Below are 72089 nucleotides of genomic sequence, written 5' to 3'. Positions count from 1 at the left end.
TTTAAAACAATGGTTCCTGCGCACCAATTCCTTAACCAATTCCTAGTTAGCAGAGTTACAATGGAATTAATGAAGTGGCAAGGGAGGAGGAGATGGGGAAATTCAAATAGGTCAACCCTTTCAAGCCAAATGCAATTCAGCAGGTCTGGAGTGGAGGTGAAGACTGAGTAAGGATACAATTTGTTTATTAGTTAAAGCTCATGTGGATATTTTTTTTTTTCTTGGCAAAGTTTGAGTCTCACAAGTCTACATGCATGTGCATCACACTTATGATGGGTTTATTATAAAGACTGTTTAGAATGGAGAATTAAGTCAGGTATAGTCGCTTGTATCTTTATTCCCAGCTTCCTGGGAGGTAGAGATAAGAGGAATGGCAGTTCAAGGCCAGCCCAGGCAGAAATGTTAGTGAGACCATATTTAAACCTGTCACCAGGCATGATGACACATGACAGCTGTGCCAGACAAACACTGTAAGGAGAATCACAATTTAGGCTGGCTCATGGCAAAAACATAAAATCTCAACTAACAAATAAATCTAAAAGGCCTAGAAGTGTTTCTCAACTGAAAGAGTGTTTAACTAGCAAGTGCATGCCCCTGAGTTCCAACTTGCACAAAAGAATGGATTATTAAATTCAGTTTTTGTGGAAATCAGTGTGGAAGGGTTATTTACAATTTGTCCTAGAAATACTGTGCATTTGTGAACAGATAATATTTAAAATTAAAACGAACAAGAGTTATTTCCATGAATTCATAGGATCATCGAATATATGCTTTCTTTGTGCAGACTTTTATGGCCCTAAATATTTAGCACCTGATACAATTACTGGTGTATAAGAGGTCCTCCAGAGATATTAGGTGAGTTGAAAGCATGATATAAACATGTGGATATAGTTTTCTGAGATTAGGAGATGAAGCGATACTGCTGGCATGTTGTAATCTATCCATCTATCAATCAAGTGATGCTTTCCCAATGTCTCATGTGTGTAAAGCACTCTGCTGGCATCTTGTTGGGAAATGAGTCTTGAAAGCATGCATTTAGCCTTCTAATGAACTGGAAGACATACATCTAGTTAATTAAGGAACATAAGATAAAGAAAAACAAAATGTTGTACAACTTCAAAGGAAGTGTCATGACAAGGGTTGAATAAAGAGCTGTAGAATCCATAGAAAGAAGATTGCTTCTGGCCTTTAGAATGGGCAAAGGTGACATTTGAGGAGCACAATGAATAATAAAGGATCTGAATGGAGAAGAAAGTTTAAAAGGCATTCCAGACTGAGGGGGCAAACATTAGCCCTGAGGTACAGGTATCAATGAAGTAAGAAGCAGAGTTGACAGCAGACACAGTGGAGATGTGATGAGCAGAATAAATACCACTATTAGGTTTTACAAGGTATACTCAAATCTGGGGTTGGAGAGTAAATTAATATACTAGCAGGAACTAGATGACCTCTCAATATGGAGAATCTGGGGAGAATTTACTAAAGTTAATTTTACAAATATATATCTAGATATATGTGTATATATCTAGATATATATTTTATATATATATATATATTTTATATATATTTTAAATCAGGGCTCATAACATTTGGAAGACAGCTTATGAGCCCTGGACATTAAAGGACTTTCAAGGAAAGGAGGTTTCTCCAAACCAAGAGAGTAAAAGTGATAAAGGAAACCATCAAAGATAATCAGAGGTGGGTGAATGCAATCACAACAATCAATCAATGTAAAAATGGTACCAGGGGATTTATGGGGAGGAGGCCTTTGAGAAAGATGGGGGAGAATGTTGAAAGTGTTGACATTGATCTAGATGCATTGTATCTTTAAATTTATTATATTTAAGTAGGTGTACAAAAGTATTACCATTTAATACCTCTTATTACATTTTATTTACAAATCAAATGAATCTTGATCAATTCATCCCTTTCATCATTCTCACCAATCCCTTCCTTCCTTCACTTTTCTTAATTTTGTCAGCTATATGTTGAATTCTTGAATGCATTCTCATCCCTTCTCCACTTCATGACATTTTTAATTGAAACTGCTCTGTACAATAATATAATGATAATAAAGAAATACACAACAGAATCAGAAGAGCTAAGGTATTCCTGCACCACTATAGGTGGGACAGTACACATTCATCCTGCACGCCCTTTCCTTCTTCATCTCCTTTCTCTACCTTCTTTCAGCTGAGCCTAAAGTGTATAGGGAGTCCAGGCCTAGGGGAGAAAATAACAAATTCCATACTGCTGGAGTGCTAACACTTGAACCACATCTTCACTTCTGGATTTTTGCTGGTTAATTCTGCCCAGGATGGCTTTGAACCTGATCCTCAGCCTCAGCTTCCTGGGGAGCTATAATTATAGGTGTGAACCACCAGCCAGACTGTGTGTCTTATTATTATCTTGGCACTCTAGGGCTATATCTATTCTTCTGGAATATCTTCCTCATTTCTCCTCACTATATGTTATGCATCATCTAAATTATTTTTTACTGTAATTACTGTTATTGAAATGACCGTGCTTAACCTGAACTTGATTCTTATTAGATATGAGATGTGTATTTGTGGCCTACCCTTCAGTTGTTCAGTTGTGTGAAATCTCATAACACCTGCCTATGCAAACGAAGAAGAAATGATTTCGACCCAACATTCAGCAGCATGAGCATGGAGCATCTAAGATTATACCATCATTACATCACATTCATCATATGTATCACCTCTGTGTCGGTGAGAGAAACTCACAGCATCTTTGGGGACTCAGTACAAAGATAGAATCTCCCAAGGTTCCATTCTCATGTCAAATCAATAAGGAAGCTAATGATTTCTGATGGAGGACAAAGCAGTCTCTGCTTCTGGTGTTTAATCACCTGTTTCCTTAAGACAAAGTCATGCACGTTGAATGAGACTTTCATCAGCTATGGTTTTATGGAGTATCAGTTCTCTTTTCTCTGCTTGCTTTGAATGAGGAGCATTTGGTAACCTGGTCACAGAGTTAGGTGTCTGACTCAGGCTGCACCGATGACACGGAAATTTTATTCCATGGTCTCAAGGACCCTTGTGCTGTGTATTTCCTATGGGAGAATACTTCCTTTTGTCTGTAAAGCTGTAAGGAAAGGAGTGTAGAGATCCAGAGTTGATTGCCTTCCTGAATTTCATCTTTGGACCTGCTAAGACTCTGTCCTGCAAATATCTTACTTAATCTATTCCAAGTTAACTTTCTGTTACTCCTTTTTGACACTGAGTGGACAAAGCCAAACTTTTGCTATGGCTGCTTGAGCCTGGCAATTCCTGCTTAGAATGTTTTTTCCTTCTCTCCAATGGCTCTCTTTCCTCTTCCTTCGAGTCTGGGATCCCCTTCTCAGTGAAGTCTCTGAAGCCATTTTCTAAATCTGATATACCCTATATCTTATTAGTGGTAATACTAATCATTTTATTCAATAGAATGGAGATAGGTAAATTTGTTAATATAATTAACTCTGTTAATGATATATGATCATATATATGTATATGTACATATATACGTACATACATACATACGTATGCCTTTTCCATCTTTTTCACACCAATCCCTTTTCCATACTGACCCCTGTCACCTAGTGTAGTACCTGGAACCTGGGGCATATAGCATCATAGATAAGGATATACCCTCTATCTTTTTATTTTATTTTATTTTATTTGAGAACATAATGTACAGAGGGGTTACAATTACATGGGCAGGATAATGCGTACATTTCTTACCAAGCATTGCAGCCTCCTCCTTTGTTTACCCTTCACATCCCTTCCCAGCCTCCTATACCCTCTATCTTAAACATAGACATGCTCCCCTTTTAGCCATAGGTCTTTATTAACTCATGAATTTGACAGTCATTATAGCTGCCCACATTCCCTTCAGAGACTGAACAGCTTTGAGAAAACAGGTCACCTATTCTTAGCCATTGCATTGGACTGACATTCCTCTCTGCCTGTTTGGTTCTTTTACTTTTCTCTCCTTATACTTAAATTATATTATTGTGTCCTTGTAAGCCACCTTGAATCCTTTCTGGAACAAGGCGGAGAATAAGTTAATTAATTCATAGATTCATTTACTTCTCATATCGACTCAGTGAGGTAGCTATTTGGTCTCTCTGGGAGAGGAAACTGAGCCTCAGCCGTAATAAGCAATTCATTGAAGGTCACACAACTCACATGTGTCAGTCAGGAGAAGGAGTCAAGATAATCTACCACCATGGCAGGCTCTCTTCTACCCTGCTGTATGGTTTCATGGATGTTTTGAACTAAGGATTCATGGAAATGTTATTAGGCAGGGCAACTGAAATCTTGGTTGTCAACTCCAAGCTTTTCTGATTTGGGGGAGAATTTTGCATGGAGGTGTTCCAAATTCTTTAGGATTTCAGTTTCCCCGCTATTCAGTGGAAATGGTAATACATCTCCAGTCTAGATTTAAAGCTCAGTGGTCAGAGGTCCATAAGGAGAACCTGTTTCAGGTCTAGCAAACCATGAGGAAAAAAAAAAAAACAACACTCTCAGTGGATGAGAACATGAGAATCATCTGATATAATTCTGATTTCTTTCTTTTGTGTGTGTGTGCTAGTCCTGGGTTTTGAACTCAGAGCCTGGGCCCTGTCCCTGAGCTTTTGTGCTCAAGACCCTACCACTTGATCCACAGCTCTACTTCTGGCTTTTTTGTTGTTAATTGGAAATACGAGTCTTACAAACTTTCCTGCCTGCTGTCTTTGAACTCCAATCCTCAAATATCAGCCTTCTGAGTAGCTAGGATTACAGGCTTGAACCACCAGTGCCTGGTCTGATTACTTTTTATACAAGGTCACAAAAACCATATAGAGGTAAAAGTTTCAGATATACCTCACAGAGAATGAGTTTCAAACTTTTATACCATTTGGCTTTGATACCTGCCTGCTCTGTACTATGATGCAGAGCTACTTAACCTTTCTGAATATTTCATCTATAAATCAAGAAACACAGGAAAATTACTCACAATACTATCACCATATGTATTTTTGAAAGTGACTCCTTTAAGAATAATCTGGTATACATAGGAACCAGTCTTTGGTGACAAATAATTTTAATTCACAAAAGTATCATCCTATTATAACTCCCTATAATGGCAGTTGACCATTATCTTGCAGAATCAAAGATTCTGCAGGTTGTTTAGCTTAAGACCAGTGTTCCAGATATTCTCCCTCAAAACCTGGTAAGAGACTGCTGTAATAATTAAGGGGCATGTAGAGAGAACTGGTGGGAAAAAGGTAATCCCAACCATCCTCTGCCATTCTGGGCCTCAGCAAAGGACCTGGTATTGCCATTAAAATTCCAGAGTACATCTGGTGTCTGCAGGTATGGTATTGTAATTTAAAGCATGCACTTGGCTGTGGAGTTTCTGACTTTCCAGAGGCTCTGCTGTGGGCTTTTCCATTTCCTTGCTATGGTCTCTGAACTAAGACTTGGTGTTCATCTGGGCCTGGTGTTTCGTCTTTTCAAAGGTTCTACTTATCTTGTTATTTTTTTTTGCAATGATAAAGCCTTCTAATATTTCATCTTTCTCTCCAGGAAATATCTCTCTATAGGATCATTAACTCTATTAACAGAAATAAGAAATCCAGAAATTGTCCCATTTGATGGAGGCTCCACTAAATCTACCTATGACTTGGTGCCAGGCTGGTAACTAGATGCTAAATTTCTAGGGATATTCAGGTGGAATTTGAGATCTAGGTGGATTCATTCAGTCTAATGACTTCTGCCTGTCTTATCTACATCCTCAGGGCCCACCGCTGTGATTTCTACTCACTGTATCTGCTGAGAGCAGTGGTCTCCTTCTTACCAAATCACTCCTTTCTCATTAATTCTTTACCTAAATTTTATTGTAAAGATGATGTACAGAGGGGTTACAGTCATGTAAGTGAGGTAATGAGTACATTACTTTTTGAACAGTGTTACCCCTCCCTCATTTTCTTCCACTTCCTTCCCCTGACTCAAGTTGTGAAGTTCATTTCCCACATAGTGTATACTGTATTGCTATTAAATTCATTTACCATTTGTTCCACCGTTTCTGTGATTCCCCTTCCCTTCCTGAAAATGAGATAAACTTATACACCACACAAAGGGTACAGAAATAATTTTTTAAGTGACAATAGGGAATAAACTAAGGCGGGGGGGGGGAAGAAAAAAATAATTGCAAAAAGTTCAATTTAAAAACTTTTGTTTCCATTTCTTGGAGTTTATTTCAATTAGCATAATTTTTTGGGGGGGTCCGGTCATGGGGCCTGAACTCTTGGCGTGGGTACTGTCCCTCAGCTCATCAGCTCAAGGCTAGCACTCTACCACTTCAGCCACAGTGCCACTTCCGGCTTTTTTTCTTTTTGCTTATGTGGTGCTGAGGAATTGAACCCAGGGCCTCATGCATGTAAGGCAAGCGCTCTACAACTGAGCCACCTTCCCAGCCCCCTGATTAGCATAATTTTAAATGGTCACATACTCAAAGCTATGGAAACGTTGTGGAACTCTTAAGAATATCCTCCTCTGTTCTCAATGTGGGAATGCTTACTTAATTGTTTACATGTTTACTTAATTGTTTCCAAGTATAATTATTTGTCTTCCACTATCCATTGGATTAACTTGTAGATTTATAGACCTACTGTAATTATTACAAATGAGGGAAAACCTGCAGCATTGTTTCTTTGGGTCTAGCTTACTTCCTTCATATAATTTTTCCAAGTCTTTCCATTTCTTATGAATGTCATTCTTTCTGATAAAATCAGAAAATTCCATTGTGTATATATACCACATTGTGTATATATATCATTCACACACTGAGGAGCATCTGGTGATTCCATATCTCGGCTAGGTTAATAATGCTGCAATGAACGTGGTTGTACTGGTGGCATTAGTTCGGGCTGGTTTATGATCATTTGGGTAATTGCCCAGGAGTGCATTGCTGGATCAAAGGGGAGCTCTATGTCTTTTGATGAACCTCCATACTCCTTTCAAGAGTGGTAGAAGAAGTTTACACTCCCACCAACAGTGTAATAGCATTCCCTATTACCCCCACCCCCACCAGCATCTGTCATTATTAGTTTTCTTGATAATGGCAATTCTAATTGGGGTGAAGTGATATCTCAATGTTGTTTTGATTTGAATTTCTTTTATGTCCAGAGATGTTGAACATTTCCTCATATGCCTATTGGCCATTCTTATTTCTTCTTCAAAGAAGTCTCTCTTATCATTAGCCCACTTATTAATGGGGTTATTGTTTTGTTGAAGATTTTCTTTGGTGGGGTTTAATTTTTTGAGCTCTAAGTATATTTTAGCTATGTGGCACTTGTCTTATGCATAGCTATAAAAGATCTCCCATTTTGTGGGCTTTCTATTTATCTTGCTATGTCTCCTTTGCCATGCAGAAACTCTGCAGTTTAATGCAACTGCATTTTTCCAGCCTTTCTTTGATGTTTTAATGTTTCTGGATCCTTATTTAGGAAGTTTCAACATGTGCCATGGAGTCCTAGTGTTTCCTCTATTCCTTCCTATAGTATTTTCAGGGTACCTGGTCTTACATTAAGATTGATTCTGGTGCATGGTGATGTATAAGGATGTAACTTCATAGTTCCGAATGTGTATTGCCAATTATATTTGTTGAAGAGGCTGTCTTTCTTCCATACTGTGTTTTTGGTTCTCTTATCCTAGATTAGGTGGCCATAGGTCTGTGGGTTCATCTCTGGGTCTTCACATCTATTCCCTTGGTCTGTAGGCCTCTTCATGGGCCAGTATCAAGCTGTGTTTATAACTATGGCTTTGTAGTAGAGTTTGAAGCTTAGTATTGGTATACCTCCAGCTCTGTTCTTCCTGCTAAGGATTGTTTTTGCTATTCAAAATCTTTTATTATTCCACATGAATTTTTGGAATATTGTTTGGATATCAATGGGTATTTCATTGAATTTGTAGAAAGCTTTTGACAGTATTGTCATTTTCATGATGTTAATCCTCTCAATCCAGGATCATGGGAGGTTTTTTTCACTTCCATAAATCTTTTTCAGGTCTTAAAGGTTTCATCTTAAAGGTCCTTTATGTCTTAATTCCTAAGTATTTTTTCTTGAGGCTATTACACAAGGAGTTGATTTTCTGATTTCAGTCTTGTTCATACAGTAAAGCTATTGATTTTGTCGGTTAATGCCCAGTGGGTTAATTAATGCTCTGCTACTTTACCAAAATTTGGATCAGCTCAAGTAACTTGAGAGGGGAATCTATGGAGTTCTTTAAATACAGGATCATGTCATCTGCAAAGAGGGAGAATTTTACTTTATCTTTCCCTATTTGGATGCCTTTTATGTTTGTCTCTTGGCTTATTGTTCTAGCTAGGGATTTCAATCCTACATTTAAGAGTAGTGGACAGAGCATCCATCCTGGTATCATTCCTGATTTTAGAGCAAATGTTTTTAGCATTTCACTATTAAGTATAATGTTGGGTGTAAGTTTGTCATATACAGCCTTTATTATATTAAGGAAGGTTCCATGGATTCTTAGCTTCTCCAGAGCTTTTATCACAAAGGAGTGTTGAATATTGTCAAATGCTTTTTCTGCATCCATTGAGATGATAATGTGCTTCCTGTCCTTGCTCCTGTTGATGTCTTGAATTATATTATATTGTTTGTTTTTATAAAAGTTTGTAATTGATTATTTTTGATTACTTCAGTCTCTTCAATGAAGTTTTGTTTTAGATATTATATGGGCTTCTTTTTTTGGGGGGCAGGGGTCCTGTTGTGGGGCCTGAACTCTGGGCCTGGGCACTATCCCTCAGCTCTTCAGCTCAAGGCTAGCGCACTACCACTTGAGCCACAGCGCCACTTCTGGCTTTTTTCTTTTTGCTTATTTGGTGCTGGGGAATCGAACCCAGGGCCTCAGGCATGCAAGGCAAGCACTCTACCACTAAGTCATCTTCCCAGCCCCTATATGGGCTTGTTTACTTCCTTGATTTGATTTTCAGTGTCTTCTCTCATATCCTTTTCCTATGTGATTATTTTTCCCTCAAATTCCCTTTCCTTATCTTGAAATTTATTTAGATTTATGTTTGTGGATTCCATGAATTGCTCTAATAATCTTTGGTTAGTCTCAACACATGCATAGCTGTGTGCAGGCTTTCTATTTTTTTCATTGATAATATTTATCAACAGTGTTTTAAAGCAATTTTAGAACTATTTTCTTGGTCGGCCATTGAGACTCTATTGCCAGGTTATTTTAAGGGGGAGTTGAGGTTCCTTGATTTGTCATTTTCCTTTGTTTCTATGGTTTGTTCTGGTTATTTGGAAACAAAAGCAAATCCAATACTAAAACAGAACACAATTTTAAGTCAAAAACAACCCAGAGACCTGTGATTGCACAGACAGAACTTAGAAGTACAAAATCATAGGTAAGTGTTCCCCTATGTAACTCTCTTTTTCTTTTTATTGGGTAGGGGTATTGTGGTCTGGAAAGGGGATTATATATAGTTGTAAGCAATGAGCAAATCTTTTGGAAGCAATGAAACAATCTGAACTGAAAGGATAACAAGATGTGCCAATTAGACACAGTCAAAAGGAAAACAACAAAATGCTAAAACTAGGATAAAGGCTGACCCATTGTAACAATGAGATGTACAAGACACTATGTTAAAAACTGTTAAAAATGAACTCTACATGGTGGGGGAGGGAGATGTAGGGATGTGGAGAGGGAAAGGATGGCTGGAGAAAAACAAAGGAGGACTTAACAATGCTCAATAAGAAATGTATTCGTTACCTTACTCATGTAACTGTAACCCCTCTGTACGGTATCTTTACAATAAAAACATATTAAAAATGGAAGAAATAAGAAGGAATAGAAATAAAGAAAAACAGGTTAAAGTGAAATTAAAAGATCTATTAAGAGATATAATGCACAGTATAGAAGGAGGAGCAAATAAGAACAGAGAAATAAAGAAACAGAAAGGAACAGAAGGAATAGAACTAAGACCTAAAATTAAAAAAAATAATTTATGTGTAATAAAATTTTAAAAATTCTAATAATGATAGAGAAATAGAAAACTGAGCAAACAAAAATATAGCCTGAATTAAGTATGTACGTAATTTAGAAAGATGCTTATTCATCATCACAGATTGGATATCTAAGGCTAAACAAAACAGCAATAAAAAAATTTAAAAAGGGAAAAAATGTTTTTCAATTTGTTTGGGGGATTTTTGTGTCTCCTGGATGTCTCTTGGTGGAGTCTTTGATTTCCTTGTGGTGGTCAGCTTTCCTGGTGCCTTATTTGGATTCAGAAACCTTCTTCTGAATATGGGTGTGTGTGGCTGTTACCTGGATTCCCACACTCAGGCCTTTCTTAACCTAACTTATAACTCAAAGTGAACAGATGAATTCTCAAATCGGTTTACTTGAGATGCCAGAATAAAGTTCTGCCTTATGTTCTTGGAGTCTTTGTAGGCCTCTTCCCAGCATAAGTGAATGGGAGGGGGGATTTGTGTGGTAGAGCAGGAAAGAGGTGGTTGTTTTTTTGCTGCTTAGAATCCCTGCAATGACCAAGATGGTTTAATTTTAACAAGATACACACAGGTATATTTCTATACTCTGAAGAATGTTTTAATAAAAATTAAAAAGCAGTTTATGAACTAAAAAAAAAAAAAGAATCTCTGCAATGAACTTGGGTGAGGGCAGTACTGTGGAAATATAGCTTTCCCAGGACGGTCGAGCTCCAGAGACCCTCCTTTTAGCTCAATCTGATATTGCCCTTAGCTATTATGTCCTGTCTAGCTTTTTTTTTTTTTTTTTCAGTGACTTTTTAGAGAAGTTTGGTTCTGTAATTTCAAGGTGCCCGATTAGCTGTGGGCTGAAGGACCATCTATCTGGAATGCTCAGCTGGTCTTTGTTCTTTGCTGAGGGGTGGGGCTACTTCCTCCTGGATGGGGCTGCCTCCCCCTAGAAAGTTTTTTGCTTTTTGGTTTTTTTTTTCCACCAGAGAGGAGAGAAGTACATTATATTATTTTGTACTATTTTTTTTAAAAAAATGTCCCTGTTTTTTCAGCAAGCGTCCTCTGGCAGGTGCTATGTCACTTTAAAAGCTGGCGTAGTCCTTGGGAATGGGGAAGGGTTCCTTACAGATGCTGTTCTCTGGGAGAGAGGAGGATGTCTTTGGAGGGGTATTCAACTTTCCCTTGGTGTTTCATGCTGTCTGCCATGTGACCAGTTGTCTCTGTCTGTAGGTAGCTGAAACGGGGATTTCTGTTCCTGGTCTTCAAATTTGCTCTGCAGGTGAGTGAAAAGTGGGCATGGTGTCTCTGTAACTGGTGCTGCCGCCTTTGTTGAGACTTTCCAGGCACTATAACTACCACTGCCTGCAGGCGCTTAAATCTGTCCTTATTCAGGCTGCTTATAATTTCCTTCCTTTGTATAAATCTCTGTATAATTACAGCTTACCTGGTGTGATTCTCTAGACGCAGCTACGTTGGTGGGACCCTAAAAATTCTTCTTTTTGGGGAGAGCTCTGTTTGTTCCCTGTCAACTTTCCACCATCTTCCTTCAATCTCTCCTCATTCATTCTTCTTAGGCATAGCAGGAGAGACATGGCAGGGGAGTATAAGAGTCTCTTTAAGCCTAACTTGCCTAGTGCAATTGGGATGGAATAATTGAAAGAAACCACAATGGACAGCCCAGTGATACTTCTGTAGACTAATGAGTAATTTGGTCACCCAAGATAAGACAGAACATCATTTGCAGAAGAGGGGCACCATCAACCTTATTCTGCTGAGTCTGAAATTCATAAGCTATTGGATCACTCCATGTTCCCTTCTTCTACTGAAGAGCATTATACAACAAAAGTTCAGATGCCTCTCTTATTCCAATATCAAATTTATTTTCTACTATGAATAGCTTAAAACCTCCTCCTCCTCCTCTTCCTTCTCCTTCTCTTCTATCTCCTCCTCCCTCTCCACTTTCTCCTCCTCCTTCTCCTTCCTCTTCTTCCTCTTCCTCTTCCCTCTCTTTCTCCTTCTTTCCTTCTTCATGTGTCTTTGTGTCTTGTGTCTGTTCTGTGACTATGTGTTGGTACTGTTGAACACAGGGCCACGGTGCTGTCCCTTAGCATTTTTGCTCAAGGCTGCAACTCTACCACTTGAGCCATACCTCCCAGCTTTCAGGTGGTTAATTGGAGATAAGAATCTCCAATGAACTTTTCTGTGTGTGCTGACTTAGAAGCATAATCCTCAGATCACAACCTCCTGAATAGCGATGATTGTAGTTATCTGTCTTAAGCTCTTATTTTCTAATTGGTTGTTGTATCTACTTAGAAAAATTAAATGGCTTATATGGAAGCTAAGAGGACAGTAAGGGTTCAACTTTAAGCATCAATGTCTTATTAAAATCACTGTATTATTCACAAAAGCAAAGAGAGGAATTAGCAGTATGGCAGCTTCCATGTGTTTAAATCTCTCTGTTTTCATCTTTCTGAACTTAGGCTCTTCATTTATTTTTTTAAAGCAGTAGATAACAACTTCCCTGCTTACTTTAAAAATTAAATGAGAAAACATCTTGTATTTTTTTTAAAAAAATAACCTTTCTTATTTGTAAACATTCACCCACTTATTATCATTTTTGTTGTTGTTACTAGAAAAGAAAAACAGAATCTAATATTTTAAACTACACATTGAGCCTCAAAATACTGACAACTGGCACTTTGAGAATAAATTAGGGCCCAGAATCAAAGATAAATAGAAAGCATTTGCAAGCTACATCATCTGGAAAATGGGAAGAGAGTCAGTTTTGAAAAACAGAAGAGAAGAAACAATTAATTGCATAATTAGAGAACAGAAACGGCAACTTCTCCATCTTCTTATATCACAGAGAACAGGGCTGCTGCTGGATTCAGGAAGATTATCTCTCTCAGCACAGCCTCAGTGGACAGATGTGAAGGGGAAGGGTCTGACTGTTAAGAAAAGCAGGAAAGCTACTGAATAGGAAATACACAAACAATAGCAAAATTACAATATTTTGCATTGCAAATTCAGAGTCACAGGATTCCAGATGCAGGATCAAACTGAGGGTGGCAGAAAGGACTTGCTAAGAAGAAAAAAGACAAATGCTTCAGGCACCATTGCCAAAGCAAATCCAACAGGAAATCAGAGTACCTCTCTCTGTTCATATTGCCCATTATAGCACTCCATTTTCATTAACACTCCTCCTGGCCTCTTTGCTCTTTGTCTTGAGTTACCTTTCCAAATTCAACTGGTCTGTGGTCACAAGATCTGGATTTAATTGCAGTTTAGTAACTGGAAAGGGCTGAATTCTCAAGCAAAACCTATCCAGTTGTGACTCTGATTTCTGAACCTACAACTTAATGAAAATAAGTGCCACTGAATTATATGTCCTATTTTGAATTTGATCTTTTCCCAAGCTAATGACATGAGATAGTACACTTTCCTGTCATTCTGAGTAACACCAGTGAGACAAAAGAGCCTCACAACTGAAGCTCTATAAAAACAAAAACAAATTGTTGTATAATATACATGTTGCATTTCATATAATGTTTGGCTGGAAGCTTCCAAGCAATGAGCTAGATGTATTGTGTTTTAAACGAGAGAAATAAAAATAACAGAGAAATAGATTTCTGCCTGGGTTTGAATCTCAGATTTTCCAATGATAGAATCTTCAGAAAAAAATTTCTCTTCAGCTTCTTTACCTGTAATTGAGAATGATTCTAGAATCTTCCTCACTGAATTGAGTTAATTCAAGTAAATTGCTGAGAACAAGGTCTCTACTTTTCTTGTATGTGGCCCTGGAGATGAGACAGAGGACTTGGCACGTGCTAGGCAAGTTCTGAATTACTGAACTACAACCCTATCCCCATGCTAATATTTCTTGGACGTATAACTGTCCCTATGTGAAAGACATATTGAAAACTTTGACTGAGTAAGATGGTGAGGAGTAAAGAATTACTTAGATCAGACAGGGTGATGCCAGACATTGCTCCTGGGTACTACCAAGTGATCAAGTAATGATTCCAGAGAGAAAAGGGGGTTTCCCCCTCATATATTCTCCTACATGGAGAATATATGAAGAGAGGATACATGTAGGAGAATATATGAAGAAACAAGAAATAGAAACAATGACCTAAAGACATAAATAAAAATTAGAACCTGGCAGACACAAATAGTGGTGTTTGTATATCACTTTCTCAGAGACTCATATTAGAAAGAAAAACGAGGCTGACAAAAGACATAGAAAGGGAAATGATGGTTAGATTGTGATATCAAGCTGCTTGGATTTATAACCTCAGTTTTATCATGCACGGTAGGGAACCCCATGTATGTCAAAAGCTTACTTGAATATTTATAGCATCATTCATGGGTCATACCAAATCAAATCAATACAAATCATACAAATCTAGTACAGGCAGGTGGACTATGGGCAGACGAGAAGCTGTGAAAAGCACACATATCTGTCCTGACACATAGGAAATAATTTTGAAGACCTTCTATGTATGGCCCTCAATTTGGATATTCCCCACCAATGACACATTGTGTGGCTTTGTGTCAGTTACTGATGGAGATTGTTTACCCTTCAAGAAAAGAAGAATGATAACAAATATTTTGCTTGGGAGATTCTTCATGAACAAAGGATATAACTATGTTTGGCATGTATAAATAACACTATCTAGCCTTAATCACATAGCAAGTGTCAATTGGTAAAAATTACTCTGCACTAAACTAAGTAGTATTGCTCAGGTAAACTGTTATACATCTCAGAATAACCAGCAGAGAGTAAAGCTCCAGGGTATTAAATACTTGCTCAGAACCTGTGAGCTAATGAGCAACAGAGCTAAGATTCGGTCCCAGTGCTTTCTAGTTCCCAAGTCTCAAGCACTACTTTCTCCCAAATGAGTTGGCAAGTATAAATCACATTCATTTCAATGAACAGCACAGCACTCACCCCAAAATAGAACTTGAATATACATTAAAGAAATGCAGCATTTTGGATATTGCCAAGTTGTTATTTGAAAGCTGACTTTGAACACCAAATAAAAATTATGCAACCGTATCTTGTTAAGTATGAGATGCATTCCATATATTAGATCAACATTGTCATCATCATTGTTATTATTTTATTGATTGTCTTTTATCTGTCTGATGCCATGATTAATATTTTATGGCTCTGCTTCTCAACTGTTAAAATGAATGAGAATTACCTGGAGATCTTGTTGAAATTATGATAATGACTATTTTTCCAAGAGAGCTTGAGATTCTGCATCTTTTACCAGCTTGCAAGTTATTACAATGCTGCTGATTTTTGAGCAACAAGATTTTTCCATATTTCCTCACATTAATGCTTCTAGAGGAGTTTTACAGAATCTATGATGCCCATTTTAATGAAGGAGAAACTGTGGCCTGTTGAAGTTTTGTACTTTGGGTTGGGGTATACTGTGTAGGTAACAGAACACAAATTGGAACTGTATACTACCTTAACCTGACTCAAAGACAGTGTAGAGTAGATATAATGTACTCATGATTTAATACTTTAAAAATATTCCAATTTATTTCAGAAACAGAGCCATTTACATTAGGCAAGCATATATATGTATTAAAAAACTAATTGGATATCAAAAGATGATAAATATACATCCTTGACCTCTATAAAAACTGATCTAGTAAGAAGGCAGAGAAATAAACACTTAAAATATATTATGAAGATAACCATTGCTGGCAAGCTTAGAGGAAATCAAGGACTTAAATATAATCTCATTAGAACTTTAGCTACATAGCCTTTCTGGTGGGAAATGTGATTTTATGTCAAAATAAAAAAAAATATGGGCTAGGGATATAGCTCAGCACTAAAGGGCTGCTTTGGTATAAACAAAATCTTGGCTCCCATCCTCAATTTATTTGTGTCTATGTGTACTGTTTGACATGGCAATTTTATTTGTTTACATTTGTCCTAGAAAAAAGAGACAAGTGAAAAAAGGTCTATAGTATATAATACATATAAAAGGTATATAATATATTTTAAATATTGCAGTGGAAATCCACATATAGAAAAATATCATCTTCATTGTACTACTACTTAACATTGGTTAATAAATAAAGACAATTAAAGTTGAATTCAGCATCCATTGATTAAATTTTTATGTTTCCAGATAATGGTCTTTTGTGGATCTGGTTGTGAGGATAAATCAATATGAATTGACAAAAATTTATCTATCTGTCTGTCTGAGCTTTTTTCTCTTGACTTTTTTCACTCACTGCTGGCATTCTACTGCTTGAGCTACACTTCCACTTTCAGCTTTTTTTTTCTGGTCATAAAGAAGCATTGCTCTTTATTTATTTCCACCATTTTTGCTAGTGAATAAGAAGTAAGAGTCTCATGGGCTTTCTAGCCCAGACTGGCTTCGAACTGAGATCCTCATATCACAGCACCACCAGTGTCTGATGGTATTATTGTTTTTAAACAAAAAAAAAATTGGGAAATGCAAAATGGAGAATTGCTATGGTGTTAGACTTTTAGATTTTTATGTGCTACTGGTACTTGCATTCTGTGTTACCGTTGAGGCTAGAAGAACTTACTGGATTGCAGGCTTCTGTGCTCTGGGATGGTGCTGCAGGAATGAAGAATATCCAGCCCACAGGACATAGAAGGTCCTCAAAATCATTTGGTACATGACAGGACAGAAACATGGATCTAGTATGCTTCTCATTGCATGCCTTCTGTCTGTATTGATGATTTTGTATGCTCTAAGAATGATGTTATAGATATCCAAATAGCCTTGTCATAAAAAAAGAGAAGCAATATGCTTCTCTATCCCTAGAGCAGAAATTTTAATGTTTATCTTATTTGACTGTGGTGAGGCTCAAATAAATTAATGCACATAGTCACCTAGAATGAATCCAATCCACAGTAATCAGTCAGTGTTAGGTGCTAAAATTATTGTCATGGTTATATACTGATATTACATGAATGAAAGTAAAAGATTAGGATTATTGTTTCTTGTAAGGATTGTTAAAATCATTTGGGATATATTTTTCCAACTTATTTACATATACTGTAATTATCATTTAGACTAGACAGTAGTGTATTGATGTGTATGTGTGTATACACATGTATACGTATTGGTATATACATATATATGTACACATATATATACACATACGTGTGTGTGTGAGTGTGTGTGTGTGCTGCCAACACTAGGACTTAAACATGGGGGCTTGGATACTCTCTCTGAGCTTTTGTGATCAAGCCTAGTGCTCTGCCACATGAGTCATAGCTCTTTGTCTGGCTTTTTGGTAGCTAATTTTAGAATCTCATGAACTTTCCTTCCACGAAATGGTTTTGAACTGTGACCCTCAGATCTCAGCCTCTGAGTTGCTAGGATGACAAGCATGAACTACCATTGCCACTTAGCCTGGTATATAATTCTGAGTGGAGAATTCATCTGTTTGTCTCCATTTATCCATCTATCAAATGTGAGAATGGACATGTCTTGCGAATGCTTTGTGAGGATTTGCAATAATACACTTCATTAAATAAAGAAAATGTAATCTTGTCAGAAGTTAATGTGAGTTACTTTGGAAAGAAGGACTCTTTTTTTCTCTCTAAAAATGGGTATGATTAACCTACTTAGAGTAGACTTTAGGAACTAAGACAATGAAAGGCAATCCCTTCTCAAAAATAGGAAAACATTTTTGCTCAGAACAAAAGAAAGGCTCCAAGAAAACGCAGGTGCCGTGTGCCCAGTTAGAATGGATGTCAGAGGAGAAGGAGGCATGAGATTAATAGGCTTTATCTATTGAAGGCGCTGGTTATACCTAAGTCATGGAATGAGGTATTTGAAGTTAGGGAGAGGCCCCGTTAGCATCAGAATCATACTGATGTAAATCTCAGGGCACCCTTGTGTTTTGTTATAACCAGAGCAAACATTGCATGTTCCACAAGTGATAATATGTTTTCACATGCACCACCTCATTTGAATTCACTTAATATTCACAACAATATCCTTTGGACTATTCAGGGCAGAGATTTTTGTTTTTCATTGTTCAAAATCAGTGTAAGTTAGCAAAAGTGTTTCACTGTGATAATTCCATAGATATGTCAAGTGTGCTTAGAAGAAGTTTACCACGTCCATTATATTTCTATGACCCCCACCTCCTTCTCCTCTTTTTCAAGCAGTGTTTGTTGGTGCTATTTGTAGTGTGTGTGTGTGTGTGTGTGTGTGTTTTCTCTTCATCTCTTAGTATGCTTTCCTTTCTTCATCTCCTGGTCTGCCTATCCCTCATGGACATCAATCTCCTTTTGAATTAATCTCAAGTCATTGCCTCTGCTGCCCATGTCACCAGCTTCCCCCCCACCATCACCACCATCACCAGTACCACCACCACCACCACCACAACCATGACTTTAGGTCTATATTCCACAAATGAGTGAAACCACGTGATACTTAGCTTTGTGAGCTCAGTTTATCTCACTCAACATGATGTTCTCCAGTTCCGTGCACTTTCTCTAAGAAATAGTTTTTAAGTCTATTGCCCTTTGCATGTTATATTTTTATTATGCATGCATTTATAATCATTCATAATTGTATGTATAACATTCTTCGTGATTTATTCTATTGCTTTAAGCCTTCCAAGAAACCAGCACCTAATCAATTATATCTTCTATAATGAATCCAATGGTTTTACTTTTTTTTTTTGTCAGTTGTGAGTATTGAACTCTAGGCCTGGGTGCTGTCCCTCAGCTCTTCAAGGTTAGCTTTCTACCACTTGAGCCACAGTGCCACTTCCGGCTTTTTTTCTGCTTATGTGGTGCTAAGGGATCGAACCCAGGGCCTCAGGCATGCAAGGCAAGTACTCTACCACTGAGCCACCTTCCCAGCCCTTACTTTTTATTAACTAGTTTTGAACCTGTGTATTTTACAGTGTGTTCATACAAGTAAATATTTGTGGGAAAGAAAAATATTATATTTGATAAGCTTCTAAGTTCTTTTATATCATTAATTTTTCTTTCGTGTGTGTGTGTGTGTGTGTATGTGTGTGTGTGTGTGTGTGTATGTGTGTGTGTATGTGTGTGTGTGTGTGTGTGTAATGATAGGGGCTTTGAGGGATGTTATTCTGTTCCCATTTTATAGAAAATAATGCTGACATTACTAAATCCTTATGTTCTGCAAGGTTCTCTTTTAAGTACTTTCTCTTTTAAGTACTGTTATGTTGGTAACAGCCCTGACTCAGGAATAGTGTCACTTCCCATTTATATATGAGGTTTCTAAGACAAGGAGCATTTAGATGACTTAGTCAGGGTCACTACCAGAAGAGGACAGCACAAAGGATTGTACCTTTACAGTCTGGCTTCAGAGATATTCTGTGTGTGTATGTGTGTGTGTGTGTGTGTGTGTGTGTGTGTGTGTGTGTGTGTGTGTGTGTGTGTGTGTGTGTGTGTGTGTCTGTGTGTCTGAGTGTGTCTATAAGTGCCAGTCCTAGGCTTGAACTCAATGTCTAGACAATGTCCTTGAGCTTTCTATCACCTGAACCACAGTTTTACTTCAGTCATTTTGCTGGTTAGTTACAGATAGAAGTTTCATGGACTTCTCTGTCTAGTTTGGCTTAGAAACATGGTTCGCAAATCTTAGCTTCCAAAGCAACGAGGATTATAGGTGTGAGTCACTGGAGCAGAGTTCAGAGTTACTCTTAACTACCACCAAGTACTTGTTGTGGCAGTCACAAATTAGTTTGGATCTGTATGATGCTGAGTCTGGACTTATTTTTACAAATAGAGTAGGTCCTAGTTGTAATGTAACTACACATTACAATCAATCAATCATTCCAGGCAAGTGCTTTAAATTCTGACACATGTATGACACAGCTCATGTGGATAAACTTTTTTATTTTTATATGTTTTTATTGTAAAAATACTGTACAGTGGGGTTACAGTTACATGAGAAATGTAATGAATACATTTACTATCAAGCATTGTTACCTCCTCCTTTGTTTTTCCCCTAAACTTTTGAATATTCTAGTTATCTTCATTTATGTTCAAATCATTGTGTGAGCCATGAATTGATAGGTCATACTTTAATCCTAGCTACTTATAAGGCTGAGTCTGTTGACCATGGTTTGATGACAACTCAGGGAACAGAAATCTTTTATCTCCATGAGCTAAAAGAGACTTTTATCTCCAATTAACTGCTAAAGAATGAGAAAGAGAAGTAAGCTCAAGGGATAGAGTGCTAGTCTTAAGTGACAAATCCATGCCATAACACAAGCCCTGAGCCTGAGTTCAAGTTCCAATACACACACATACACACACACACACACACACACACACACACATACACACACACACTGCTTTAATCTGTTTCGCTGCCTTTATTTGTGTAAAAATATATCTCCTCAAAAATAAATGGTACCTCAAGTTGCTTTGTATGTCCCTCCCCCACAGTATAACCCCTATTGTCACTATATTTAATGTTGGTATAATTTGGGCAGGGGAAGGGAAAAACCAAAATGTATAAATAGGGATCCAGGTGGACCCATTGCAACAATGAGATGTGTAAGATGTTATATCAGAAAACGAACTTTACAATTTAGTTATGGGGGTGGGAATGCAGGGGGGGGAGTGTAGTTGTGGAGGTGGGAGGGAAGGGATGGTAGGGGAAGGAGGAGGCAACAATGCTTGATAAGAAATGTACTCATTACCTTGCTCATGTAACTGTAACCCCTCTGTACAGTATTTTCACAATAAAAAACTTATTTTAAAAAAAGTAAATCGTGCTCCGAAAGCAAAGTAGAAATGAATGTACTTAACTTAGGTGATAATGTGAAAAATGTGTATTTGTTGAATAGCAGCATGTCTTTAGCAGGAATTGGGAGGTATCAGTGGAAAAAATGACTGAAGCATGCACAGTACAGTACTGCTGCTATGCATTCTGAACCTTCATGTGTTTTCCTCAACAGAGCATTCCTCCACATTATGTCTCTGCAGAACCTAGGGTTTCTGCCCCAGTCCCAGCATGCCCTCTAGTAGGAGAGAAAAGAAGGCATGGCCACTAGCATACAGACACCTGCTACTTGCACTCAATAAGGCAAGAGTGAACAACATAACTGAGCAAAACAGGAGCTGTGTTATACTGGGTGCAAATGCACTTTGCAATGCTATTTTCACAGGGAGGTTTATGTGCCTGGTAAAAATTAAATGGCTCTGTGATAAATTGACCATGAGATAAAGCAATTTTCAAGGGAATAGTGAGAGCAGGAACAAAAATGATTACGAAAATGGGGCTAACTGGGTGAGAAGAGATTAGAGGAGTTAACTGCATAGAGCTGAGTTTGGTGGATGCTGAAGAACAGAAACACCCACAGGTGCCCAGGCTGATGGCTGAGGGTGAATTTCAAGGAATTAAAGGTCAAGAGCTATTTTCTATGGTTCAGACTTTACTCAACGAAAAAATTAAAAAGTAAAATTCTTAAGTAGATGCAATGCCCAATGTATTCAACTTATCACCAGGATATGTAGTCCTAAGCAAGAGCAGCCATGAGCCACGGGCAGAGTGGAATAAATTAGGAGTTGCTGCTTACCAGCACTGTGACTTCCACAAAACCCAATCCTCTTCCTTGGAGGCCCAAATGGCTTCTTACAACATTTTGACCATGAATCCTCTAGACCTGTATGTTTGGATACATTTTTAGTCTAGCCTGTATATGCTTTCTTTCTTTCTTTCTTTCTTTTTTTTGCTGGACGTGGGGCCTGAACTCTGGGCCTGGGTGCTGTCCCCCAGCTCTTCAGCTCACGGCTAGCGCTCTACCACTTGAGCTACAGCGCCACTTCCAGCTTTTTCTGCTTATGTGGTGCTGAGGAATCGAACCCAGGGCCTCAGGCATACAAGGCAAGCGCTCTACCACTGAGCCACCTTCCTAGCCCTGTATATGCTTTCTTGAAGGCTTTCCAAACTCTAATTATTTTTTGAATAAAAGCCATAAGCAACATCATCAGCATCGTCATTGTCATCATCATCAATATCCCAGGTTCTCTTCTAATTTGCCTCTTTCATGCTGCCTATAATGATATAATAGTTTTGTTGTTTTCATTTTTAAAACCCATTCATTCCTCCAGCCCTAGATTTGAGGTGACTTATCTAAGACTTCCTTCATCTCCTGTTATTCATTTTTTCATTTTCTCAGCCTTCACATACCTTTCATTACCCCCACACACATTACTATTTGGTTAGCTTCCTCCTTTGTTTTTATTTTAAGGTTGTAAACTCTATGAGAAGGGCAAGCCATGTATTTGGTGACGGGCTTTGCCCATAGTAGATGCTGACCGTACGTACTCATTGTTGAAGAAATGAATATGAATGAACTAATAGTAACTACAGTAATATAAAAGATGGCCCTGCTTTATTTGGCGAACAATTTCATACAAGACTCTGAGATCAGATCTAGATTTTATCATTAAAAATGTCTTTATAGGAATGCGGCTGGGAAGGTGGCTCAATGGTAGAGCGCTTACCTTGCATGCATGAGGCCCTGGGTTTGATTCCTCAGCACCACATAAGCAAAAAGAAAAAAAAGCCGGAAGTGGCGCTGTGGCTCAATTGGTAGAGCGCTAGCCTTGAGCTGAAGAGCTGAGGGACAGCGCCTAGGCCCAGAGTTCAGGCCCCACGACCGGACCCCCAAAATAAATTTTTTAAAAATGTCCTTATAGGAAGAAAGACCAATAGGAATGTATGCAGGGAAGAGTAATAGGTATCTAAGTGAATCCCTGAGAGTTCTACACCAAAGCTATATTATATTAAAAGAGCTGATTCAGGGGGACTCACTGGATACCATGTTGAACTACACAACTTGTTGGTGGGGACAAGAGGGAAAAACTGAGAGAAATCGAGGGAAGGGGTGACATGGCTCAAAAAGAAAAGTACTCATTCTCTGACTTACTGTAAACCCTCTGAACATTACTCTATAATGACAACAAAATATATTTATATATTTAAAGTTGATAAATTAATGTTTGCTTTCCTAGACACAAGAGGCCATAGAAATATGTATACTTATTTCAAATATCTGAAGGACTCTATTGGAAAAATAAATCAACCAACTCTCTCAGTGTACTAAATCTTCTTGACAAAACAGGTAAAGTTAAGAGTAAAAAAAAAAAAAAAAATAGGACTGCCAGGCGCCGGTGGCTCATGCCTGTAATCCTAGCTACTCAGGAGGCTGAGATCTGAGGATCAGGTTCAAAGCCAGCCCGGGCAGGAAAGTCTGTGAGACTCTTATCTCCAATAAACCACTAGAAAACCGGAAGTGGCGCTGTGGCTCAAGCTGTAGAGCACTCGCCTTGAGCTGAAGAGCACAGTGACAGCACCCAAGCCCCACAACCGACCAAAAAAAAAAGGACTAAGAGCCTGGCTCAAATGATAAGCCTAGCAAGTGTAATGCTCTGGTTTACATATCAACTCCATATATATATATATATATATATGTATACACACACCTATATATACACATATAGATGTATGTATATATGTGTATATATATGTGTATGAGTATATGTATGTATACATACTACATATATACATACATATGTATATATGCACATATACACATACATATATACACACATATATGTGTGTGATTTATAAGTGTGTAGTGTATATAGGTATTTATGTGTATATATACAATATATACAGCAGTGTATATTGTATATATACCATATATATGTGTATATATATATACACAATTATTTTTCTTAGAGCAAGTGTGTAGCATAATTAAAAGGAAAATAAATCTCCAGACTATGAATTTTACCTACACTTTAAGAGACACATGCCAAGCACAGCATAGACACATATCTTGTACAAACAGGACTTTAGAATGGTCAATAGTCAACTACATTTGACGTCATCAAAAAGTATATTCAAAATCATTTCCCAGACTTTTGCTGCGTCTTCCGCATGCCGATCATATTTGATTACTTGTGCTTTCATCTATTTGGGGAGCCCCAGGAGCAGCCCAAGGGTATTTAAGAATTAGTTCGGTCCATAGTTGCTCTACCTATTGATTACTAGGAGATAACCCAACTGAACCTGAATTTTTCAGAACGGTTACACGTTTATAAAAGGGATTCTGTAGTTTTGCATTCGATCATTCAGAATTCATCATTGTTCACACTATACAACAAACCTTGTGTGAAGGATAGATCAGTAGACATTCCTTTTGCCTACCAGGTTCTTGGCTCCCCTCCTAACACTGCTTTGCCTTGTTGCTTCTCTAAACACTCCTGGCTCTCAGATCAAACTGAAGTCAGCCACCTCTTGAGACTTTCCAGATCAACTTCCTCACTAGATACTTTTAATGTCCTCACCATAACATTACATTGTGATGACCATTACTTTTACATTAAATAAGATAATGCCATGCACAGTGCTATACCAATATAGGTGTATTTTACCTTTCTGACAATACTATTCTTTCAGAAGGCTCAGAATATATAGTATTTTGTAGAGTATTACACAACAACAACAAAAGAACCTCTAGGAAGTGCACTGAAGTATTAAAGGATTTTTTTCCTATATTCAAATGATTATATCTAGTTGCACTTATTATTATGCTAAATCTTAAAAGGAGTTAAGGTAGACCACCAAGAAGAAAATGAAATCATGAGCCAGCAGTGGTGGCTCCAACCTGTAATCCTAGCTACTCAGGAGGCTGAGATGTGAGGATTACAGTTCAAAGCCAGCGCAGGCAGCAAAGTTTATGAGATTTTTTTAGTTTTTTTATTATTATTATTGTGAAAATACCGTACAGAGGGGTTACAATTACATGGGCAAGATAATGAGTACATTTCTTATCACGCACTGTTGCCTCCTCCTTTGTTTCCCTTTCCCATCCCACCCCCCCCCCACTCGATCCTCCCCGCCTCCACCAAAGTTGTAAAGTTTATTTTTCAACATAACAACTTGTACATCTCATTGTTGCAGTGGGTCCACCTGTATCCCTATTTAAACGATTTGTTTTTTCCCTTCCCCTCCACAAATTATACCAACATCAAATACAGTGAAAGCAGGGGTTATACCATGGGGGAGAGACATACAAAGCAACAAAGAAATGAACCCCAAGATAAGTATTCAAATGTTTTTTTCTTTCATGCGATTGTTTCTAACATATTTATAAGATGATTTATTTGTCCATGAGATTTTTTATTTCCAATTAATCACCAGAAAACTAGAAGTGGCTCTGTGGCTCAAGTGGTAAAGTGCTTGTCTTCAGCTAAAGAGCTAAGGGACATCACCCAGCCCCAGAGATTAAGACCCATGACTGACAAAAAAGCAAAGCAAAGCAAATGAAATCAAATTTTCTTGTATCAAAGAAAGAAATTAAACCCAGTCTCTGAAAAGGAGAAGGATCGTGTCTACTACCTAAGGGTTAGCATTACAATGAACATTAAAATCCAATCTAGGTCTCTTGGTAGCCAAGGATATATATGCTACATATTCTGTTGCAATCTAGTAAAATATAGTAGTGCAATTCTTTATCATTTGCATTATATAATTTCTAATGGAAACTTATCTCTTGAGATGTTAAACACAAGTTCACTAGGTAATGCAATGTAAAAGATTTGCAAGATATTTTACTATTAATATATGTGAACTTTGTGTAGATTTTCTTCCGATGTTTGCCATAGACCAAAGGCATGCTTAGAATTGATACTGTCTAGACGTGAAGGCACATAGTGTGATACTTGGACAAGTATCCTTAGTTATCTCTGTTTTTCATTTTAAAAATTTGGGCTAATTAAAGAGTTATCTGACATCACCATTTTCATTTGTCTATTTTTATAATTGACTTCTGAAGCTTAGCTGTTGGGATCCTTATCAGCTGCACTCTGCCCATTCTTATAACTTCTTACTCATTTTTGTACAAATTAAAATCTACTCAATGCCTTAGAGTCTCAGAATACCTTACTACCCTTTATGGAATGTGATCCTTAAAAGAGTACTGAATAAGTGCTATTAATATCCCCTCCTTTTTTTTTTATGAGAGAACTGACTAGAAGTGAGACCCAGAACAGATACCAGGAGGCTACTCTGCATGCATAATGTATACATCAAGACTAGGGTGGAAATGGCATTGACGGGTGCTTCCCATTCCATCCCCAAGATAATCCATTTTGAATTTGCAGCGCCATCTAGTGGTTATTTTACAAAAAGTGGTTAGTTCACTATTTCAAGATGGCCCCTTCATAGTGGTACATCTGAAGGGATTATTTAAGTTGAGAACATTCCCTGCCAGTTGACAGATTCTGACCTTTCAACATGAAAATTCCACTGCCTCCTCTTAAAGGCTGTCAAAGCTATTGATCCTGATAAATTACTTGACCTCAACCAGTGGTTCTTCTTTAGTTATTTCATGCTTAAGAAAGCCTAAAATGGAATCTGGAGAGGTTAAGTATGCTTAGGAAGCACCATTAACATGATATCAGAAATAGGAGCATTGTCTGTGCATGTGCCACAACAAAGTGTTTCCCCAAAAAGGAGAGGCTGAAATAGTATCACAAGAACAATGTAGAATCTGTGAATAGCATTGATAACTAATATTGTATCTTCCATTTTAAAGGTTAAACAACTAATCATATGAATTACTTCATGGTTGTACTATCGATGTTTACAAGAAATGTATGATTTTTCTGCTTTGGTTCCTATCATTAGCTTTGTTTGGAATTCTCTCTCCTCTCTACCATTGAAAACAATAATACAGTCATCTTCTTCTCTTAAGTTTTTAGAGATCCCTGCTATAGCTTTGATTTGGAATTTCTGCCAATGCCCATAGGTTAAAAGCTTGGTCCGCAACATTGTGCCATTCAAAGGTGATAAAAGCTTTAAGAAGGGGGGCTTAGGGTGATTATCCAGTCGTTGTGGGTTTGTCCTCAAGTAGAACAGTGGAAACCCAGAACATACTTCTTCCTTCAAATTCCTGGTCATGAGATTAATGGCTTTGCTCCAACAGGTGGTCTTGTGGGAACTACAAGCCCAAAGCAATATGACTGATCAATCACATATTAAAACCTCAAAAAATGGGAGCCCAAATAAACTTTTTTCCCTTTTTCTTTGCCATTCAATTTATTTTTTTCATTAGTAAGATTTTTTAATTGTGAAAATACCGTACAGAGGGGTTGCAATTACATGAGCACATTTCTTATCGAGCATTGTTGCCTCCTCCTTTGTTTCCTCTTACCATCCCTGCCCTCCCATCTGCCCCTACCCCCCCACCTTCCCTACCCTCCCTACCCGCCACCTCCCCCCCCCCCCCCCCCCCCCCCGCCCCGCCCTGCCGAAGTTGTAAAGTTCATTTTTCAACATAGTGATTTGTACATCTCATTGTTGCAATGGGTCCACCTGTATCCCTATTCAAACAATTTTTTTCCCTTCCCCTCCAAATTATACCAACGTCAAATACAGTGAAAACAGGGGTTATACCGTGGGAGAGGGACATACAAAGCAACAAAGGAATCATCTTGTAAACATGTAGGAAACAATAGCAAGAAAGAAAAACTATTTGAGTCCTTATCTTGGGGTTCATTTTGCCTAATATCAACTTGTCTGACTGCTTCTGCTTGTCTCGACATATACTAGTTATTGCAAATAAGGGAAAACATGGGACCTATGTTTCTTCGGGCCTGGCTTACTTCACTTAATATAATTTTTTTAAGTCTTTCCATTTCCTAACAAATGGGGCAATGTCATTCTTTCTGAACTATGTTTATTGCAGCATTATTTACCATAGCTAAGATATGGAACCAACCCAGATGCCTCTCAGTAGATGAATGGATCAAGAAAATGTGGTATATATACACAATGGAATTCTATGCCTCCATCAAATAAACTTTTTTATATTGACACCAGCATATTTGTTATCATAATGGAAAGTTTACTAACAAATCCCCCCTTAGCTTATTACTATCAACTATGAATTCATTTGTTTAATCCAAGGTCTTATCACCCTTTGGTTATTTTGCTCGTATCATTTTTGCATAAATTTTGTATCATTTATAACACCAATAAGCCTTGAAGTGTCTTAAGTATTACTGGTTAGTCTCTTGCAATGGACTGAGAACTTGCTAAATGACCAGTAGATGCTCCTAAGTATCTGATTTTTATTTTTGTTCTGCAGCTCAGAGTCTAGGAACACATTAAGGCCAGTGTTTTAGCTTGATGTAGGTTTAAGGATACAGGTGGGAACTATTTTCAACATCAAAGTGTGTCCTGCTGTACTGACTCTCTAACCATGCTGTGTCCTATACAGTCTAACCTTGTTAAAGTGTCTCTGGCCAGCAGGAGAGTCCAGCAGAGTAGACCCATGTCTAGTCACTACATGTAAAGCTGGACCTGGAATACAGGTAGGGAAGAACTGAACTTCCTAGCGTTTTGATCTGATCTGCAGTCACACAGATGCTACTGCACGGAACTATCCCTCCCAGATGGAGATTCTGAGGTTCTAAACGTTGCACCTCTGCCTTCCAGATGCTGCCTCCTAACCCCACCATACTTCTTGTGCTAATCTTCTTCATGATACTGTGTAGATGATTGAGCTTGGTGGATTCATCTAAGGAGACTGAGTTGATATTATTATTGTTAGTAGTGGCTGTGACCTTAGAAGAATATTCAGACCCAAGAATAAATTTCATAGACGATTGTTGAATAAATGCAAAAGCAAGTAAATTAATTCATAGGGGACCATATTAATTGGGGAAGCAATGTATGAAGACCTTAAAGAAGCGACACTGAAGTGAAGCTTTTAATCTGCTCATTTATTCAACAAACACTTAGGAGGGATTTTTAAAGAACCACATTTTTTGATTGTTGTTTCTTGTTGACACAGGATCTTACTATGCAGCCAAGGATCTGTGATCATCCTTTCTCACTTTCTTGAATGCTAGAATTATATAACTGTACCATCATGTCTTGCTGATGAAAATTCCTTTTAAAAACATTTTTATTAGGCAACTATTAGCTAATATATATACACAATGTACATATGAGCATATATATTCATATATATATATATATACACACACACACACATATATGTACACATACTGGTGCTGGTACTGGCTATTGAACTAAGGACCTGGGTGCTGTTCTTTAGCACAAAAAGCTGGTGCTCTACCACTGAAGCCACACCTCCACTCTGGCCTTATTTTTAACAGCTAATAGGCGCTAAGAGTTTCATGGACTTTCCTGACCAGGCTGGCTTCAAATGGCAGTCCTCAGATATTAACCTTCTGAGTAGTTAAGATTACAGGTGTGATAGACAGGTGCCCAACTGTCAGCTGAACTGTTTGGAATCAACTCAAAACGTTGGAATAACTGAGTCTTCTAGAATATACATTTTACTGTGACTTAGATACCCATCCTTTTATGTTTCTACGGAAAATGTGCTCCAATTTAAACACCTGCCAGTCTAAGTTCCTATACTCTCATCAACCGTAAGCATTATTCTTCAGTTATTGTCAATTCACAGGCAAAAATGTATTCTTTGATTGGCTATTAGTTTTCAAAGTTTCATGCTCTCTTGAACCACTTTGTGATATAGAAACTGACCAGTGCCTATGCTCAAGATAGATGTATATAAATTGGTCACATTTGCAGAGATCTAATGTATTTTTTCCTTTGCCCTCTTTGAATGTCCTGTCTAGGATTTCTCAGGTAAAACTGGGGAGCTGGATGGAAAGGATAAATACACGTAGATAAGATAATGGAGTTCCGCCTCTTCTCTATCATCTTTAAATCAGAACTATCTTTCCCTAGGTGATATCCTTACAACACAAATGCAGCAATAGACCACAAGTACTCATTTCAGAGTGTGGGAAGTTCAGAGCAGCATAGAAAAATAGCCATGGAACTTTCTTACCTCTTTGGATAGACTTTGGCCTATACAACAATTGTCATATATTCCCCTTGAGGTCAATATGTGATCCTGCTAACAGATGTGGGGCACAATGAATACAGACTTTTTATTTGTTCATATATATTTTTTTCCAGGTGCAAATAGTAAGCTCTTGTTTTGTGTCGGAGACTCTATACTAAAGTGCTTTCTTTTCATAGTTATTGCCTTTAAACCCTACCACAATAAGCAAATCAAGCCTGTGAACTGAATATTCATGTCTATATTGGTTTTCTGGGGGCAACTGTAGCACAGTGCAATATAAATGGCCTCAACAGCACAGTTTGGCAGTTGAGAAGTTCATGATCAAGGTGTGAATGTGGCTTCCTCCTATCGCCGGGAGACAGCATCAGCTCCTGACTGCTCTTAACTCCTGCTGATTTGTTGGTGATCCTTGCTGCAGAAGCAGGATCTCATTCTTCACCTTCCTTTCCACCTGTCATTACTTGTGCATAACTGTGTCACATTTTCCTATATGAGGATCAGGGGAATCACAGAAGGATCCAGAAGAATCATGGGCCTGTGCTACTTAATCAATAATACCATGTGCACACAGTCATATATACCTGCAATGACCTTATTTCCAGATCACACCACCACCTTCTGAAGTAATGGGATTTCAATATATGAATGTTGAGGCCACATAATTCAGCCCATACAGCATCCCATTTTACAACAGGAAAACCAAGGCATGGAATAAATGGGATCAGTGAGCCATACTTGTATAGATGAGCTTCATACCTTAGAAAACTGGGACATCAACTACTGTGACTGCAAAAATTACAAAGCCAAGGCTATACAGATGAAAGCTAAAGCAACAGGGAGCTTTGTGGATTCAAATAAAGGTTTACTATCTGTTGTGAAAGGAGTCATGGATGGTTTATGAGCAGCTGAATGAAACAATTAAACTTACAAAATTCTGGCGGTTAAGGTAAGTCAGGTGGAGTTGAACACAATCTGTATTTCTTAGAAAAAATTAGTTTTCCCCAAAGTACTCACTCTCCCTAATACATATCATTATTGTGATCAACAGGCTTCCTGCTTATGTTAGAGAATAGCCCCTTCATTGACAAGAGTCATGAGAAAGGTCAGTGCAAAAACAAAGGGTAAAATCAAAATTCCTGACCCCTTAAATATTTTTTTCTCTATGCAGCTCTCTGGTTCTCCAGTGCCAATGAGGTGCTCAAGAATTCAATTCTGCTTTGACACTGCCAGGAGTTAGCATCAGACTTACTAGGTTTAAAAGTGTCCCTCCCTCGGCCTCAAATATCTCCCACCTACTCATATACTCCAGGAAGTCCCACAACCCTGCCCTTCTCTCTGACGTGGCTATAAACTCTGGCATTCCCTAACTCCTCTCTCAGTCTCAATAGTTAGCTAGAATGACAATTAGAATAGTCCATGGTATGTCTAGACTGGTAATGAGATACATCCCAGCGAACTAACTATGCATCAAAAATATTATGAGTCAAAAATGCATTTAACTACTGATACCACTGCATAAAGCCACAGTACATGGTAGGATTACACAGCTCCAGTCCCTGCCCAGCATTTCCAGAGAATATATATACGTGGAAAAAGATCCACATTCAAAATTTGAAGTATGATATCTATGGAAGGTGTGTCAACGTGCAACCTCATAAAGTAGAAATAGTGTGAATCAAAAAGATGTTAAGTTGGAGACTGTTTAGATTTATGTACTCAGATTGACTGGTTTGTTTATTATAAATGCTACAGAGGTACAGGAACAGACAGTGGAGGCAGCTCACAGGGCAAGTGTGTGTGTGTGTGTGTGTGTGTGTGTCTGTCTGTCTGCATGCGCACATGTGCACACACACAGACTTGCCATGCTATCCTCTCAGAACTTTAATGCATTTGTCCATGGAGTTCTCCACATCTTTTTGTTCAAGAGGTTTTATGATCCAGTCTCCATCCACTGTCTCTTCCTTGGATGCGAAAGGTGGATAGATTGAAAGTTTTCACATTATAATCATGTGCTTGAGTGACTATTGATCAGTCTCTACCCTGAGGCTGTCTAGGAATCCTATCTAAGTATGTCTTCTTATTAACATGGACTCAAGTATCTTCCAAGGAGGCACATTATAAATGAGCAGAGGCACCTCAATTATCAGGACACTGTGAGAATTCTAGGAAATATTTGTCAGCAGGAAACAAAACCCTCATCCATACTTTTATTATACTAAAGCCCTAGGATGATGAAATATATTTTATTTTTTATATCACAAGCATTTTTACATTGTATTCTTTTGTTCATCTTGGGTCATATCTCTGTCTCCAAATTACTAAAGTGCTAGGAATTTATGAGTACTCAGGCCTAGCTACTTAGGAGGCTGAGATCTGAAGATCAAAGCCAGCCTGGGTAGCAAAAGCTGTGAGACTCTTATCTCCAATTAAGCATCCAAAAACTGGAAGTAAAGCTATGGTTCAAATGGTTAAGTGCCAGCCCTTGAGCAAAATCCAAGGTGACAATGCCCAGAACCCATATTCAATACCTAGTAGTGGCACAAAAATAAAATAAATCAGAGGCACTGCTGATTAAATTGTGATTATATTTTAAGGAATATGCAAAATGTTAGGAATAATGACTACAAATGTCCTTTAGTATTTCCATGTTTCTTTTTTTTTTATTTAATTTAATTTTATTTGTGAACATACTGTACAGAGGAGTTACAGTTACATGGGCAGGATAATGCGTACATTTCTTACCAAGCATTGCAGCCTCCTCCTTTGTTTACCCTTCACATCCCTTCCCAGCCTCCCCTCTCCCCGCTAATCCCAATCCTTCTCCTTCCCCCCCTTCCCCCCCCTTCCCCCCCCCGCACCAACGTTGTAAAGCTCGTTTTGGACATGACAACTTGTACTTCTTATTGTTGCAACAGGTCCACCTGTATCCTTAAACAACTGGTTTTTCCCCATCTCCTCCACAAGTTATACTGACATCAAATATAGTGAAAGCAGGGGTTATACTGTGGGGGAGGGACATACAAAGCAACAAAGAGATAATCTTATAAATGTGTTAGAAACACATGCATGAAAGAAAAAAAACATTAAAATACACACCTAAGGGTTCATTTTCCTGACATCACATTATCTGACCTTTTCTGCTTGACTCATACATATACTAGATATTACAAATAAGGGAAACCATGGGACCTACGTTTCTTTGGGCCTGGCTTACTTCACTTAATATAATTTTTTCCAAGTTTTTCCATTTCCTAACAAATGGGGCAATGGCATTCTTTCTGATGGAGGCATAGAATTCCATTGTGTATATATACCACATTTTCTTGATCCATTCATCTACTGAGGGGCATCTGGGTTGGTTCCATATCTTAGCTATGGTAAATAATGCTGCAATAAACATAGTTGTGCTGGTAGCTTTAGTGTGGTCTTGTTTGTAAACATTAGGGTAAATGCCCAAAAGTGGGATTGCTGGGTCATAGGGGAGCTCTATGTGAAGTCTTTTGAGGAACCTCCATACTGCTTTCCAAAGTGGTTGAACAAGTTTACATTCCCACCAACAATGAAGTAAGGTTCCTTTCTGTCCACATCCCCTCCAGCATCTGTTGTTGTTAGAGTTCTTGATTTTTGCCGTTCTAACTGGAGTGAGGTGATATCTCAATGTTGTTTTGATTTGCATTTCTTTTATGGCTAGGGATGTTGAACATTTCTTCATGTGTCTATTAGCCATCCTTCTTTCTTCTTCAAAGAAGTTTCTCTTTAAGTCTTTTGCTGACTTATTTATTGGGCAGTTGTTTCTTTGAGGATTTGTTGTTGGGGGGTTTAATTTTTTGAGTTCCAAGTATATTTTAGATATGAGACCCTTGTCCGTTGTATGGCTAGTAAAGATCTTCTCCCAGTCGGTGGGCTTTCTATTGATCTTGCTAGCTATGTCATTTGCCCTGCAGAAGCTCTGCAACTTTATGCAATCCCATTTTTCCAACCTTTCTTTGATTTGTTGAGTTTCCGGGTCTCTATTCAGAAAATTTCGGCCTGAGCCAAGGAGACCTAGGGTTTCTCCTATTCCATCCTGTAATGTTTTCAGAGTGTCTGCTTTGAGTTCAAGGTCTTTGATCCATTTGGAGTTGATTCTGGTGCAGGGTGATATATAAGGATCTAGCTTAAGTTTTCTACATGTGGTTAACCAATTTTGCCAGCACCATTTACTGAAGAGGTTTTCTTTCTTCCATTCTATTGTTTTAGCTCCCTTATCGAAGATTAGATGGCTATAGGTCTGTAGGTTCATTTCTGGGTTTTCAATTCTATTCCATTGGTCCTGAGGTCTGTTCTTATGCCAATACCAAGCTGTTTTGATTACTATGGCTTTATAGTAGAGTTTGAAGTTTGGTATTGATATTCCTCCAGCAGTGTTCTTTCCATTCAGGAGCGTTTTTGCTATTCGGGGTCTTTTATTGTTCCATATGAATTTTTGGATTGCCTCTTCTATTTCCTTGAAGAATGAGGTTGGAATTTGGATAGGTATTGCGTTGAATTTGTAGATAGCCTTGGGAATTATTGCCATTTTCACGATGTTAATCGTTCCAATCCAGGAGCATGGGAGGTTTTGCCATTTTTTAAGTTCTGTGTTGATTTCCTTTTTCAAGATTTTAAAGTTTTCATCATAGAGGTCCTTCACTTCTTTAGTTAAGTTAATTCCTAGGTATTTTATTTTTGGTGGGGCTATTACAAATGGAGTTGCTTTCCTAATTTCAGCCACACTTTTCTCATTGTTGGCATACAGAAAAGCCATTGATTTTGGGGGGTTAATTTTATAAACTGCTACTTTGCCAAAGTTTTGAATCAGCTTGAGTAATTTGGGAGTGGAGTCTATGGGATTCTTTAAATACAAGATCATGTCATCTGCAAAGAGGGAGAGTTTTATTTCTTCTTTCCCTATTTGGATCCCCTTTATGTCTGCATCTTGTCTTATTGCTGTAGCTAGGCATTCTAATACTAGATTGAAGAGAAGTGGAGAGAGTGGGCATCCTTGTCTTGTTCCTGAGTTAAGAGGAAATGGCTTTAGTTTTTCACCATTGAGTATAATGCTGGCTGTAGGTTTGTCATATACAGCCTTTATTGTATTGAGGAATGTTCCACGGATTCCTAATTTTTCCAAAACCTTCATCATAAAGGGGTGTTGGATCTTGTCGAATGCTTTTTCTGCATCTATTGAGATAACCATGTGGTTCTTATTCTTGCTCCTGTTAATGTGATGAATAATATTAATTGATTTGCGTATATTGAACCAGCTTTGCATCCCTGAAATGAATCCTGTTTGATCGTGGTGTATGATTTTTTGGATGAATTGTTGAAGTCGATTGGCCAAAATTTTGTTGAGAAGTTTTGCATCAATGTTCATCAAAGAAATGGGTCTATAGTTCTCTTTCTTTGATGAGTCCCTGCCTGGCTTTGGGATGAGGGTTATGATGGCTTCATAGAATGTGTTCGGTAGTGAGCTTTCTCTTCCAATTTCATTGAAGAGTTGGAGGAGTATTGGTGTGAGCTCTGCTTTGAAGGCCTTGTAAAATTCTGCTGTAAAACCATCTGGTCCTGGACTTTTCTTAGCTAGGAGGTCTCTTATTGCTGTTTCTATTTCAATGCTTGATATGGGCCTGTTAAGCTGGTTTAACTCATCTTGGTTTAGTTTTGGCATGTCAATATTTGCTAGGAAAAGGTCCATTTCTGTCAAGTTCTCAAACTTATTAGCATAAAGTTTTGAGAAGTATTCCCTTATAATGTTCTGAATCTTGGTTGTTTCCGTGGTGATGTTTCCATTCTCATGTCTGAGTTTATTAATTTGGGTGTGTTCTCTTCTTTTTCTGATAAGATTTGCTAAGGGTCTGTCAATTTTGTTAAGTTTTTCGAAGAACCAACTCTTTGTTTTGTTGATTCTTTCTACAGTTTTTTTGGATTCTAATTCATTTAATTCTGATTTAATTTTGATTATTTCTTTCTGTCTACTGGATTGGGGTTTATCTTGCTGCCCTTTTTCAAGGAGGTTTACATGTGTCATTAAATTGCTAGTTTCAGATCTCTCCAATTTGTTGATGTAGGAGCTCAGAGCTATAAACTTGCCTCTGAGTACTGCCTTTGCTGTGTCCCAGAGGAGCTGGTAATTTGTGTGTTCATTTTTGTTGAATAGCATGAACATTTGAATTTCCTTTCTAATCTCTTCCATGACCCACTCTTGATTCAGCAGTGTGTTGTTCAGCCTCCATGTGATACCGGACTTTCTTTGGTGGCTTTTGGTGTTGAGTTCTAATTTTATTCCCTTGTGGTCAGAGAGAATGCGAGGTATAACTTCAATGTTTCTGAATTTAGACAAGTTTGCTTTGTGGCCTAAAATGTGGTCTATTTTAGAAAACGTTCCATGTGCTGCTGAGAAAAACGTGTATTCTGATGCTGCTGGGTGAAATGTTCGGTAGATGTCTGTTAAGTCTAGTTGATCTATGCAGCTGTTTAGATCTGCGGTTTCTCTGTTGAGTTTTTGCCGAGTTGATCTATCTAGTGGGGAGAGTGGTGTGTTAAAATCCCCAACAATTAATGTCTTTGGATCTATATGGGATTTGAGGGAAAGTAGTGTTTCTTTGATAAATTTGGGTGCTCCATTGTTTGGCGAATAGATATTTAGAATTGTAATATCCTCCTGAAGGAGAGATCCTTTAATTAGTATGTAGCGACCTTCTTTATCTCTTCTCACGAATTTTAATTTGAAGTCTATTTTATCTGATATTAGGATTGCAACTCCCGCCTGTTTATGGGGGTCGTTTGCTTGGTAGATTTTGTTCCAGCCTTTAACATTGAAAATGTGTTTGTTTTTACAGGCAAGATGTGACTCCTGTAGGCAGCAGATAGAAGGGTCTTGTTTTTTAATCCAACTAGACAGTCTATGTCGCTTAATTGGAGAGTTCAGTCCGTTAACGTTAAGAGATAGGACTAAGAGGTATTTGGGAGTTCCTGCCATGTTATCCACCTTCTTGGGGGCTGCGAAAACTAGGTTCTTCCTATGGTTCTTGGATTCTCAGTTTGGATGCAGTTTCTTGGCCTTTGTTGCGGTCTTGTTGGTTTTCTATGTGTAGGACGTCTTTAAGAATCTTTTGTAAGGCTGGTTTGGTGGAGATGTATTGTTTCAATTTTTCTTTGCTATGGAAGGTTTTTATTTGGCCTTCAGTTATGAAGGAGAGTTTAGCTGGGTACAGTATTCTTGGTTGATAGTTGTTTGTTTTTAGGGCATGGCATACATCATTCCAGGCTCTTCTTGCTTTGATTGTCTCTGCTGAGAAATCTGAGGTGATTCTATTTGGTTTCCCTTTATAGGTGATTACCCTTTTCTCCTTGACAGCTTTAAGGATCTTTTCCTTGGTCTGAGTTGATCCTGTGTGGATTATAATGTGACGGTGGGATGTCCTATTCTGGTCTGGTCTATTTGGGGTTCTAAAAGCTTCTTGTATCTGAATAGGCCTATCTTTTTGTATGTTTGGGAAGTCCTCTGCTAGGATCCTGTTAAACAAATTTCCTAGACCATTAACTTCTGTTTCTAGGTGCTCCTCTACACCCATTATCCTTAGATTAGGCCTTCTGATGGTGTCTTCCAGGTGTTGGATAGATCTATCATACTTCTTGGACTTGTCTTGGATGGTTGTATGTTCTTTCTCTATAATATCTAGGCTGTCTTCAATCCCTGAGATTCGATCTTCTGCATGGTCTAACCTGCTGTCAAGACTCTCTACTTTGTTTTTTATCTCTTTTCCTTCTAATTGGTCAGCTTTGATGGCTTCAAGTTCTTTGTTGAAGCTCTGTTTTAGGTCTTGTATGAATTTCTTTACTTCCTTAATTTGGTGTTCAGTGTTTGTTCTCAAATCACTTAGTTGATTGGTTATGGTTTCTTTGGACTCCCATTCCTTCTGTTGGGTTCCATTCAGCATTCCCTTTGTGGTCTCCCTGACTTCCTTCAGCTCTTTGTTAATGGATTCCATGAATGCCTTTAGTGATCTTTGTGTGTTCTCTACCTGGTCTATCAATTCCTGAATTACTCTTTGATTAGCTTCCTCCCGTTTGTGGGATTCCTGCAGTTCTCTTTGAGTGTTCTCAGCCTGCTCATGCCATTCCTCCCTTTCTCTTTGAGTATTCTCAAGTTGTTCACGCAAATCCTGTATCAGTTTTTGAGTAGCTTCCTCACGCTTATGATATTCCTGTATAAACTTTTGGGATGCCTCCTCTCTCTCCCTATCACGCTCATACAGAGTCCTTTGTAAGTTTTCAAACTTCTCATTTATCATGTTTGCCACCAGTGTTTGTAGAGCTATTTGGGAACTCTCCTTTGGATTGTTCATTATCTGATCTGACCCCTGATTATCAAGATTGGGAATTGAGATACCCGAATTTGCCATTTTTCTTGTGTTTTTCCTGCTTACTCTGCCCATTTGAGATGAAAATAGCACCAGTTTTGTGCTAGAACACTATCTTAAGGCAACCATCAACCAACGTTTGCATTTATACAGTCAATAGTCTACAGATACAATCTAGTTCAACAGATACATCTATTCAACATCAAACAACTATATGTTAATGGGCTTCGAACCGCAGAGAAGAATTTGGAAAACCAGAAATTTTTAGGGTTAGGGAGAGATGTGGGTAAAAATTAGAAATAGATTGGTGTGGGGAGGCACAGGGAGAGTTAACTAAGTCCTAATCTCAATGCAGGAAATAGGTTGGGTAGGATGCAAGTAGAGAGGGAGAGAAAAAGAAGAAAGGGAAAGGGAAATGAAAAGAGATCAGAAAAAAAAGTTAGAAATGTAAAGATTAATATAGTTATGGAGATTGAAAGACCATCTATTTAGAGAGGAATGTGAATATAATGAGAAAACAGGAGGGAGATAGAGGACATGTGAAAAACTTAAAAAATGCTTAAAATATTACATAGGTATAAAGAGGTAGTACTGCTATTAAGGAATTTAAGTCTCAGAGGTTTTGGATTGAGTAATAAATTTGTGGATTAAGTGTGTACACAATGGGGGATAGGGTCTACTAGTTAACTATGGGTTTATCTGAGGATGTGCAGGACAAGAGTTAAGTCACATACAGAAGAACAAAAGAAAGGAAAAGGTGAAAAGGATAAGAAAGGGAGAAAAAAAAAGATCAGAAGTTCAGTAGAGCTAGACAAAAAACAAAAAGATAATTAAGAAAGAAAGAAAAAGAGAGAGAAGACAAGAAAAGAAACGAAAACGTACATTCACGTATTCCTAAAATAAAAATTATAAGAGGGAAAAAAAAGTTACTGGAAAACAATTATTTTTTCAAAAAAGGCAAAAATTAAAGATTAATAAAAGTTTTAGAAAAGGAAAAAATTTTTTTATATATATATAAGGTACCAAAAAAAAAAAAAAAAGAAAAAAGAAAAGAAGAAAAAAAAAGTTCTTTGATTTTTTTTTTTGATTTTTTTGGGAGGGGTGGGAAGAATCCTGTATCTCCCTTTTGTCTGTAACCAGCCTCTTGTTGGAGTCTCTGGTCAGCTTGAGGTCCTGTGGCTTGATTGGTTTCTTAAGTCAGTTTGTTCGAACAGGCAGAAAAATGCTCTGCTTTACCCAAGATTTTGAGATCCCCCTCCCAGGTTAGTTTAATGGGAGGGTGATCTGCTTTGAGAATCACAAAAGAGGGGTGATGAGGCTAGGTTCTGGTAGAGTTGAGGCCTTTCAACAAACAGTAGCTTTTCCCTGGGGCTATATTTGTGAAAAATTCACAGAGCCCACCCTGGAGCCATTCTCAGGGTTTCTGTTTTTCAATTGATTGTGGAGGCTGCTAGAGGGAGGGGCAGCCTCTGGCTCTGGTTACCCAGTGAGGAAAGCCACTCCAATGGCTGGCGCCTGAGCTGGGTGACTTTTCCCTGGAAGGAGCTGAGTCTGGCAGGTCACTTCCTCGTTAAGTTCTTGTGACCTGTTAAATGACTCGTTTTATTCCAAGGCCTGAGTTGGAGCTAGCCGCTCCTCCGAGCTTTGTTGGTATCCAAGATGGAGATCACCGGTGCTGGGGGGGGAGGGGTGGCCTTCCCTCCTCTGCTCCCTGAGAAGGAGTGAGGACGTCGGGCTTCTACTCACGCCGAGTCTTGGATCCTGGGTCGTCTCTGGTCTGCAAACTGCAGGATGAAGATGTCCGCTCCTTGTCGGTTCTTGCTGGTGTTGAGTAGAATCCTCTCGCCCGCTGCATCTGGCTCCTTCGTCCCGGACTCTGTGTGAGCGCTCAGGTATGGCCGCGGCTGCGGTTGCCGCTGCGACCCTGCCGCTGCGACCTTGCCGCTGCCGCGGTGGCTGCTGGTAGGCGCCTCAGGTGTGTCTCCTTGTCTTGGCTTCCCCTCTCTTGTCTAACTCTCTGTCCTGTGATGGCACACTTGGCGTGATTCTCTGGCTTAGGACTGTTCACTGGAACTCTAAAACTGCTTTCTATGTGAGAGTTTGTTCAGATTCCAGCTTCTCCTCTGCCATCTTCCCGGAACTCCAGTATTTCCATGTTTCTTAGACTTCAGTCTTCCCATCAGCTTAGGTTTGTAAATGTGAGACCTTTCCATATCTGAGCCTATACTCTACCTGAACACATAGGTTGACTGATTTTCTTTCTAGAGCTTGAACTTAACTCAGGCTCTCTAAGACCTGTCAGCCTCAATTGGCCTCATAGAACCTAGAGTTGAGTTCTGACAAACAAAACCAGAAACTTGAAAAAGAATGAAATAATAACTCTTTTTCTATTTTCCAAAATATATGGGATTCTCAAGGATTTCCCTCTTCTTCCTGCAGCTTCTGGTGGTCAGACTTTTCCCTTCCCAATACCTAGCCAGGCTTCCTGTCTTACTTTCTCTGGCTAGCTATGGGACTATTGTGTGATAACATACAGACAAATTTAAAAAAAAAAAAAAAAGATGAGGGCTGGGAAGGTGGCTCAGTGGTAGAGTGCTTGCCTTGCATGCATGAGGCCCTGTGTTCGATTCCTTAGCACCACATAAGCAGAAAAAACCGGAAGTGGTGCTGTGGCTCAATTGGTAGAGTGCTAGCCTTGAGCTGAAGAGCTGAGGGACCGCACCCAGGCCCAGAGTTCTTGCCCCATGACTGAGAGAAAAAACAAAACAAAACAAAAAAACAGATGAAAAAAGGCTTGCAATAGTCATGAGAAAACTGGAAACAGCAAACTCCCATCACCATAGAATGACCTGCTGCCTGTGGCTAAGATGGCCAAATGGAACAAACTAACAGCAGCCCCATCAATGAAAGGTGGGTATTACTGAACCACACATGCTCTTGGTATACATGATACTAGTTCCTGTAGGTTGTTATCTAGCTCCTAGAGAATTAGGTAAGAGCAATGACATGCTGGAGCCCATCAGGATGGTAGAAAGACCTAGCCTTTGGTCCACCAGCTTGGATACACAGCTAGGAATTAATCTTAGAGAGAAGGAAACAAATTTCCTTCCATATTAACAAGATAGATTCCTGCCTTTCCTGATTAGAAAGGTCCTATAGGAACCAGGAAGAAGGGAAAGATAGAGCAATGGCAGATTTCTGTTGGATAAAGATGTCAGAAGTATCCTGGGTACACTGTCTGGTGATGTTATCTGCCCTCTGGAGACATTCAAGGAGACACTGGGGAAATTTTTTATTTTATTTTGTTTGGAATTATTCAGTTTTATTTGATTTCCCTGTCTGGTACTTTTTCAAAAGACTTATATTACTATTACTACTATTACAACTACTAAGCAAAGTTGCTATTAGGTGGCTCAAGCCTAGAACTTTAGCTACATAGGAGGCTGAGATCAGGGAAGAAAGGTTGATTTAGTCCCTATTTCCCAAATAACCAGCACAACATAGGCTTGGAAGTATGACTTAAATGGTAGAGTACCAGATTAGTAACTGCAAGGCCCTGAGTTCGAACCTCAGTATTGCCACAAAAGACAAGAATGAAAGTCAAGGCAATCCAAAACATACTTTTTGCTTTCATATCTTGAATTTCCTTTATATTCCTGAGAATCAATATTAGAGTAAATTAGACTTTACCAGAAAATTACGTGGACATCCAGATACCAAGAACAAAGAAAAGTTTATTGTTAGAAAGGGGACCTGCAAGACCCTTTCTCACAAGGGAGAAGTGCTGGCTAGTGTCTCAAGTGACCTTTATACACTCAGAAGTTTGTGGCCTTATATAATTATAGCTATCTCCAAAGAGTGCCCTCTCAGATGACCTATGTGATCTGTGAGGTTTAGGGGATCTTGCTGCCTTATATGGTTATAGCTGCCCCAAAGGAGTGCCAGCTCAAGGTAAAGGGGGGTGGGGGCTGATGATTTACTAAATGGGCCTAGTGTTTGCCTAGGGCAAACAGTCAGTACATATACATATATGTATATTTATATTTTTTTCTACATCTTTCTAACCTTTAAGCTCTTTTATATATGTACACAAAATACTACAGCAATAAATCACCAAGAGCACAGCGTATCTGAATTCCCCATGACTTAGGCTCATCACTTTGAACCTGTCATCACCTTGTGGTCTTTTTAAGCCCTGGAGCTCTAGTTCTTAAAGAATTCTGAGAAAGATGGGATAGAACTAGCACTCAGCTGTCCCCAATCCACTACCGTACAGGACTCCTGTCTTCTTGATGCTCTAGGTGCTAGCTTCTCCTCTGGAAAGGCAGTCGAAAGACATGAGAGAAGACAGGATTGCAGAGAAGAGCTGCCTCTGAAGGTAAAATAAAAATCTGAAAGAGCAGGAATGATATTGCTAAGTTGAATTCAGGAATAAAGATCTACCTATCTTTGAGAGAATATGATAATCACCCAAACCACTCTTTCGTTAAAAAGAAATTAGCCATATGACATTCTTCACAGCCAACCTGGGATAATTCTAGGTTATCTCTGACTTGCTGAAAATCCTGTCCGTATAGCAATGGCACCTATAGCCAGTCTTGTGTGAATAATGACCTATTCCTGCAGGTCCTAGGTCTGACTCAGTTTGTCAGTCAGAGAAAAAGTGCTAACCTCAATAATCTCTGGAGTTGCAAGGCTGGTGCTGGCCAGCACTGCATGGGCTAGGCTTTTACCCATGATCACCTCTGGTCTGCGTTTCCAATGAGGTTACAAATGGAATCATAGGTTAATAGAATTCTACCATAACTCAGCGGCAGAAGTACTTTCCTAAAATGCATGAAGTCCTGAAGCTAGTCAGCAATACTATACACACAAAATTTCCTAATCAGCCTGGAACTGGTAGCTCCTAACCACTCAAGAGACTGAGATCTGAGGATCACAGTCCAAAGCCAGTCTGGACAGGAGAGCATGTAAGACCTTTATTTCCAATTAACTACCAAAAAAGCCAGAAGTAGAACAATAGCTCAAGTAGTAGATCATAGTAGATCAAGTAGTAGTTCCCAGGCCCTAAGCTCAAGCCCAGGACCACTATAGAGAGACACAGACAGACAGACACACAAACACACACACAAACACACAGACACACACACACAAATCTAATTGAATAAACAAGTGTTCATGTGAAGAGTAGGCTAGAACAAGTTCTTCTAGAGAAGAAGTAGATAAAAATCCTTTCTTTCAAGATCAATGCAAACAAAAAGACAGGAGCTGGGCTGGCTTATAATTGTATCTATTCTGAGGATTGTAGCTTAATGCAACTTTGGGTAGAAAAGTGGCAAGACTCTATCTCCAAAATAACCAGGAGATATAGCTCAAGTGATACAGCACTAGCCATGAGAGAAAAAGGTGAGCAAGTGTGAGGTCTTAAGTTTAAACCTTGGTGCTTCCAAAAAGAAAAGAAAGAGTATATGAGAGCAGAAGTGGGAGGAGAGGGAGAAAGAGGGGAAGAGAAGGAGAAAAGAGAGAGAGGAAAGAGATTTTCTTCAAACCTAAAATTTTGTATTCTCTGCAGGGTGTATAGACACTTATAGGAGATTATCCAATATGAGACTTGAGAGCAGGGTTCCAGAAATAGATCCAGATGTAAAGACAAAACCAGTGTAAGGTAACTCCAGATATTAGTGTGTATTGGTGTGTCCATCTGTGTTTTATTGACAGATTTGATGGATGAGGAAACTAAGACTCAGTGACCTTCAGTGATTTACCCATAACAACATTGGGACCAGGACTTCAGGCCAGACCATCTCATATTAAATATGGGTGTTGACAGCACAGCTCTCTCCAGGCTATGCACTTGTTTGCATTTCATTTTCTTCTCAGAAATGATTGTTTTACCCTCTGCAATCTGAAGGTCATTATTTTTAACAGCAGAGAAGAAAGCAGCTCTTTTGTAAAAATGTCACAGGAAATGGGTTAGAGGGCTGATTCCAGGAGCCTTGTATGACTTGAAAAAAAAAAACCCACCAAATCAGTCCAGCCTATTTTGCTCTTCTATTTCTGCTCCTCTGCGATGGAAATTACTTTACTGGCCTCATGTTGATTCTCACAGATTTGAATGCTCATGACAGAAGCTTCCACAACAGCCCTCAAATCAGAAGTATCTTCATTCCCAGAGCTGCTTGGTCACCTTTCATGTCTACACTTTTTACTTTTTTTGTTGTTGTTGGTGGTGGTGGGGCTTGAACTCAGGGCCTGTGCTGAGCCTCTTTATGCTTAAAGCTAGCACTCTACCACTTGTGCCACAGTACCACTTCCAGTTTTTGAGTGGTTAATTGGAGATAAGAGTCTCAGGGAGACTCTTCTGCTTGGGCTGGCTTGAAACCATGATCCTTAGATCTCAGCCTCCTGAGTTACTAGGATTCAAGGCCTGAGCCTCCAGGCACCCGGTTTTCCACCTTGACTTTCAGACAAGACCACTGCTTCATACCCACTGTCCCTTTCCTATCTGTTCTCAAGACAGCTTTTAAGATGTACAACTAGATTGAGAAACATGGGCTGTATTCACTCTGCATCCCTAGCCCATAGCCCTGTGCCTGATACATACCTGTCAATGGCTTTATTAGTAGATTGACATGGAGACAAAACTGTTGTATACTTTGAGTAAAATCACAACACATTTTTAAGTTATTTAATAATATAATATATTATATATTATATTATATAATATATATTATATAATATATATTATATTATATAATAATAATAATAATAATTAAGTTATTTAATAATAGCTCTCCCTATTTTAGGACTAAAATGTTGCTTTTTTGACTAAACTCCACAAAGTTATTTCCTCTGGCCCTTTCCCAGGCCTTCTTTTCTAGTAGTTTGCTTTCATTCAGTAAGCAGCTCTTCCCTTGTCTGTCCTTCTCTGATCTTGAGATGTGACATTGCTGTTAAACTCTGCCAACTTCAAATAGTTTTACCTATGGCTTTCAGAACCTAACAGGTATTTTGGATAGAGATGTCAAATGCACTCAGCTAACAAAAGTGACTCTCCCTTCTGTTCTCAAGCCAGGCTTCTGCATGATGTTCACTCATAAAAGGAGCCACTCAGGACAGAAAAACACTACCAGGTTCTCCTTACCATCCTAACTGTCCACTCAGATGAGCTAACATCACAAAACCTCCCCTAGGAGATAAGAATTCGAGCTTCACAATCAGTACACTGGGATCTACTCCTTGTTCTATGAGTTCTATGATTTGTTAAAAAGTTAAACACAGAAATAAATCCAAATACATGGCACTTATATATATGTATATATATAAAGCATATATATATGTATGTAAAGTATGTATATTATGCATTATATATATCTGTAAGTATACAGAGAAATAGATCTACATACATATATAGATTTAAATATATATACATATATATATATACACATAGAGCTATATAGTTAACACACTAACTGCTCAAATGCTTGCTTCAAAAATGTTTCCTCCCTCTCTCCCTTTTTGTCTTCATCTCCATCTATCTCTTACTCTGTCCAGTAGTCTGTTGGAGATTAGCATTTTTGAACTTCACAAACTCAGAGCCTCAAGTAGAATGATCATTCATAAAGTATAAAATGAATCAATGAGAAAAAGTAAATATTCCTATTTTTGAAAGCATGATCTTCATCTTCTGTAACACTTCCAATATGTACATACTTGAATAAAGTATCTATAGTTAATATTTCTGTGCATGTTTATTATCAACTTTTTGATCTACACAAGTCAAGGCTGAAGCAATTGGCAGAACTAAATGAAGCATTTCTTGGATCATGAAGGAGACAAGTGGGAAGAAGCATGTAAGAAGATGGCAGAATTACAGAAGAGAGCTAGTTTCAGCAGACTCTCACCCTTGGGCTCCATTGCATTTCCAGTGTGAGAAGATTGTCACTGTGAGACTTTTTCTTCTCTGACTTTCTGGGCCCTTTCTCTCCAACTCATGCTCACTCTAAAAGAAACAAGCTTTCTTCCTCTTATATGATTTTATTTTATTTTATTTTCCGTTTTTGACTAGGGCTTAGAACTAGCCAGAGCCTGACCTGCCACAATTGAATTGCGTAAATTTGACAAGGTACTTAAGATCTCTGAGAAATAACATTTAAGAATAATACCATGCACACTTTACCTGCTAGCCATAAAATGTAGTCAAAATGGATATATTCAATTTCATAGAGATTTTAAAGGAATAGACAAAGCTCAGAAAGTCTTTGACAGAGAAAGGACTCGTTGGCAGCTAGGCTAAGTATTAGATTCAAAGTGACCATTACTGTCATCAGCTTTTATTTTTTAAATTGTTTTTGTTTGAGACAGTGTCTCACAATGTAGCTCAGACATGACTGGAACTCATGATTATACTGCTTCAGCCTCCCAAGTGCTGAGATTACAGGTGTGTGTCATCTTGTTCCACATAGCCCATTCTTTTGGATTTGGGGATTATTCTGGTTCTTCAAAACATTTTTTGGATAAGGTCCCCTTGTGTTACTGAGTCTGGTCTTGAATTCCTGGACTCAAGCAGTCTTCTCCCTATCTCTGAGTAGTTGGTGTGATAGGCATATGTGCCAGACACACTCTTTTATAACTATTTTGCTTTATCTCTCATCCACAAAATATGAGCTTCTCATGGACAGTCCCATTTATTCACCCCTGTGTTTATAGCACTTGGCTCGTGAGTAAGTACTCAATAGCTATGAGCTGTGCTGGGCTACTGATGAAGAGTAGAAGTTCTTATCTTAAAGATTCACAGTGCTAGCTGTGAGAGGATGAGCCAAAATGAGACAAGCTGGAGTAGTGTGTGTGTGTGTGTGTGTGTGTGTGTGTGTGTGTGTGTGTGTGTGTATTCTCTACACCAATGATGGAACTCATTACAGAGAGCGAGTGGCAGAAGTATCCCGCAAGGAGACTGTGACTCCCACCTCCTCCTCCTTCCCCTGTCCTGTCATAGAAAAGAGTGTGCATTTATGCACATCCTCAGCCACAATTGGATGACCCATCTCACTGGCCCTGCCTTTCCCTTCCAACTGTTCTCTGTTTCTCCTGACTTCTCCTTTGAGCTCCTGGTTACAGTTCATGGAACACATCAGCTTGACTCCCCCATTCCCAGAATACAGAGGTGAGTCCTTTAATTAACAGTGAGCTCTTTTTGAGTTCTTGCTTATTTTTAATTATGAATGCCCGGAGCTGACCTGTCATGGTGTAGCTTTCACTTCTGAAGGAGGAAACAAGCCAAGGAGCCAGAAAGTCACCACAATCTCATTTTCATGCAGATTGCCCCCAGGACAAGGAAATGTGGAGAAAGTTGGCACCCTTCCTTCATTTCAGAGGAGTGAAGCTGGCCTTTGGAAATGTCCAGACCTACATTTTGAAGAGATTTCAATAGTGAGATTTCAATAGTGTCCTCTCATGACATAGTACTTGAAGGTCCTCTCTAAACATGTTAGTAACTCAACCAACTCACCTGTGTTTATGATATTTGATGGCAGTGTGGATCTTAAGCAACACCTTTGTTTTTAAAATCATTCTCCCTCAGGGAAGCAAACTCCTCAGCCTAGCACCTAGGATGCTACATTTTCTGTGGAGAGCTCCAGGAAATCATTGTGTATTTGAGGATCTTAGTCTATGTTTTTCTTTTTTCTTTTTTGTATTTTGGCTGCTGGAAGAATGCAAACATCTCTTCTCTTCCTCCCACCTCCCCTCCATGTGTTTCTGGTATAGTGTTGAATATTGCCACAAATTATTTCATAATAATTAAAAAACAACTATTAAGTTAAACTATTATTATAACAAACCAATTTTAATTACCATAAGCCTGCCAATTACCTAAGAGTATCTCTATCAAACTTCCCATTTCTGAACTCCAGGAAAGTTCAGAGCTTTTCTAAGACAGGAAAATCCATCTTTCTAGTTCTTGAAGGCTAAAATGGATGCCCATCCTGGGTCATTGCTGCTATCTACTATGGGGTTGGGAAGATGAGAACTAGGTTAGGACCCATTCAAGCCAGGAACTATAATAAAGTATTTTTCTCCACCAACTTTCATTTAAATCTGAAATCATCTTCTAAACAAAAAAAGTATCACTAGCCCTGGTTTTCACAGGAGAAATCTGAAGTTGAGGCCATTCTTTCTTGGTTTGGGTTCCCCAGAAGGAGTTGATGGTGTAGATTCTCTGGGAGAACATATGTGTAGAAAGGAGGCTTTGGTCCTACGGATTGGGAGAAGATCTTCACTAGCCATACAACGGACAAGGGTCTCATATCTAAAATATACCTGGAACTCAAAAAATTAAATCCCCCAACAACAAATCCTCAAAGAAACAACTGCCCAATAAATAAGTGGGCTAAAGACTTAAAGAGAAACTTCTCTGAAGAGGAAAGAAGGATGGCCAATAGACACATGAAGAAATGCTCAAACTCCCTAGCCATAAAAGAAATGCAAATCAAAACAACACTGAGATACCACCTCACCCCAGTTAGAATGGCTATAATCAAGAACTCTAATAACAACAGATGCTGGAGGGGATGTGGACAAAAGGGAACCCTACTACATTGTTGGTGGGAGTGTAAACTTGTTCAACCTCTTTGGAAAGCAGTATGGAGGTTCCTCAAAAGACTCCACATAGAGCTCCCCTATGACCCAGCAATCCCACTTTTGGGCATTTACCCAAATGTTTACAAACAAGACCACACTAAAGCTACCAGTATGACTATGTTTATTGCAGCATTATTTACTATAACTAAGATATGGAACCAACCCAGATGCCCCTCAGTAGATGAATGGATCAAGAAAATGTGGTATATATACACAATGGAATTCTATGCCTCCATCAGAAAGAATGGCATTGCCCCATTTGTTAGGAAATGGAAAGACTTGGAAAAAATTATATTAAGTGAAGTAAGACAGGCCCAGAGAAACATAGGTCCCATGGTCTCCCTTATCTGCAATAACTGAGTCAAACAGAAAAGGTCAGATAATGTGATGTTAGGGAAATGAACCCCAAGATAAGTATTCAAATGTTTTTTTTTCTTTCATGCAATTGTTTCTAACATATTTATAATATTATTTCTTTGTTGCTTTGTATGTCCCTCCCCCAGGGTATAACCCCTGATTTCACTGTATTTGATGTTGGTATAATTTGTGGAGGAGAAGGGAAAAAACAAATCATTTAGCTAGGGATATAGGTGGACCCATTGCAACAATGAAATGTAAGTTGTTATGTCGAAAAACAAACTTTACAACTTTGGTGGTGGTGGGGGGGGGTTATGGGAAGGGTTGGGAAACAAAGGGGGAGGCAACAATGCTTGGTAAGAAATGTACTCATTACCTTGCTCATGTAATTGTAACCCCTCTGTATGGTATTTACACAATAAAATAAGAAAAGAAAGGGGACTTTGGACAATTAAGGCAAGTGTCTTATAAGAATGGCAAATGCGGTCAAAATGCTTGAAAAAATGCATGAAAGAAGGAATAGAAAAGCTTGCTGAGACTGGTCTAGGAAGTGATTTGGGGAAGAAGGATAATGAGACAAACTGTTTATTCTTCTAGCCTTGTCCCCTTAACCAAACCTCTGGTGAGTACTCATTTCCTGACATTTATTTTGTTGGGCTTTGACTTAGTCTTTCTAAACAACTATACTACTTGTGCTTTTTGTACCATCCATTATACTTCAGCTAGCTTGCTTGACTTTTTTTTTTTCATTCAAGACTGGTGCTCTACCATTTAAGTAAAAACTCCATTTCTGGCTTTTATCTGGTTAATTGGAGAGAAAAGTCTCAGGGAATTTTTCTGTGTTGGCTGGCTTCAAACCAGATCTCAGGCCCCTGGGTAGCTAGGATTACAGGTTTGAGTGTGAGATATCAGTATTGGATGCCATTGTTTTTTATGTCTTATCTCTCCACTTTAATCCTTTCCTTTTAACATAGATTCCATTCCACTAGAACAGTTTTTCTCCTTGTATCTACTTACCTGACAGCACCATACTCTTCTTTAACTCTATACATACTGACTGATCTTGCAACAGAAAAACCTCACATTCTTGCAGGCACAGAACATTTTCAACCGTAAATTCTAAAGGATATCCCAGATTTTCTGTTAATTGCCTTTTAAATACATCTCTTTTCCAGAGTGGTTGGACAAGTTTACCCTCCCACCAATAGTGCAATAGGGCTCTCTTTTGGCCACAACCCCTCCAGCATTTGTCATCATTAGATTTTTTTTGATTGTAGACATACTAACTGGGGTGAGGTGGAATCTCAGTGTTGTTTGGATTTGCATTTCTTTTATGGCCAGAGTAGTTGAGCTTCTTCCTTTCTTTCTTCCTTTCTTTCTTTCTTTCTTTCTTTCTTTCTTTCTTTCTTTCTTTCTTTCTTTCTTTCTTTCTTTCTTTCTTTCTTTCTTTCTTTCTTTCTTTCTTTCTTTCTTTCTTTCTTTCTTTTGTCATGGGGCTTGAACTCTGGCCTGGGCGCTGTCCCTCAGCTCTTCAGCTCAAGGTAAGTGGTCTACCACTTGAGCCACTGCACCACTTCCAGTTTTCTCATGGGCTGGCTTTGAATCATGATCCTCAGATCTCAGCCTCCTGAGTAGCTAAGATTAAAGGCGTGAGCCACCAGTACCTGGCTAAGTCATGTATTTCTGCACGTGTCTATTAGCCATTCTTATTTCCTCTTCAGAGAAGTCTCTCTTTAAGTCTTTAGACCACTTATTAATCAGATGGTTGTTTCTTTGAGGATTTATTTTTGGAGGATTTAATTTTTTGAGCTCTGTTTTAAATATGAGGCCCTTGTCTGTTGTATAGCTAGTAAAGGTCTCCCATTCTGTGGGCTTCCTATTGATCTTACTAGCCTTGACCTTTGCCATGCAGAAGCTCTGCAGTTTCATGCAATCCCATTTGTCTAACCTTTCTTTGATTTGTCATGTTAAGACATTAACATTAAGAAAATTTCAGCCTGTGCAAGGAGCCCTAGAGTTTCTCTTATTCCTTGTACAACCACTCTGGAAATCAGTATGAAGTTTACTTAAAAGACTACACATAGAGTTCCCCTAAGACCCAGCAATCTCATTTCTGGGAATTTACCCAAATGATCACAAACAAGGCCATACTAAAGCTACCAGAACAACTATGTTTATCTCAGCGTTATTCACCAAAGCTAAGATATGGAACCAACCCAGATGCCCCTCAGTGGATGAGTGGATCAAGAAAATGTGGTACATATCTATACAATGGAATTCTATGCTTCCATCAAAAGAACAACACTGCCCCATTTGTTAGGAAACAGAAAGACTTGGAAAAAAATCATATTAGGTGAATTAACCCAGTCCCAAAGAAATTTAGGTTCCATGGTTTCCCTTATTTGCAATAATAGTATTCATATAGATGAGCTGAAAAGCTCATCTGCATGTGACCATGCGCATATGACCATATGAGATGATGCTAAGTGAAAGGAACTCCAAGATATGGACACAAGAGATCTGTCTTTATTGTTATTGTTTCTAATGTACCATATGATTTTATTTGTTGTTGTTATTGTTGCTATTGCTGTTGTTTCTTTTGTATGTTCTTTCCCCTATGGTAGATCCCCTGTTATCACTGTACTTGATTTTGGTACCCTGCATCTTGTATATATATATATAATTATTATATATATATATATATATATATATATATATAATCTGGGAAGGGGAAGGGGAGTAACAAAATGCTGAAACAAGGACACAGGATGACCCATTGCATCAAGGACAGTATATTGGAAATATTGGAGTGTGGGAGGTGGGGGGAGGGAAGGAGTAACAATGATCAACAAGTAATGTACTCATTGCCTTACTTATGTAACTGTAAAACCTCTGTACATCATCTTTATAATAAAAAATAAATGAATACATCTCTTGCCTACCTTAGAGAGGAAGATTTTACAGTCTTACATCATGTCAGACCTCCCTGTATAGTTCTGTTTCCTGCCCCTACACAAGTAGAACATAAGGAAAATAAGATTTTTGTGCATTGAGCCATTATTGGCACATTGTTCAACAACAATTAGAGCTACTATGTGTCAGTCATTGTTTTATGTAATGAGACACGGTGGTGAGTACTGTATAGAGATCTATGTGTCTTGAAGCTGTCCTCTATTACAGAGTGTAATATGTACCCAGCACAGTAAGATTCTGATCCTAGTTATTTCCTCAAAGGAGACCAGCTAAAGCTGGTCCTCCACTGGAGGCTGTGTGTATCCCCTCATCTTCTCAGGGACTTGGTTATCTGATTGTGCCAAGTGTTTGTAATATCAGTTTCTACTTCCTTCCTTGCTTGTTTCCAACACTTTACAAATGTACTGTAGTATCATCTATCCTCTGTTGTCACTGTATTTGATTTTGGTACCCTTAGTATTGTATATATGTTTATCTGAATTAGGGAAAGGAAGTGAACAAAAAAATGGCGAGACAAAGGGCAAAGTGAGAAGCAATGCAACAGTGATACTCACAAGACACTATGTTGGAAAGGAACTGTACAACTTGGGGAGAGAGGATGGGGGGAGAGAAAGAGGGAGAAAAATACAGAAGAGAGTAATAAGTTGGACAAAAAATGTACTCACTCCCTTACTTTTGTAACTGTAACCCCTCTGTACATCACTTTGACAATAAAATTAAATTTTAAATAACAAAATAAAAAACAAACAAAAACAGCTGCCCTGGTGGTCTCACAACCCTTTCTAGTTATTGTCCCATTATTGTATTTCTGTGTGTAACAAAATTTCTCCAAACAATTGTCTTCAGGTACCACTTTCCCTTCCTGAATTCATATACTGTTATGCTAACTCCTTGGACTACTTATCTGGCTCTTTCTCAAGGCTTTTGTCACATTTATCAACAGACTTTGAGCCACCAGATCTTACAGTCACATCTCCAGCTTCATATATTTTAGAAGATATAGGTTAAGGAAATAAGCTCTAGAGAGTGACCCCTTGAGTTTATATTCTACTCATGATAACTTAATAGCTGTGTGACCTTGGGAAAGTTCCTCCATCTTTTAGAATCTCAATCTTCTTATCTGAAGAATGGATAAAACCACTGTGTCCACCTTAAAGACTTGTGAGGAGCAGGGCATGATGGTTCACACCTATAATCCTAGCTACTCAGGAGGGTGAGATCTGATTCAAAGCCAGTCCAGGCAGGAAAGGTCTTGAGACTCTTATCTCCAATTAACCACCAGAAAACCGGAAGTGGCACTGTGGTTCAAGTGGTAGAGCACTGGCCTTGAGCTGAAGAGCTGAGAGACAGCCCAGAGTTCAAGCCCTACAACCAACAACAACAACAACAAAAGGATTGGTGATGAGAATTAAAGGTGTAAACTCATACACCATTTGAGTTATGTGCTGGAGGCAGGATAGGTACTCAAGTAATATTAGATATTATCAATACTACTTGTTATTATTAGTTACTAACAATACCATGGTAATAGTAATATTAAAGACCCTATCTTACATAATCATACTGCAATTGTCAGTCTAGCACCCCTATCTTGCATTTTCTAAGGTTTTCCATCTCATCCTATTTTGTGTTTTCTAACCTTTCCCAACTTCAGGTATAGAGGTGAGGCATTCAATCTTCATACTCTTCTCTATATGCACACTCACTCTTTAAATGACCTCATGTAAGCCTATGGCTTTAGCTAATCTCTGTGTAATGATGGTGTCTAAATGAGGTCTTCCTGAGTGCCAGACACAAGTACTGCATGGCTACTTGATATTTCCACTTAAGTGTCTAAGATGCACCTCAGACTTCACATTATCACTAGCACCTCCTCCCAAATCCCCAGTAAATAGCACATACAGCTCTCTAGTTAATTCATCCCAAATCTGAGTTGCTCCTTATACTATAATTTCCTTTCCTTCACTTTTACTATGAATTCATTCCTTCAACCAGTAACTATTAGGTAGCTGCTATAATCCATGCATTCTTCTATATACACTAAGAAATCAAATAGAGCTTTAAACTTCATGCATCTCATTTTGTGTATAGAAAATGAATTCCAGTCGGTTTGCTGATCTCTTATCTCAATTTCAGCTCTAGGCTACCACCTTCTCTCCTTAGAGCCACCACAATGTCTCTGCCTTCCACATTTGTTTGTCCATTCATAATCCACTCTATATAGCAGGATAAATCTTGTAAAATCCTGCTTTTTTCCCCCAGTGATTCCCACTGTGGTAAATCCTTGTATCTGATCCCCAGCCTCTTGGGTTGGTTCCTACTGTTTCATGTCTTTCCATTGCTCATGGGTTCCAGGCTTCTTTGGCTCTTTGCATCTGCTTGAGGACTGTTATGGCAGTTTGGTGTTCCTAAACACATTGAAAAGACACCTCCTCTAGGACTCCTTTCCTGATCACTTAGCATTCCATGGCTGCCAGAATCAAACTGTTGCATTCCCATTGGTGTTTATCCAGCAACTCCTTTTCACCTTTTTCTGGGTCACTTCATGCTTGTCATCATTTATTTATATTTTTAGTTTATTGTGAATCATATGCCCATACTTTACCCCAAAGCTTAGAAATGCAAACGCCAAGGCCTATCCATAACGTTTTAGTCTTTTTGATTTCACCCTTAAATGACACTTTTCACAGAATAGCAACTAAGTAATATCTAGAAAAATGCATTTTTTTAAGAAGGAAAGGCAGACAAATAGAAGCAGAAAGGCAGGCAAATATGTAGATGAGTTGCTTTCAGTTAGGAATCAAGAATCCAGTTTATAGCGTGGGGGAAGAACATACAAAACAAACAGAAAGGGTGGAGCTGGGGAGGTAGGGAGGGAAAGGATAGGAGGGGGTAACAATGCTCCCTAGGAAATATACTCACTACCTTATTCATGTAACTGTAACCCTTCTGTACAGTATCTTTACAATAAACCAACATACAAACTAAAATGAATAAATAAATAGAATCTATATATTTTAAGTGAAAAAAATAAGAATCCAGTTTATACTGATTTTGTCACCAGCTGCTAGATATGGCCTTTGTTATGTCATTCTTCTGAGACTCAGTTTCCTCATCTGTAAAATTAGGTAGTATAGAGCTAAATCCTTGTAAGGGTTGTATCATGAATGCTGAAACTAGAAGGTGTGGTTTTTAAATCCTGGCTTTGGAGAAGCTATTTAAAGCTACCCTATTCAACCATAGACTTCCTGTGAGAATTAAATAAAACAATAGGTGAAGAGAAAACTGAACACAGTACAAGTGAGCATTCTAGAACTCTTCTTTTCTGTTTCCCTTGAGCTATAATAAGCAGAGTTCCTTGAACTCAGCGGCCCCTAGTAAGAGATGTGTAGCAGGCAAGAGGCATGTGTAAACTTAGAGAGCAGAAATTCATTTTTATTCTGTCCTCATTTCAAGCAGAGTGAAGTACAAAAGGACATTTCCATCTTTGTTCAGTCCCAAACTTCAATGTATTAAGCAAATTAAAACAAATAAAGCACAGGAAGAATCTTGCCAAGTTTACCCAGAGAGCAGGGTGATAATATTTGCACTTGGAAGAAAGAGGTTCATGCTGAACTTTGCAGAGCATGAGCACTGTCATGCTGAATGGCAGGAATTCTGGAAGAAGAATTTCTGCAAGAGGAGTCCAGGGCCTCTTCTCTGGATATTCCAGGCTGGGTAGTCCCTGGGAGACACATAGGAATTGTGGGAGACATCTGTCATCTCAGGGAGATTTCTATGCTATAGACCACGGCTGCTCTAAGTGTCCCTATCTGCCTCCTCAGCAATGTCCACTCAGAGGGGAAAGGGAGCCTGTACTTGGCAAGTCCCAATAGCATTCAGCCACCCTTTTCTGTGACATATAAGCTTTTCCATAAACCTCCAAATAGGGAACATTATTGAAATCTTACATTTGCTGAGTTTCTACTGCATGTCCAGCCCTCAGATAGGTGTGCCTCAGACCTCTTTTCAACCTTCACAATAATCTTGGATAAAGACAAAACTGTGCACTTTGCACAGATGAGGAATGGTGATTTTGAGAGAGGGAATGCCTGGTGGGACTTCTCCAGCAAAAAGTAGTGATTGATAACTGGGACTACCTGACTCCAGGATCCCAATACTGAGCAGATTAAGGAAGCCTAAAACCTGAAAATGCCAAGACGGAATCAGCCTGGACTTGTGTGGGCAGCCCTGCCTGATTTATTCTCCTTACCTTAATAAGAGCCAATTGGATGCCCTGGCATCTCTAAGGCCTGCTTTTTACAGCCATAACTCTCAATGAGGAGCCATTGGATTTCCTGTTTTATTCTTTCATTCTCCAACAAGTCTACTATGCCTTGTCCTACAGAAGTCAAGAGGGATGGGAGCTGGCAGTAGCTCTTAGAGACTAAGAGGCAAGCTATAGAGGAGGACACCCTGAGAGATGGGAAGATGAATTGATATGATGGATGGAGAGCACTTGGTACAGTGGACTCTGCCAAAATGTCACCTAGTTTAGTTTACATTAGTTACTTACATTTTACCTCTTCCAAAAATCTTGCCTGTTTGCCTGCCTGCCTGCCTTCCTTCTTTCCTTCCTTCCTCCCTTCCTTCCTTCCTCCCTTCCTTCCTCCCTTCCTTCCTCCCTTCCTTCCTCCCTTCCTTCCTCCCTTCCTTCCTCCCTTCCTTCCTCCCTCCCTTCCTCCCTCCCTTCCTTCCTCCCTCCCTCCCTTCCTCCCTCCCTTCCTCCCTCCCTCCCTTCCTTCCTCCCTTCCTCCCTCCCTTCCTTCCTCCCTTCCTTCCTCCCTCCCTTCCTTCCCTCCTTCCTCCCTCGCTTCCTTCCTTCCTTCCTCCCTTCCTCCCTTCCTCCCTTCCTTCCTCCCTTCCTTCCTTTCTCCCTTCCTCCCTTCCTCCCTTCCTTCCTTCCTTCCTTCCTCCCTTCCTCCCTCCCTCCCTTCCTCCCTTCCTCCCTTCCTTCCTTCCTTCCTTCCTTCCTTCCTTCCTTCCTTCCTTCCTTCCTTCCTTCCTTCCTTCCTTCCTTCTTTTCTGCTTTCCTTCTCCCTCCTCTCTTCCGTATCTTTTTCTCTATCTCTGTCTATCTCTCTCCCACTACCCCTCTTCCTCTCAATTTTTTCCTTTGGTTATTTATTTATTTTTGAGATATAATCTGACTATGTAGTCCACACTGCCTCTAACTCAACCAGACTTCTACTTTCATCTTCTCCATCTCCCATTGCTGGGTTAAGAGCATGTGCCACCATATCTGGATCACAGAAGTCAGCTCACTCATCTGTGACATTTCAAAGAAATGTAGCTGGACGTTTTCCTCTGATATTGAGCCTTTCCTTGTTTACAACGTATTTCTTCTCTTTTATTTTCTGTAAAAACCGAATTTTCCATGAAGTGTAATAACCAGCGGAAGCCTCAGGACACCCCCCTCCCCCACCGCTGACGTCATTGCCCTTGCCCCATGGGGCCAAGCTGCCCCTGGTCTAGGAGCAGTTGGGCTAGGGGCGGCTTGAGGCAGGGCCAGTGGGAGGAATGGCCGTTGGAGTGGGGCTGGAGCACAGCCTATATATAGGCTGCGTGCTCCAAGCAAAGGTGTGTGTGGTGGAGACAGAAGAAGGTAAAGGAGAGACTCAGGCGAAGAGAGAAGAATCATGAGGCCTTCGTCAAAGTGAGAAGACTTCAAAAACGACTGAGGAGAGGCCTGCGGGAAGGGGAGAGACCCAGAGGCCTGGGTCTGCACAGAAAGAGGAAGGGAGGGATTAAGATCAAGGTTGCCCCATTTGGAGGTTTGGAGGTGTGCAGACTGACCGAAGGTTTCCTCTTCCTTGTTCTATCACATCTCCTCTCTCTCCTCATATTAAACCATGAGCACATATTTTCTATTTTTATGCATACATACAAAGAACATAAATTATATTCTCTCTCCTGTGCCCTCTCCATTTGTCCTCCCATAACTCTTGTGACCATTCTCCAACAGGGTCTGACATTCATTTGTTAATGTATATTAATTGTAAAAAGAAGATTCACCATGGTATTTTATGCATATATATGTTATACTTAAATGTGCAAATTAACCCCTCTATTGTGCTATTTTCCTGCTTTCTAACTCCCCATCATTCAAGTTTTCAGTTTCCTTATGCCATCTTCATACACAGACAAATTATATTTCAGTCACATTTACTTTCCATTATTCTCATCTATTTTCCTTCTCCCTCTTGTCCCTCAAACACTTTGTATGTAGAAATTCAGTGATTTCTGCCAAGTAATTATATATTTCCTTTCACATTTTCCCCTGCATATACCTGTACTAAAGTAAGTTGTATTTGATTCTCCTGGGGAAGGCAAAATTAAATAGAAACACCCAAGAGAAGTTTGTACCAGGAAAATAAAAATCAGGCACAGAATTGTGTCAGTGATCTAACAGTAGGTATTTTCAGGGTTGTCACTGGTTGCTACCATAAGCCAAGGAAGAAAAGGGTAACCATCAAACCCAGGTTGAACACAGGGGATGCCAGGGTAACAAGAGAGAAGAAACAAAGGAAAAATGTGGATGTTTGGGCAGCCATTTTTCAGATGATTCCACTGCTGCCCTCCTCCTCCTCTTCCTCCTCCTCCTCCTTCCTCCTCCTCCTCCTCCTTCCTCCTTCTTCCTCCTTCTTCCTTCTTCTCCTCTTCCTTCTTCCTCATTTTCTTCCTCCTCCTCCTCTTCTTCTTCTCCTCCTCCTCCCTGCCTTCCTCCTCTACCTCCTCCTCTTCCTCCTCCTCCTTCTTCTTCCTCCTCCTCCTTCTTCCTCCTTCTTCCTCCTTCTTCCTTCTTCTCCTCTTCCTTCTTCCTCATTTTCTTCCTCCTCCTCTTCTTCTTCTTCTCCTCCTCCTCCCTGCCTTCCTCCTCTTCCTCCTCCTCCTTTTCCTTTTTGTCCTCTCCTCCTCCTCCTCTTCCTCCTCCTCCTCCTCCTCCTCCTCTTTCTTTTCCTCCTCCTCCTCCCCCCTTTCATCCTCCTCCCCTCCTCTTCTTCCTTCGCTTTCTCCTCTTCTCTTTCTATTTCCCTTCCTCCTTCTCCTTCTTCTTTGGTCTTCTAGAGCTTGTGATTTAATATTTTTTATATCTTGTTACCATCAATGTGCTGTTCTAGGGTGTTATGTGTAGACATACCTGAATAGATAGATGTACCTTGAATATGCTCACTCCCTTCATTCTCCCTCATCCTCCTCCCTGAGGTCCCTGTCTTGGTGTAGTCTCCTCATGGGCTAGGTGAGGTCTCTCAAGTTCAGGGCCATGTGTAGAATGGCAGTTGTCTTGCCTGCCTTACCACTCCAGGACTCTGGGGTACAGCTGTCAGCATTTATTATTTAGCAGTCTGCTTTACAGCATGAAAAATGGAGCCCAATTTTGCCCAATCTTAGGGTTCTTGAAATTGTGTTTATACAGCTGGTGAGCAGGCAGTTAACAAGTGAAGATCAATCAATCTTCATACTTAGCCAGAGTTGAGCCATGAGTTATTTAGACAATCCCGAGGCATGTTTTCTCCCTAGTTCCTCTGTAAATCAGGCACACACTTACACATACATAAAGGCTCCCTCCTTGGAGTGGTCTATAAAATGCACTTGTCATGATACTGTCTAAGAAGCATGGCTTTGCACACACATCCACTTTGTCACATTCTAGAATTGGAAGCTGGTAAGGACTTGAAGATTGTAATCCTTTGGGAGAGAAGATCAGGAGGGTTACATTCAATGCTATCTTAGTGTGGGAAGAGGTTACTAAGAGCTCATCTTACATAACAAGCCAGGCAAAAAGGCTATCATGTAATGCTAGCTACATAGTAGGTATAGATAGAAGAATCACAGACCAAGACTGACCATGAGCAAAAAGCACTAGAGCCCCATTCAAATATTACTAAAGTAAAAAAGGAAAGGTGTGTGGCCCAAATGGTGGGCACATGCCTAGGAAGCATGAGACCCTGAGTTTCAACCTCAGTACTCCCAAAAAATAATCCAAAAATTGGTATTTAACAGTGGTCTGTCTGTAATCAAATTGCTTCATCTCTTTTAGCCTTACTTTCCTCATCTGCAAAATGGAAATACATAGCAACATAATTTTAAAAGTTTACAAGAAGTAAGTGAAATAGCAAAAGACATTAATCTTATTTGGGGCATACTGTAAAGATCCAATAACTATAGATTGATATACTTTTACTGTTCAAGTACATAAAAGAAAATATTACTTTGGAAATAAGAGACTTCCAACTATTGCTTTAAACTGAAGGGAAAGGGTTGTTTTTTTTAAAAAAATTTCCCCTTCTTCCTCTCATACCTCCCTTGTATTTTTCTGTCTCTCTTTGTCTCTCTCTCTCTATTTTTCTTCTTCTCTCTCATACACACACATACAGGCACACCACAAAAAACACACATACATACTTTCCCTTATCAAGTTTTAAAGCAAACAGTAAGCTTTGCTTTTTTCCAACAATTATAACATCACCAATAATAATCTGCTAAATTAGACATTATGAAGAATGAATTGAAGCAGAAAAATACTGGAGGCAATGAGACTCATTAAAACACAGTGATTATTACCATTACCACTGAAATTTCCTAACACAGATAATGATGCCTTCATTTAACTAGTATTCACAGTTAGATGCCTTAGCATCATGACTCATCTGCTCCTTAGTCCTCTTCCTGCTCCAGCCACAGAAGTATTGGCTGAGTCCTGGCCATTGTACTTCTCAAATGTCTTAAACTGGACTCACACATATCCATCCCCTACACCATGTGAACTTATGTTAATGAGGGTCATTAATTGTCTCTTACTATGTGTCTTACCCACTGTCATCCACTATCTGCAACTGCAGTCAGCATAAGTTTTAGTAAAGGGAATCATAATCAGCATCACCCTCGGTTAACTTGATGACTTCTTATTGCAATGAGAGTTAAAATGATTAAAAAACAAAGGCACAGGTGTCTCTCTCCTGTAATCCTAGCCACTCAGGAGGCTGAGATATTTTGATTGAGGTTCAAAGCAAGATCAGGAGAAAAAGTCCCGTGAGACTCATTTCTAATTAACCAGCAAAAATCCAAAAGCGAAGGCATGGCTTAAGTGGTAGACTACTATCTTTGAGTGAAAAGATTAAGCCAGAGAGTGAGTCCTTGAGTTCAAGCCTAAATACTTGCACAAAAAATTAAAAAATTAAAGCTAATCTCTGACTCACTATATGAATCTCATTTTGATGGACCTTTCATGTCTCTATTTTAGTTATATCTTACCATGTAATATTTGTTCTTACAGGTTCTTGCCTGAAGTTTTCTTTCTCTCTCTCTTTCTTTCGCTCCCTCCCTCCCTTCCTTCCTTCCTTCCTTCCTTCCTTCCTTCCTTCCTTCCTTCCTTCCTTCCTTCCTTCCTTCCTTCCTTCCATCCTTCCTTTCTCTCTCTCTCTCTTTTTGTAAAAACCTTCCTCTTTTTCACTCCTCTTCACTGTGGAGTTAAGAAAGGCTTGGTTTCTGACCCTTTAGCCTTCTCGCAGTCTGAGCATCTCTCAATTATGACCTGAGCTTGGCCACAACTTGACACACAAACGGAGGTTCCAAAAGCAAAAGCAAAGCCATCTTTAATCAGTGAGGAGGTTTTTGTGACCTTGATTTCTTAAATTACAATGATAATGATATCTTCTTTCTAGATTTGTCAGGAATGAATGAATGTATAGTAAATGCACCAAATATTAACTGATATTCATTACAGGAATAATAGTTCATATAAAATATATATTTACTACTATGGCCTCAGGTTTCTTAAATTCCAGTAAAGGAATGACTTGGCATTGATGCCTAAGTCCTTCTTCCCAACTGGCAGGTCCTTCTTCACCTTCTTTCACTAAAAATCTAAATATTTTCTACCCTCCAGAATCTGTTCCAATGACTTCTCTTTGCCAATAAAGCCTCTGTTAAGTTCAACAGAAAGATGTTTCTCTCTTCTCTGTATTCAGAAATATTCTGTTACTATCTTGTCTCACTGTCTCTACTCTCTCTTGCATTCACTCCCCTTCTACCTAGTCTGAACTCTGAATGGAAGTTATATCTTAAAACTGGAAATTCCCCATAAAGATTTGTGTTCCAAATGAAAAATACTAGTATGATCTCCCCTTCCCCTTTCCTTCCCCAGTACCCAGGGTAGAGCTGGATGGTGGGTGAGGTTCCAAGAACGTGTGAATTCAGGACTACATTCATAGCTTCCCTTGCTCATTTCCTTTGACTATTGGCAATGTTTAGGGTGGTGAACACCATCATAGTGAGATAACTGGCCTTGCCATAAATGCCCAAGGTTTTGACTCTGTACTTGGTGATGAAGATGATGGGAAACATTGATACCCAACTACCCACTGATGTGGTCTGAGTGTCAAAGATTCAGGAATATTCCAAGAAAGAAGTGTTACAGGGAAGAAACAAACAAGCAAGAATCTAACACTCAATATGGCCTCAAGTCCTACTGGCAACATAGGAGATAAACTATCACCAGGGAAATAGAAGTAGAGGAAAAGCTGCCCACCCTTCCTTTTAGAAAGGAGAAAGGGAAGTGGGGTGTGGCCTAAGTAGCAATGCCATAGGCACTCACATACAATGTCACTATCCCTTGGTGTCCTCTCTAGTTGCTGCACATGGGCAAGACTAAGGCCAGGGTGATGGTAGAGCAGAAATTATGGTACAGGATTGTTCGTTCACACTTGTAATCTTAGCAACTCGAGAGGTTGCTAGAGAGTGCTTCCATAATATCCATTCTTTCTATGGTTAGCTAAAACCCTAGGAAGAAATAGAACACTCTCAGCTTCTGAACAGATAGTGTCCAATTTGGTAACCCTGAATCTTAAAATGCAGCTAAGGTACTTCCTTGTGAGGGAAAATAAAGGGGGAACTGTCAGGTAGATAGGAATAAAAAATGACAGATATAACATGGCAGACAACACATGGCCACCATGACACTTCATGTTCTTATAGTGTCTGGCATTTGTGCTTTTATGCTGTTTCTTCCCACAATGCCCCATGTTCCTGCTCAAAATTGTATGACCGTAGTGAGGTAATACCAAGTACACAATCGGCCTACCAATCAGATCTACTTCCCTATTTGTACATGATTGGCTACAACCAATCAGATTTACTTCCATACTCATCCCCTGAGATGGAGGAACCAATTGAAAGAGCTGGAGTGGCACAAACATAAGCCATCAAAACATCCGCACAGAGCCTGCAATAAGAGAGCATCCAGGAAAAGATATATAGGAGAACCCTGTACTATAATAATGACCCCACGAAGATGACTATTGTCTCCAGGTCTGGGGCCCCCTGTATTCTACTTTTGCTTTTAATAAACTTGCTGTTCTACTATGATTCACTATTTCTCTCTCTCATAATTCTTTACTAGTAGAGAAACAGACCCATCCCCTCTAGACAACAGCATGTACAACTTCATGTTGATGAAGTGCCTGTTTTCCTGCTTCTATTTCTATATTTGTCTCCTCTTGTAAGCTCCTTTACTCAATTCTTCTCCAGAGCCACAGGCTAGGGAACGAATGATCCCTTAAAGTCTCCATTTGGGTGTTGCTTTACATTTAGCACACATTTATTCAAACTCAATCATCATGGCATCGTTAGGTGTCCAGATTTTCTCCCAAATTTTCAGCAAATGAGTAACTAACGTATTAATGCTTTCATGATTTTTAAATTGCTTTCTACATTTTACAAATGGAAATTTATTTTTACCCAACTAACGGATCTGACAGTTCTGAGTTTCTCCCTCAGAAAAGAGCAGGATGGATGAGAAGGTAAATTGGGAAAATTGGGAAATTGTCCACGTGTTATTAAGAATACAGCTTGCTAATCCTGAGTGTTATCATCTCTAGCAGCATCCTCTGCATGTACAATTGTATATGATGATCTTGATAAATTCAAGGAGACACGAAGGCATGCAGAACAACTATGAAGATACTAGTTTCCAACAAATTCAGCAACACTAAATAATGTTTTATGTAAGAAGACAGGAAAGCAAGAATGAAAAATTGCTTTAATTTACACCTCCAAAATTAAGTACAGACTAGAAACAATATATATCCCAAACACATACAAAAATGTTTTGAACACTTGGCTGTGGCTGTGTTCTGAAATGTTAGCTTATAAAGTGATGAAAAGTAAATGGAAGTAAATTGTGCAATTTACTACCTTGAGAAAGCAAGGGAAACTCGTTTGCTTCTTTTTTTTCCCTTTTGCCTTTCCTTCTTTCGTCTCCTTTCCACTTTGTTCATAAGTTTTTTGAGTATTATATTTGTTTGCCAGGGCTGTCATAATAAAATGCTATTTCATGTATGGTTTAAATGTAGATATTTCCCCCCAAGATTAAGGGGCTGGCAGGATTGGTTTCTTTTAGAGATTTGTCTTCCTGACTGGCAGATGGAGTCTTTCATACCATGTTCTCACATCACTTTTTCTATGACTAGAGAACTTTGGTATCTCTCTAAGTCCTCATCCCCTGTTCTATAAGGTCAATATACATATTGGCCTAGGATTTACCCCCAAAGCCTCATTTTAACAGAATTACCTCTCCAAGTCAGTCACCTTCTAAAATACTGCATTAAGGTTCATTCTATGAATTTTGGAAGGACCCTATCCACAATTTGGAAGTCCATACAGTTTTCTTTCTTAGGAGCTGTTAGCAAGTTTTATGATCTTCCCATAAAGCTTTGCAACCTTTTTGCCTTAATTGCATATTATAGGTTTTTATCACAGTTTTGTTACCAGATTTTAAAATATTTATTCAAAATGATTTAAATGAGGATTTCTTATAACCATAAGTATCATTTGGTCAATTATAATCTTCCAAACTCCTATTATCATGCACTGCTGCTCATTCCCTTTCTCTGTATTTAGCATTATTTCTCTAAGTTTTTTCTTCTTTCCTTTGTTTCTTCTTCCTGCGATGATTTTCATCCCTCCTTTCCTAATATGTCTTTCACTATTTTGTATGTTTGTCTTTTTCTTTTTTCATGGAAGTAGTTTATACAAAGATTAGGCTAAAAGAAATATTCTAAGCTTTGGATACAAGCAAAGATAAGTTTCTATTATTTATTATTCATGCTTACATGTTTATATGTACAGATGACTGAATCAGCAGGATGTAGAAATGTAAGTCCTAGACAGAGCTAGCACAGGGCTAGCTCTGAAACTTCCATAGCTTTCTCAGTTTTGTCAGCTGCTTAGGTTTTCTGTGCCTTACGTGTCAATGTTGGAAGTTTACCCTCTCAAAAAAACTCATTGGGGGGGTGGGGGGGGGAGGCTGGGAAGGGATGTGAAGGGTAAACAAAGGAGGAGGCTGCAATGCTTGATAAGAAATGTATGCATTATCCTGCCCATGTAATTGTAACCCCTCTGTACAGTATGTTCACAAAAATAAAATAAAAAAAGTACATAACAAGTAAAAAAAGATAAAAAAAAACTCATTTATTTCATCCAGATTTTCAAAAGCATCATTTAGTCTTGCAAAGTAATTCTTAGGAGTCTTTTGATTCCCCCAATATCTTTAGTACTTGGTGCCTTCACTTTTTTAATTTAAAATGTTTTATGTGTTTTTTTTCTTTTTTTGTGTGTTTATTGTGTTACCTGGAGTTTCTGTAGTTTGGATTGTTTGTTTGCTTTTCCAAGACATGAATTCTTACATGCACTTGTCAATTCTATTGTTTTTCTGTTTTATAATATATTGTGCCTGCCCATCTTTATTAATTTTTTTCTTTTCTAATGTGTCTGAATTTACTTTTATAAAGTATCCAGTACTGAGAACAAACATTAAGAGAATGGCATGTATTATTATTATGTAAATACATTTGCCCAATAAAATACAATTTCCTGTGTACAGGTTTCAAATGTTATGCTACTAAGTTTATTAAAAATTTCTACTGGGCTCATTAGCTTTAGAAAATATTCCATGCTTTTTAGAGGACAATAAAAGCTTCCTTCATATCTGCTTTCCTGCGATCTCCCCCAGGGTTGTGGCAGGTAGCAGATAGCTATGTTCTCTGATTCATCTGTACCACAGCCATTTCTTCCACCCATAGTAACCTGTGTCCTCCCTGAGATGTCTGGAGTCTCCATCTCCCATGGTCTGGTCTAACACCCTAGAAAGATCCCTGCCCCTGCCCTCATAATGGACACCCTCCAAGTCACCCTATGGGACAGAAAACTAAATTTCCTCATGGCTCTGGGCTGACTTTTTGTGATGGTTCATACTCAGCCTCAGTCTTTCAGGTGATTTCCTTTTCTGAGTTGAAGAAAGTCCATCTAAATTTAGGTTTGTCAAAGAGCCTCAATTTCTGCACATAGTTGGAAGATGCATAGCTATGCATGAAGGGTTTGATGTTTGTTCAACTTGCTTTTTTGTTTTGTTTTGTTTTGTTTTTGGTCGTGGGGATTATATGCTGGGCCTGGGTGATGCCCTGAGCATTTCAGCTCAAGGCGAGTGTGCTCTATCACTTGAGCCATAGTGCCACTTCTAGTTTTCTGGTGATTAATTGGTTAATTGGAGATAAGAGTCTCATAGACTTTCCTGCCCAGGCTGGCTTTAAGCTGCAATCCTCAGATCTCAGCCTCCTAAGTAGCTAGGATTACAGGAGTGAGCTACCAGCATCTGGCTTCAACCAATAATTCATGTGAATGGTAACTTTAAGACATCCCTGATTATTGGTTCGGGCAAAGGTGGTCTGTATTCAGTGCTATATGCATATAGAAAAGAGGTAAAGTGTTGTTAATGTGACAGCAGGAGGGAAGGCATTCATTTGTTTGGATGCCTACAATGGCTTGGATATGATTTTTATGCTTCTCAAGTGTCTATGTGTTGCAATTTAATCTTTATTATATAGCATTAAGAGGATAAAAGTGTAGTCCAACAAAAATGCTTAGAGGAACAGCATTTGCCATATGACTAGGATTAGATGAGGTTAATGGGTAGAACTTCACAATTGAATCCTGCTGAACTTACAGGAAAAAAAAGTGGATTAGAGATTTGGTTCAAGAGATAAAATGTCAGTCAGGGGAAAAGAAAAGACAGAAGTCGGAAGACACACATGCCATACCATCTTCATCTTGATTCCTGGTACATATTCAGACTCTGCCTGAATATGTACCAGGTAATCACCAGATCATCACCAGTTCATTATCAGGTGTAGATCCTTGAACTTGTACAAGAACCACAAGGCAAAATGAAACTCCCTTTCCTTGGAAATGATCAGATTCAGTTATTTTATTGTAGTAAAACTTGTCCTAACCCAATCTTCTAAAAGATTCAATGAGTGCTTTAACCAACTCAACAAAGTATGAAGCACCTCAAAATTCAAGCTTAGAGGGCTAAGGAGGTGGGTAGCTTACCTAGTATGCACAAGGCACTAAGTTAGATTGTTCTTCACTCAGCACCATTAAAAAATCAAATATAAATGTGGGTTTACAAAATCAACTTATCCTGTCCAAAGCCATATAGCTAGAAGATGAGAGAAGATAAGAATCCAACTCTCTGACTCCAGACTTTTAAAAACTTTCACAATGCCTTATTTTGTTTAATATAGCTCTAGGTAATTTGTATTTTAACTTTATTGCCATGGGATGATTCTATTATATATTGTATGACCATCCCAATTTGTTTTATTCTCAGAATTTTTTTTTTGGTCGGTCGTGGGGCTTGAACTCTGGGCCTGGACTCTGTCCCTGTGCTCTTCAGCTCAAGGTGAGCACTCTACCACTTGAGCCACAGCGCCACTTCCAGTTTTATAGTGGTTTATTGGAGATAAGAGTCTCACGGACTTTCCTGCCCAGGCTGGCTCTGAACTGCAATCCTCAGATCTCAGCCTCCTGAGTAGCTAGGATTACAGGCATGAGCCACTGGCGGCCGGCTCAGAATATTTTAGAATAACTATGAACCTCCTTGTGGCATTCAGTGAATACTGCCAATTGTACAACAGTGGAAATACTCTAATCTTCTTTTTTTATTAAGTTTTTGTTATTGTGAATAAACTGTACAGAGAGGTTACAATGACATGAACAAGGTAATGAGTACATTTCTTATCAAGCATTGTTGTTGCCTCCTCCTTTGTTTTTCCCCTAACATCCCTTCCCTCTGATCTCCACAACTACACACTTCCCCCAGCGCACCCCCCCCTGCCTAAATTGTAAAATTCATTTTTCGACATGGCTTCTTGTAATCTCATTGTTGCAATGGGTCCACCTGTATCCCTATTGAAACCATTTGTTTTTTCCTTTCCCTTCCCCAAATTATACCAACATCAAATACAGTGAAAACAGGGGTCATACCATGGGGGAGGGACATACAAAGCATAGATGTCTTAAATCATGCTGTCTATAAAGACAGGGAAATTTTATACAAGCCCTAATTCCACTCCAAGTCTCTGAAGTTACTCATCAATTTTGGGAAATTATAATTTCCCATCCCCTCTCAGGAATGGAATGTTCCCTGAGTCTAGCTCTTTGGGTAATGACAGCTGCTCTTGTCCTAGCTGTGTGTGTTTTGTCCTAGCTGTGTGTGCCGCTGACTGTGACAGCTTCCAGCCAGAGTACCTGAAGCTTGCATGAAAGATTCCTGCTCCTTTATTTCATACCCTCCTCTTTCTCCAAATGGGCCAACTGATAAAAGTGAAGGAAGTAAGGAGAAGAGGGAGAGAGAGAGAGAGAGAGAGAGAAAGAGAGAGAGAGAGAGAGAGAGAGAGAGAGAGAGAGAGAGAGAGAGAGAGAGAGAGAGAGAGAGAGAGATGGGGAAGGGAGGGAGGACGGGAGGGAGAGAGGCAGGAAAGGAGGAAGGAAGGAAGGAGGGAGGGAGGGAAGGAGGAAGGAAAGGAAGAAGGGAAGGAAGGAAGGAAGGAAGGAAGGAAGGAAGGAAGGAAGGAAGGAAGGAAGGAAGGAAGAAGGAAGGAAGGAAGGAAGGAAGGTAGGCAGGCAGAGAAGGAAGGAAGGTGAGGGAAAGAAGGAAAGAAGGAGCAGAGTAGAAGAGGGTAGAGACATAGCAATAGAGAAAGGACTGAAGGAGAGAGAAAGGGAGAGAAGGAGGGAGAGATAATAGCAGAGAGAATAGTGCTTTAGAAGTCACTGACCAAGATATCCTGGATTCTCTCCCTTCTTATCTTGGGCCTTTTACTTTCCACAATTTTATTGCCATTTCTAGTTGAGGTAGATGAAATATTTTTCTTGAGCTTCAAAGCAAAATGGACAATTCAATTCTTGTTTTCAGGGAGCTTTCACCGAAAAAAAAATCTGTACAAGTTGTTTTGGGGTACTGTTTAGCTTTCAAAGCCTCAGCTTAAAAAATGTTCCTTGATCTCTGATGCTATTTTTCTTGGAAACCATATTTATCTTGTGTGATGGAGCCCTCTGACATGGTTGATTGGGCCAAGTAAGTGATCAGTAACATGAGAGGGAGAGAGGAAAAACTACTGGAATTATATTTGGCTAGAAGTGAGTCCTATGAAATGAACCATCATGGTTTCTTGCTACATGGACTTCAGAATTCAGGGAAATTTGAGCTACAGCAACAAAGAAGATTACAACATTGAGAAACATCCAGAAGGAAATGCTCATTCTCAGGACTTGTCTGATGGAGTTGGGCCCTGTAGGACATTTCTGTAATTTCTTCCCCTTAGGTTTTAGGAAACAGCTTTTCCTGCTCTCTTAAGATTATATAGAGCAGGCTTTTCTTTCCTGCAATTCTTGTTAGTATATACCCATGTCCTAAGAGGCAGCCTGGAACACTACTGAAATAATGGTTATCCATGCTCCTAAATGCCTAAACTTCAATCATGAATCTAGCAGCTAGTGGCTTTCCAACATACCCAGATCCTAACTGCTGCAACTGTAAATGTTATCATACATGGCAAAGACTTTACAGGAAGTGCTATGATTTGGATATGGCTAGACACTATTACCTGATGTTTCATGTAGTCTGGCAATATAGTTTTAAGAGGTGGGGCCTAGGAGAGGCAGGTGGGCCATGTGGATATTACCCTTGTGGGGAATTAGTGAAGTTCTCAAGGGACATAAGTTAATTCCCAAGAGCTATATATAACCAAAAGGGGCAGCCCAGGTCCCAGACTCGTCTTACATTGAGATCTTTCCCTCTCATACACATTTTCATCAGGACATCACCTGCCCTGTTACCATGCAGTCCAGAGCCAAACATACCATGGACCCAATAATCTCAAATCTTCATAATTGTCACCTAACCGTGTGTGCAGTATCCGACTTCAGCTATCTTCTTACAGCAACAGACAGAATGTGATTAAGGAGCTGAAGATGGAAGGTGATTTTAGATTTTCAAGATGATCCTAAGTGCAAACATCAAAAGAAGGAGACAGAGAGCTTTGACCTATAAGGGAAATGGAAGGAGATGCGGTCATGAAAGGAAGAGGCTGGAAAATTCAAAGGAGGAGTCATAAACCAAGGCGCATTGGTAGGCAGCCTTTAGACCTAAAAAAGTGAAGGAAGCCTATTCCTTGCGGTTGCTTAAGCCTATGAAAAGGGATTGCATCTTTTTGAACGCTAGTACTTGAGATCTGTGTTATCTGAGTCACAAAGGTTGTGATAGTCTGTGCTAGTAGCAACAGCAAATTACCCCAGTGGCTTTCTGATGTTGGATAAACACTGTGTGCTCGTATGCTCCATCAGGTGGCCATAGGATCAATGAATTAATATATTATCTGCTATGTGGCAGACATGCAACAATCGTTTGATCATTTGATCCTTTCATTTCACCCAGTTTCAGTCACACAGATAGTTAGTAGTTCCTCCAGGACTTCTCCCTGAATTTTTCTATCTTCTAATTCACTTCCAGCAAGCTGGAGCCAAACTATCAATTAATGGATCAAATAGGACGTGATTCAACATTTCTTGAGCTTTCCTTTAAGAGTGATCACTGAGCAAAGGAAATACTGTTTTCTGTCACCTTGTCGGTGTTTTTTAAAAAGGGAAATTGACTCTGTGTAAGCAAAAATTCAATTCCTTTTCTTCTGGAAGAATGTAAATAGCATTCCAAATTCTCATTATGGTTTTTCTGCTCAATTCATACATTATTATTTTTAGCTTCCACTTCCTGCTATTTTAAGTCACTTCATAGATAATCATTTCAAATTTACTTTATCTCATGTTTGGGATGCTAATTCAACTCAACAAACTTTTACTAAGTACCCATATGTACCCATCATCACCCCATGTTTACAGAATGCAATCCAGTTAAAGTCAGCTGCGACATAGCATAGCTTCACCAATAATGGACTTTTTATCCATAGAACAGTTATTCCTGAGAGATTATCGAGCTGCAAACCTCTATTTTGCCTAGTAATGTTGTCACCATTGTAACACTACAGACAATGCATTCCTCATGTTGCTATGGTGATGCTGGAATTCCCCAGGCCTGGGGCATGGCAATTTGTATAAAAGTATAGAGCATACAATTATATACAGTACATGATACCACATAATGCTAATAAAGAAAGATAACAATGGTAAGAAAGAGCCAGTTTACATGTTTACTCTACAGTATATTTTAACAATTAGGTTACAGTGTACGCCTTGTATTTATGAGCAAAATAAACACCTCAAGGATAACAGTGCTTTTAAGAGTCAAAATATGTAAAATATATATATATAATTCATAAGGTGAAAATGTTACCATAAGCCAACATTAATTTATGCCTAAACAATGAAAAAGATTAATTAAATGTAAAATTCTCTCAATGTATTGT

Source organism: Dipodomys spectabilis, unplaced genomic scaffold, assembly GCF_019054845.1.
Source record: "Dipodomys spectabilis isolate Male_0828 unplaced genomic scaffold, ASM1905484v1 ptg000003l, whole genome shotgun sequence".
NCBI lineage: Eukaryota > Metazoa > Chordata > Mammalia > Rodentia > Heteromyidae > Dipodomys > Dipodomys spectabilis.
The sequence above is the reverse complement of the archived record's forward strand: the minus strand, read 5'-3'. Positions refer to the sequence as shown.